The sequence below is a fragment of the Chelonia mydas genome, chromosome 3 (genome assembly GCF_015237465.2).
Source record: "Chelonia mydas isolate rCheMyd1 chromosome 3, rCheMyd1.pri.v2, whole genome shotgun sequence".
Lineage (NCBI taxonomy): Eukaryota > Metazoa > Chordata > Testudines > Cheloniidae > Chelonia > Chelonia mydas.
The window spans coordinates 42,604,070-42,676,158 of record NC_057851.1 but is presented as its reverse complement, the minus strand read 5'-3'; the positions used below and the strand labels follow the sequence as shown (position 1 = coordinate 42,676,158).

The 72,089-nt window shown below is 41.9% G+C and overlaps 1 long non-coding RNA gene across 2 annotated transcripts; it reads right to left on the bottom strand.

Annotated features, from left to right (window-relative positions):
• Positions 1-18,210: 18,210 nt before the first annotated feature.
• LOC122464952 lies at positions 18,211-45,586 on the bottom strand. 2 transcript variants are annotated; one of them, XR_006289414.1, is made up of 4 exons: positions 45,531-45,586; positions 30,027-30,104; positions 23,160-23,350; positions 18,211-20,124 (listed from the first exon to the last, which is right to left on the bottom strand). It is a non-coding gene; the product is annotated as an uncharacterized LOC122464952 (long non-coding RNA). The 2 variants fall into 2 exon arrangements; XR_006289415.1 differs by lacking the exon at positions 18,211-20,124 and adding an exon at positions 21,831-22,090.
• Positions 45,587-72,089: the final 26,503 nt, after the last annotated feature.

Genomic DNA, 72,089 nt, shown 5'->3' with positions numbered 1-72,089 from the left:
GCTCTGGCAGAAGTGAGGCAGCAGGCAAAGGCTTCAGCAACTCCCCACAGACAGGAAATACTCCAGTGGGGAAAGATTCTAGCAATGGGAAGCTGGCAGAGCCTTTCCCCGCTGCCTCCCCAACCAGCCTTTCTCCACTGCCAGAGTCATTTCCTGAAGCATGGAAAGGTTCCAGCATCAGGGAGGCAGCAGGACAGGACACTGCTAAAAATAGCAGTATAGGTGGGGAGGCACATTTTGAGTGAATAGATCCATGTACAGTGCATCGTTGAGTACATACCCACACCCTTCAGGCATTCCTTTACTCTACCCACCTAAGCCATGTCTCATGGTCTACACTGCTGTTTATAGCGATGGTAGGGGGCTACATCTGTATGTTCTCTGCCAAAAATGTGCAGTGTAGATGTACCTTTACAGAATAATTTTTGTTATAAGGATACAGCCTTATGAGTGACTTTTTTGTTACAGTAAAATGAACACACGTCTGTAGTACATCATTAAAATACACTAATACAAGCTGGTGCTCCTTTGATGCAGGAGACAATGTCTATGACATTATTCAATAGCTATACATATTGTACTACAGAAAACAGCTAGTGGTATTTGTGATGCACTCTCTATATAGCGTGTGAATATAATGTAACTAAAATATGCTTCATGCAAGAGGTCTCGTGTAAGGTATCATTACAAATCTACTGAGTGTGGTCATCCTATTTGTATAAAAGTATCACTCTTGTGTCTGAAACTAGAAATATGAAGTATAACTCTGAGGGCCTATTGTAGTTATGCAAAGTGTGGGCCATTAATGGTGGTTTGGAATCTTGATCGCTCCCATCAACCAGGACAACTGACTGTGGATGGCTCTGTTTGCAGACAGGCCTTCCTGTGAGTCAAGCTGGGAGGAATGAAGGCGTGGGGGTCTCACAAGACATGTGATCATGTCACCTGAACTGGAATCTATCTTTTACCTGGTGCTTTTCCACAGAGAAGGAGGGGTGGGAACCCAGAGGGACAAGGGATTCCCACCTTATGCAAAAGATATATAAGTGGGTGGAACAGAACAAGGGGGGGGCAGCCATCATGAGGAATCCCCTAGCTACCACCTCAGCTGGCACAATGACTGTACCGGGGAAAGGACTGTGCCCACACTAGGAAGGTGTCCAGCTCCAGTCTGTGAAAGAAACTTATTGGAACCATCTCTAAGGGTGAGATTTTATCTGTATTCAGTTTTTATTACTGTACTAGACTTAGACTGGTGTGTTTTATTTTATTTTGCTTGGTAATTCACTTTGTTCTGTCTGTCACTACTTGGAACCACTTAAATCCTACTTTCTGTATTTAATAAAATCACTTTTTACTTATTAATTAACCCAGAGTATGTATTAATACTTGGGGGAGGGGGGAGGGAGGAGAGGGCAAACAGCTGTGCATATCTCTCTATCAGTGTTATAGAGGATGAACAATTTATGAGTTTACCCTGTATAAGCTTTATACAGTGTAAAACAGATTTATTTAGGGTTTGGACCCCATTGGGAGTTGGGCATCTGAGTGCCAAAGACAGGAACACTTCTGTAAACTGCTTTCAGTTAAGCCTACAGCTGTTAGGGGACGTGGTTCAGACCTGGGTCTGGGTTTGCAGCAGGCTAGTGGGTCTGGCTCAAACCAGGAAGGGTGCTGGATCCTAAGCTGGCAGGGCAGGAAAGCAGGGGTAGAAGTAGTCTTGGCACATCAGGTAGCAGCTCCCAGGGGGTTTCTGTGATCCAACCCGTCACAGTATTATCAGGTAAAAAATTGCTACAGTGAACATTTCACTAATATAGTATGATAAATTCCCGCAGAGTTACTGTATTTTATTTTGTTTTCAGAATCACAGTCTCTTTGTTACTAGCTGCCAAATAGTGGTTTTGGGCATGTATTCTCAGTGAATACTCTCAAAAGTACCCTTTGGTGGATAGTAAGAAACTGAAATAGCAATTCACCCATTGAGTAATTATTGCTTTGGATAGATCCTGTAGTATAGTATAGTGTAGACACCAAACTATCTGCTTTGTTTATAGAACCCTGGTTACAGTGACTCACCAATTGTTCCAATGCTTGTTGTGGTGTTTGGCATCTTTATTTTAATTGACTGCTACTGTTGGAAAAGAGTGAAGACCATCTTAATACAAATCTTATGAAATTTTAAAACCTTCACATTTATAAGGGATACTGGACTCTCTTAGGAGCCTAGCTAATGTTTCCTCTTTCAAGGGAAGTAGACTGCATATCAGAAAGTGGAATATAAAGTTGTTTTCCCAGTCTCATAGAGTAATACACAAGGTTAAAAAGAACACTTTCCGAATTCTCAGCTGTCGGTTGCTCAGGGAGAAGGTGTTGCCCAGTGGCATGAAAAAGAAGCCATAGGAATTATCTATAGCACAAAGAAAAATAGGGTGTCTGGCAAATTACAGATACTGTATATGATAGCATTAATCAGACTCATCAGGGAACTGATGGGAATCAGGCTTTCTCAGTCAGCCACCAACAAATGGTGAATTAAATTTTAGTTGTTCCATCTCTACTATCTTTTTACGCTAAAAAATAGTGTTGCCTTTCTTCTTTTCCCACTTTGTTCTTTGCACTACTTACTTGAGTTAGAGTCAGACTCCTTGTTTTGAGTGTGTACAGTGTGCCTCTCCTATCTACTGCTATATGTGCTCATCTATTTCTGACAAACTTCAGAGAAATAAGGAGTATTACTAACTTAACAAAGAAGCCACTAAATACTAGAGACTCAGGTGAAATCATAGTCTTACTGAAGTAACTGGAGTTTTGGCACTGATATCAGTAGAACCATAATTTCACCTTCTGTCTAGTCATGTGGGGCCAGACCTACTAAGTTCTGCGTGCCTCCCTGAGATGCTGCGTGTTCTCAATTCCTGTTACCAGATTTGCCCTTTACTTTGGGTTATGCTCGTTTATTAAGGTTACTCTTCTGGGGGTGTGGATTCTGTAATTCTATCAATGTACTGCTTGTATCACTTGTGTTCTTATACGGAGCTCTACTTCTCCTTTCTGCAAGTTCCCTCCCAATGGAGCTATCCTGGAGGACCTAGGCTCCCCAGAGCTGGGTTCTTCCAGCCCCAGAATCAGAAAAACACACACATTATCAGAGCGTGTCTGAGAGGACCAGGTTAATCAGCACTCTCAAGCTGACCCTTATATGTCCCTGGACTCAGTAGGCTGGGTCGAGCAGCATTTCCAAGCTGCCACCCTGATATGTCCCAGGTTAAGAACTTCCCTATCCCCACTTTCACGTTACAATTGTTCTGGTAGTAACTCACTTGATGAGCAAACCCCAGAAGATTTTTGGGTGCTGCAGCGCTCTTTAGCTTAGGTACAAGGAGCATTGCTGCTGCAGAGTGAATGGAGAAGCCAAAAAACACCCACGGGGGAGGGAGGGGGGGGTCGAGAGAGAAAGAAGCAACCAGCTTAACCATGAAAGTTATTTATTGCCATGTAATAACCATAGGGGAGCCAAACAAAACAGTTATAATATTAAATCTAACTTAAATTTGATTATAAAAGTCAGGTTTAGAAAACTATAACTGATCACACAAGTCAGGGTCAGAAGGCTATACTTAGAGAGAGAGGGCTGGGTTCTCACCACTCCGTGAAGCTTGAATCGATCAGGAGTCCTAGGTAGTGGTGGTAGCTGAGGGTCTGGAGTGCTGGAGACAGGCAGAACCCCCAGCATGATCAGTCAGGAGAAGATGAAGTCCGAATAGAACTGATGCAAATTTTGGATCCAGGCATCAGAACACTTATTTGAGCAGGGGTAGAGGTTTTTGTAGGGAAACAAAGATGATTCAAGGGAGAACACTAGGAGTATATCAAAGGTGTTTTGTTCAAGCTAGACAATAGGAACTGATTATTCTTTGCTATGGGTGGTGTTCCTTGGAGGGAGCTCACAATGCAATTATGACAGGTTTCAGAGTAACAGCCGTGTTAGTCTGTATTCGCAAAAAGAAAAGGAGGACTTGTGGCACCTTAGAGACTAACCAGTTTATTTGAGCATGAGCTTTCGTGAGCTACAGCTCACTTCATCGGATGCATACTGTGGAAATTGCAGAAGACATTATAGACACAGACACCATGAAACAATACCTCCTCCCACCCCACTCTCCTGCTGGTAATAGCTTATCTAAAGTGATCATCAAGTTGGGCCATTTCCAGCACAAATCCAGGTTTTCTCACCCTCCGCCCCCTCACAGACAAACTCACTCTCTTGCTGGTAATAGCCCATCCAAAGTGACCACTGTCTTCACAATGTAATTAGGGAGCTTCACTATTTTGGATACCAATAAAGGATTAATTACTAGAATTGGTCTGATAACTACTGAACTGGGTGTGTGCAGGCTTGGGTTCATTAACATCTGGAGCAGAGACTCCCCCATCACGCAGTGGTTTACCTACTTTTCTGGTCCCACAGTTCCATGCAGTTCTTGCCTTGGAATCTCTGTTCTCCATTCTATATGCTAGTGGAGATGCCTCCCTGTCCCATCTTCGATGCAAATGAGGCTAGGGGAGTTTCCTTAATCGTGTCACCCTTGTCCAAAGGGTTTAGGTGTGTCTCTCACTGACTTTTCACTGCTTTTTGGAAGTCTTTTTCTTCTGATTGGTTTTGGTTCAAGCAGAGCCTGGGTTGGGGGAAAGGTCTTTCATGAGTCAGACAGGCTGGGTACTGTGCCCTGGTTCCCCAAGAACACAGAGCTGATAGGTAACATTCTTATCGAGTTCAATATGTTTCAGAGAACTCAGCAAGGTAATATTATTGGGAATCACCAGATTGTGCAATTTCAGGTAGTCTTACAAATTTAGTTTAACAGAATGTATAGACAGTAACATCTTGGAAGAAATACTATGTTGTTCATTGAGGTGGTGGTCATTTTAGAAGCTGAGCATCTGACCAATAAAATTTTATTTTGTATCTGAGTCTCTCTTTGACTGGAATAATTTTCTTAGCTGCAGAGCTGCTCCCTAGAGAGTATTCTCAGTCACGCAAAAAACAAAAAACAAGAACACATATTTTTTTACATAGTGTGAAACCTATGGCCATTTTTTTGTTGAAAAAGATCCTTTTTTAAATATTTGGTTGTTTTTTTTTAAAAAATTGTCAGTATTTTTCAGTTAAAGGAAAAATGTTCATTATTTGCTCAATTTTTTAATTTTGATAGCAAATTTAGTAATAGATTTGAGAAAACTTAAAAAAAATTAAAATATGGGTCCATTTCAAACTCTTCAAACGAAAATAATGTCATGTTTTTGCAAAACTAGATTTGCAGTTTTCAACCAGCTGTAGTCAAAATCTTACAGAAACTTCCCTGGAGGTACTTAGAGCTTCACAGGATCAGACACCTGACAATGCAATTGCCACTGCACCTGCACTTGAAAAACAACATTGTGCAAACACAAAGGCAGATTTTTGTGTTTTGGTAGTTCCAGAAATGCGTAGGTGTCCCTTAGTGCATATCCTTCTCTAGTTTACTATTGACTTTGCGTTTCATCAAAAGCAGATGTCTGTGTGCACAGAGCAGTTTGGATGCTTTTTATTTCCTTGCTACACGGTTCCCTTCACAAAATTAAAGCTTTAAAAGGTTACCCTGATGTAATGTAAAACCTGTAAGAATTTTCTGCCACCTGGTAAAATCTTCTCAGGGACTCATTCTGGCCTCAGACTTCTTCAAGAGACCCTAATTCTGGCTAGTTTTTCTCCTTCTTAAGCTGTCTCTTTATATGACCGAATGCACTCTGTATTCACATCCTAAACACTGTTGTAATAATCTTTGTACAAAATATGTCTTGTAAGGTATCATTTTAAAAACTAATAACTCACTGGTCAATAATACCATGGTGAAATGTATGTAGCAACATTGTGTGTAAAGTTATAAAATCTCCCCTGTATAATGTTAAATGTTCAAACTCATGTAGCCCTGATTAGCATGCCTTTAACAAAGAGATATGTGGTTACCTCAATTTGCCTATAAGCTGTAAACAGAGTCTTCAGACAGTGAGAGACAAAAGAAAGAAAACAAAGGAAAAACTGCATCTGAGTAAGTAACTTTGAAAAGAGGTTCCTCTGCTCCTGCGGAGGTTTGAATTGAAATCTCTCCTCACATTTACTGAACCACAGGTGAGATATCAGTCTCACACTCTGGAGACCTGTGCAATCAGCATGGAACTGACTCAAGGTGGCTTGGTAGGGATTTGTTTTCAACAAAAATGGAGTACAATTGCTTTTTATTAATGATGCTTCTAGAGCCAGCTTCCAGTTTTTAAATTATCTTACCTCAAAGGGTCTTGTTTTATTATGTCTCGTACCATCTAAGAGTTCTGCCTCAGCTGAAAATTTTCAGTGGTAGAATCCCCTTCATAAAATATATAATGTAGAAAATGTAATTAGACAATGAGGAGACTCTTCTTTAACAATGGGTGATTGCATTTGACAAAATATCTCAGATGGTGAAATTCTATTGGAATATTTCAGAAACAAGGCTCCTCATGGCAAATTTTAAAATGGACTGGATAATTTTGAGCCAGATTCTGCTATACTTACTCACAGTGCGTTTCACTTTACTGTGCAAAACCACTGGGGCAAAATGCAGAGTGTGATACTACTCAGTGTAAGACTCTGGCCCTTTATGAGCACTAGTTGCACTTAAGCAAGCTAAAACAATGATACAAGAGAGGATAACATTTTATTCTTCATGGCATAGGTTGCTTACACAAATCATGAGAGAATTCTTATCCCATGTATAAAAGCTGGAGTAAGCATATCAGACTAGATCAGTGCTCTGATCTGAACTTGAAAACAATGAGGAGTCCTGTGGCACCTTAAAGACTAACAGATTTATTTGGGCATAAGCTTTTCTGGGTAAAAAAACCCACTTCTTCAGATGCATGGAGTGAAAATTACAGATGCAGGCATAAATATACTGACACATGAAGAGAAGGGAGAAGTGGAGAACCAGTGTTAACAAGACCAATTCAGTTGGGGTGGATGTGGTCCACTCCCAATAATTGACAAAGAGGTGTAAATACCAAGAGACGGAAAATTGCTTTTGCAGTGAGCCAGCCATTCCCAGTCCCTATTCAAGCCCAAATTAATTAAGTTAAATTTGCAAATGAATTGTAGCTCTGCAGTTTCTCTTTGAAGTCTGTTTTTGAAGTTTTTTGGTTGAAGGATGGCTACTTTTAAATCTGTTATAGAATGTCCAGGGAGATTGAAATGTTCTCGTACTGGCTTTTGTATGTTACCGTTCTTGATATCTGATTTGTGTCCATTTATTCTTTTACATAGAGACTGTCTGGTTTGGCCAATGTACATGGCAGAGGAGCATTGCTGGCACATGATGGCATATATCACATTCGTAGATGTGCAGGTGAATGAGCCCATGATGGTGTGGCTTATGTGGTTGGGTCCTCTGATGGTGTCGCAAGAGTAGATATGGGGACAGAGTAGGCAACTGGGTTTGTTACAGGGATTGGTTTCTGTGGTGTGGTGTGTAGTTGCTGGTGAGTATTTGCTTCAGGTTGGGGAGCTGTCTCTAAGCGAGTACTGGCCTGCCTCCCAAGGTCTGTGAGACTGGGGGATCGTTTTCCAGGATAGGTTGTAGATCGTTGATAATGTGCTGGAGAAGTTTTAGCTGGGGGCTGTATATGATGGCCTGTGGTGTTGTTATTTTCGTTGTTGGGCCTGTCCTGTAGTAGGTGACTTCTGGGTACCCATTTCATGCTGTCAATCTGTTTCTTCACTTCCCCAGCTGGGTATTGTAGTTTTAAGAATGCTTGATAAATATCTTGTAGGTGTTTGCCTTTGTCTGAGGGATTGGAGCAAATGCAGTTGTATCTTAGGGCTTGGCTGTAGACAATGGATTGTGTGATGTGTCCTAGATGGAAGCTAGAGGCATGTAGGTAAGTATAGTGGTCAGTAGGTTTCCAATATAGGGTGGTGTTTATGTGACCATCACTTATTTGCACTGTAGTATCCAGGAAGTGAATCTCTTGTGTGGACTGGTCCAGGCTGAGGTTGATGGTGGGATGGAAATTGTTGAAATCCAAGTGGAATTCTTCAAGGGCCTCCTTCCCTTGGGTCCATATGACGAAGATGTCATCAATGTAGAGCAAGTACAGGAGGGGTACAAGGGACAAGACCTGAGAAAGCGTTGTTCTAAGTCAACCATAAAAATATTGACATACTGTGGGGCCATGTGGGTACCCATAGCAGTGCCACTGACTTGAGGGTATAAGTTGTCCCCAGTTCTGAAATGGTTGTGGGTGAGGACAAAGTCACAAAGCTCAGCCCTGGCCTCATCAGGGATACTGTTCCTGACAGCTTGTTGTCCATCCTTGTATGGAATATTGGTGTAAAGAGCTTCTCATAGACTTTAAGGTCAGAAGGGACCATTATGATCATCTAGTCTGACCTCCTGCACAACGCAGGCCACAGAATCTCACCCACCCACTCCTGTAACAAACCCCTGACCTATGTCTGAGCTATTGAAGTCCTCAACTCATAGTTTAAAGACTTCAAGGTGCAGAGAATCCTCCAGCAAGTGACCCGTGCCCCACGCTGCAGAGGAAGGTGAAAAACCCCCAGGGCCTCTACCAATCTGCCCTGGAGGAAAATTCCTTCCTGACCCCAACTATGGCGATCAGCTAAACCCTGAGCATGTGGGCTTGACTCACCAGCCAGACACCCAGGAAAGAATTCTCTGTAGTAACTCAGATCCCACCCTATCTAGTATCCCATCACAGGCCATTGGGCATATTTACCGCTAATAGTCAAAGATCAGTTAATTGCCAAAATTAGGCTATCCCATCATACCATCCTCTCCATAAACTTATCAAGCTTAGTCTTGAAGCCAGATATGTCTTTTGCCTCCACTGCTCCCCTTGGAAGGCTATTCCAGAACTTCACTCCTCTGATGGTTAGAAACCTTCGTCTAATTTCAAGTCTAAACTTCCTGATGGCCAGTTTATATCCATTTGTTCTTGTGTCCACATTGGTACTGAGCTTAAATAATTCCTCTCCGTCTCTGGTATTTATCCTTCGGATATATTTATAGAGAGCAATCATATCTCCCCATAGCCTTCTTTTGGTTGGGCTAAACAAGCCAAGCTCTTTGAGTCTCCTTTCATAATACAGGTATTCCATTCCTTGGATCATCCTAGTAGCCCTTCTCTGTACCGGTTCCAGTTTGAATTCATCCTTCTTAAACATGGCAGACCAGAACTGCACACAATATTCCAGATGAGGTCTCACCAGTGCCTTGTATTATGGTACTAGCACCTCCTTATCTCTACTGGAAATACCTCCCAAGACCGCATTAGCTTTTTTCACAGCCATATCACATTAGCGGCTCATAGTCCTCCTGTGATCAACCAATAGTCCGAGGTCCTTCTCCTCTGTTACTTCCAAGTGATGCGTCCTCAGTTTAGAGCAAAAATTCTTGTTATTAATCCCTAAATGCATGACCTTGCACTTTTCACTATTAAATTTCATCCTATTACTATTACTCCAGTTTACAAGGTCATCCAGATCTTCCTGTATGATATCCCTGTCCCTCTCTGTATTGGCAATACCTCCCAGCTTCGTGTCATCCACAAAGTTTATTAGCACATTCCCACTTTTTGTGCCAAGGTCAGTAATAAAAAGATTAAATAAGATTGGTCCCAAAACCGATCCCTGAGGAACTCCACTAGTAACCTCCTTCCAGCCTGACAGTTCACCTTTCAGTATGACCCATTGTAGTCTCCCCTTTAACCAGTTCCTTCTCCACCTTTCAATTATCATATTGATCCCCATCTTTTCCAATTTAGCTAATAATTCCCCAAGTGGAACCGTATCAAATGCCTTACTGAAATCTGGGTAAATTAGATCCACGGCATTTCCTTTGTCTAAAAAATCTGTTACCTTCTCAAAGAAGGAGATCAGGTTGGTTTCGCATGATCTACCTTTTGTAAAACAATGTTGTATTTTGTCCCAATTACCATTGACCTCAATGTCCTTAACTACTTTCTCCTTCAAAATTTTTTCCAAGACCTTGCATACTACGGATGTCAAACTAACAGGCCTGTAATCACCCTGATCACATTTTTTCCTTTCTTAAAAATAGGAACTATGTTAGCAATTCTCCAGTCATACGGTACAACCCCTGAGTTTACAGATTCATTAAAAATTCTTGCTAATGGGTTTGCAATTTCATGGGCCAGTTCCTTTAATATTCTCAGATAAAGATTATCTGGGCCCCCCAATTTAGTCCCATTAAGCTGTTCAAGTTTGGTTTCTACCTAGGATGTGGTAATATCTACTCCATAGCCTCATTCCCATTTGTCATCCTACCGTTATCCCTAAACTCTTCATTAGCCTCATTAAAGACTGAGGCAAAGTATTTGTTAGATATTGGGCCATGCCTAAATTATCCTTAACCTCCACTCCTTCCTCAGTGTTTAGCGGTCCCACTTCTTCTTTCTTTGTTTTCTTCTTATTTACATGGCTATCGAACCTTTTACTGTTGGTTTTAATTCCCTTTGCAAGGTCCAACTCTACATGGCTTTTGGCCTTTCCCACTTTATCTCTACATGTTCTGACCTCAATAAGGTAGCTTTCCTTGCTGATCCCTCCCATCTTCCACTCCTTTTAGGCTTTCTGCTTTTTCTTAATCACCTCTCTGAGTTGCTTGCTCATCCAGCTTGGTCTACAACTCCTGTCTATGAGTTTTTTCCCCTTTCTTGAGATGCAGGCTTCTGATAGTTTCTGCAACCTTGACTTGAAGTAATTCCAGGCCTCCTCTACTTTTAGATCCACAAGTTCTTCAGTCCAATCCACTTCCCTAACTAATTTCCTTAATTTTTTAAAGTTAGCCCTTTTGAAATCAAAAACCCTAGTCACAGATCTATTTCTGTTTATTCTTCCATTTAGTTTGAACTGAATTAGCTCATGATCGCTCAAACCAAGGTTGTCCCCTACAGCCATTTCTTTTATGAGGTCCTCACCAAAACCAAATCTAAAATGGCATCCCCTCTTGTTGGTTCAGCAACTATTTGGTGAAGGAATCCATCAGCTATCGCCTCCCAACCATCTCCCCCAAATTCCTAGTTTAAAGCTCTCTTAATCAGTTGTGCCAGCCTCCATCCTAGAAGTCTATTTCCCTCCCTACTCAAGTGAATTCCATCCCGAGAGAACAGTCCTCTGTCCATGAATGCTTCCGAGTGGCCATATATCCCAAAGCCCTCCTTATAGCACCACTGCCTGAGCCATCTGTTGATCATCATAATCTTGTCACACCTTTGTTGCCCTTCTCTAGGAACAGGCAGAATCCCACTGAAGTTCATCTGAGCCTTGATTTTCTTAAGTGTTTTCCCCAGTCTGGCATAGTCTCCCTTGATACGTTCCAGCGAGAATCTAACCGTATCATTTGTTCCCACATGATGGACAATCAGTGGATTCTTTCCCGCTCCCATTAGGATCCTTTTCAACCTCAGGTCCACATCCCGTATCTTAGCACCTTCTAGACAGCACACCCTTCTGTTCTCTGGATCAGCTCTGGTTACAGGCCTGTCTATTCTTCTCAGTGAGGAGTCCCCAATCACATAGACTTGCCTTTTTCTGGTGATGGTGTGATTCTCTGGTCTATCCCCTGTTCCCTCTGGCTGCAAGTCCTCTCGATTCCTATTGCCCTTGCAATCCTTCTACATTCATGGATAGTGTTTTCAGGAAGATTACCAATGGATTGTAGTTTCCTCAGGAAGTCAGTGGTGTCTTGAAGATAGCTAGGAGTGCTGGTAGCATAGGGTCTGTGAGAGAGTCCAAATAGCCAGATAATTCTGCTGTAAGAGTGCCAATGCCTGAGATGATGGGCATCCAGGATTTCCAGGCTTATGGATCTTGGGTAGCAGATAGCATACCCCTCGTCAGGGCTCTAGAAGTGTGTCTGTGTAGATTTATTCCTGTGCTATAGCAGGGAGTTTCTTGAGCAGATGGTGTAGTTTCTTTTGGTACTCCTCAGTGGGATCAGAGGATAGTGGCCTGTAGACTGTGATGTTGGAGAGTTGCCTGGCAGCCTCCTGTTCATAATCCGACCTGTTCATGATGACTACAGCACCTCCTTTGTCAGCCCTTTTGATTATAATGTCAGAGTTGTTTCTGAGACTGTGGATGGTGTGGCGTTCTGTATGGCTGAGGTTATGGGGCAAGTGATGCTTTTTGTTCACAATTTCAGCCTGTGCATGTCTGTGGAAGCACTTTATGTAGAAATCTAGTCTGTCATTTTGACCATCAGGAGGAGTCCATGTAGAATTCTTCTTCTTGTAGTGTTGGTAGGAGGGTCCGGTGGGTCAGTGCACTGTTCAGTGGTGTGTTGAAAATATTCCTTGAGTTGGAGATGGCGAAAGTAGGCTTCCAGATCACTGCAGAACTGTGTCATGTGTGTGGGGGTGATGGGGCAGAAAGAAAGTCCCCAAGATAGGACAGACTCTTCTTCCGGGCTAAATGTGTGGTTGGATAGATTAATAATTGTTGGGTGAGTTAAGGGTACCACTTTTTTAGCCCCCTGTGGCATGTAGGAGTTTAGATAGTTTACCATCCTTTCTCCTCTATAGAGAAGTAAAGTGTGCATTGTAAATGGCTTGTCTCGTTTTTGTAAAGTCCAGCCACGTGGAAGTTTGTATGGAAGGTTGGTTTTGTATGAGAATCTCCAGTTTTGAGAGCTCATTCTTAATCTTCTCCTGTTTGCTGTACAGGATGCTGATCAGGTGGTTCCTCAGTTTCTTTGAGAGTGTGTGGCACAATCTCTCACCATAGTCAGTGAAGTGACGATGAAGTGAGCTGTAGCTCATGAAAGCTTATGCTCAGATAAATTGGTTAGTTTCTTAGGTGCCACTAGTACTCCTTTTCTTTTTGCGAATACAGACTAACACAGCTGCTACTCTGAAACATAGTCAGTGTAGTATGTCAATTGCAATGGATTTTTTACCTTCAGTCCATTTGGTATGATGTCCATCTGTTTGCACTTGGAGAGGAAGATGTCTGTCTGTATCTGTGTAAGTTTTTTCATGAAGTTGTTGGATTTCCACTTGCACACTCCTGTTTATAAGCATTTAGGATTTCTGACCTATTGCTATATGCATGAAGCTGCTTTATTGCTATTCTGACCTATTGCTGTATCCATGAAGTTGATGGATTTCTGAACTTGCACTCCTGTTTATAAGCATTTAGGATTTCTGACCTATTGCTATATGCCAATGGTGTAAAGATTTCAGTTGCAAAAGGAATGGATTCCATATTTGAAGACTTTTCAGTTGGCAAGTATAACTGATGGCTATCTGGTCACAGAATATCCCTGTTACATATGTCAGGTCAGGTAACTGGTGCTGGAAATACAGACCGGCACTTCTGTGCAGCACACCTTTATTACAAGGACGTCTTACATCGAGAGGAAAAGTTTCTATCATGTGAAGGCATTGCCAATACATAAAGTAAATTCATATTGCAAGGATCAAAGGTGAAAGTTTTCCTTGGGATCCAGGTTGAGAATTTCCTTGTCAGGAAGTCCCCATTTAATGATCGCTCATTTAATGATTCTTGATTTTCCCTGTTAGAAGCTGCACAAAGCAATAATTTCCATAGCATAAAGATTAGTGGGGATTGAGAATGGGCAAGATGATTACTATTAATTTACCAGTTATAAATCTAGATTACAGAGAAAAGACACAGAGGTCTGAATTTGCTCTCATGTACACTGGCATAATTCAGGAATAATACCACTGTAATTTATAGGATTACACCAAAAAAGTGAGAAGACGGTCATACACATGCTCCCATCCCCCGCAAAAAAGAGCTTACGGTGGGGGGAGGAGGGTATCACATTTTGTCCAGGTCTCATAATACATCACAGTGTCTTCAATAATTTTGGGGGGATAATTTCCCTCTGAGGATCTTTTTTGATTCCCTCTGAAAGGGAATTTTTATTATGAATTATTAATAATTTCATTTTGTATTACAGTAACACCTTGAGGACCCAATCCCTATCACTAAAGATGAGCTTGCTGTAAAATTGCTGTTGCTGAAATAGTTTAGGGAAACTTTAAAACTATGATACTGCAGACTCCTTGCTTGCACACCAGAGCAATAAAGCAGCAAAATCAGACTGCAATGTTAGTTACTGTAGTCTGTTAAAGGAAGATAATTTTCCATATGAATACCTGGTTGAATTACTGGCAAATTGCTACTTTGCTGCAAAAATGATATTGAAGGATGGCAGGCAGTCGCCCTTTTTGTTTGCTATCAAGTATTATCTGAATTTGGCTGTCAGGTGATTGATTGCCTGCTAAGTCACTTCCCAATGTAAATAACTGAGTTTCAAAATGTGATAAATTTGTAATACAATTTTAAGGAAAAAACTCTTGCTGCTACAAGATATAGCACTTAGCACGACCATTTATAGACTACTTGCAAATAACTTGTTTGATCAAATGATGATGTACTCTATTTGTGTTATACACACACACTGTGATTTTGTTCTTCCTTTTTGTAGCTACAGTTGATACTAGCTATGCCTTACTTTTAATTGGTATTTTATTTATTTTTCCTTGTGAAGTTTGATAATTTGAACAACTTTTATAGTAGCATCTTTTTGATCAATGAGGCAGGCATTGTGAAACTGTGCATGTTTATTTAGTTGAGAAGATCTTGCCCTGTAGCTTATGGAAAATTTCAGGGGAAAAAACCCACTTGCATTGCAGTACATTTTATGTACTATATCTTACTTTTTGAGCTGATCTGCAATTGTTTCCTGCTCTCCATTCCTGCATTTGAATCCAGTTTTGGTTATATTTATTTCTAAAGTGTAAAAATGAGCAGCAGAATGCTTCCCAGGGCAGAAATAAAATACCTATCTTCCATTCTGCAAATGAGAATGTGACCATTAGAAGTAGTGCTCTTTCATCTACTCCTTGGGAGAATACTGTGTACATGTGGGATAGACTGGTTTCTTTTGGACAGCAGGAAAGCTATTTTAAACTTTTATTTTTTTATTTTAAAGCTATTTATTTTCCATATGGATGTGTGCATTTCTGTGTTCAGTTTTGAGTTTGGGGGGCAAATACCGCTCTTATTCCATCATTGCAACATCAGGGGAAGTGTTTCATCAGTGTAATTGAGAGGACAATTTGGTCTTGTATTTGTTAAGGCACTGTATTCATTATAGCATCTTAGGATGGTAATATGTCTCTTAGATTATTTCTGTTCCTGATTTTTATTAGTTTTTTTTACAAATACAGCATATATTTATAAAGACCTATATACAATGCCAGTTATGTGAAGTTCAACAACTGACAGAAATGAACAAATAGAATATGTTTTATATGCAGTAATTTACAGTGAGGAATAGTAAATATAATGCAATTTCTTCTGGCAACTGAAGGGCTCAGAAAATTAGTAACGGGTAATAGAGTTTTTCATCTTTAGGTCATTGGTTCAAATCTAGTTCTGCACTACACTACTAACTGGCAACCTTAGGAAGCTTGCATTGCTGTGGCCAAAGGTGAACCTGTTCTGTATCTAAACAGAGGACTTCCGTCTCCATAAATATCAAGTTGGCAGGCTGGTCCAGAGAGTCTGTGAAACCTGCAGCTTGAGGATCATCTCCAGGGTTGCCAAGTGTGATGTGTTGTGCATCTTCCATATATATGAGAATTTGCTGTGTGGAGAAGGAGGTCTGCTTGCACAGAAAGAAGCAAAAAGGCTCCTGTCCTGATGAGATGCAAAGACTGTTGGGACCCTCCGTTTGTGGATCCCTTCCCTCTAGAATCCAAGGGTGTGGATTTAGATTAGATCAGATCAAAGTGGCAGCGTCAAACTTGTACCTTGAGAATGAACTGTGTTCTACTTTAGGGATGGGATTGAAATGGAAACTGCATCACCATCCAACTACCTGTCACTTCGCAATTAGAGACGGAGCCTTAGATTGAAACAGGGGCCTTACCCTAAGATTTATTATTATGTTGCCTGCTGAGTACACACAGGTATTGATCTGAGACCCCAGTTCTTTTGCTGGAGTCTAGGTGCTATCCCCAGAACAGTATAAGAGATGAGGATATTTTGAGTGAAAATGGGCCAGTTTTTGAATACAGTGGTTTTGCATCAACAGTACCTATGAGTTCATGTTTTTCATCTTTTTTTTTGCTTGCTTTCAATGGAAAAATAGCAACATTATTGCAATGTCACTTAAAGCAAAATTTGGAGTGCGTAATATTACACAAAAACATACTGCAGACACGTGAAGCTTTAAATTTGAATTTTACACAACTTTGGTTTGAAGCCAGTTCTGACTTTATCGTTGCTCTACTTCAAAATAAAGGGACCTAAATAAACTCAGAGTATGATAATAGAAATTTTCAACTTAGATCTGATCCCTGAGAATCCCAAGTTTGCTTGAACTGGCCCGGCCATTTGGTACCTTTAACAAGTACTGCATTTGTACAAAAAAAAATATATTTCTTTTTGAAAACCCTCTCATTACATCTCTACATTTTATAATCCAAGTCAGGTGATTATCTCTTGAACATCCTGGACTGACCTTTATATTACAGGTCACTTGTAAGGCAGATGAGGCTAAGGTTAATAGATTTCAAAGCAAGAAGGGACCATTTTGTTGATGTAGTCTGACCTCCTGTATAACATAGGCCATAGAACTTCCCCAAAATTCCGCATATCATTTAGAAAAAAACATCCAATCTTGATTTAAACATTGTCAATGATGGAGAGTCTTCCTTGATAAATTGTTCCAATGGTTAATTACCTTACTGTTTAAAAAATTACATCTTATTTCCAGTCTAAATTAGTCTAGCTTGAATTTCTAGCCATTGGATTGTGGTGAACCTTTCTCTACTAGACTGAAGAGCCCATTATCATGTAATTGTTCCCCATGTAGGTACTTATAAATTGTAATCAAGTCTCCTCTTAATTGTCTTTGTTAAAGTAAATAGATTGAGTTCCATGATTCTGTCCTTATAAGGCATGTATTCTACTTTTTTAGTCATTCTCATGGCGCCTCTCTAATTCATCAACATCCTTCTTGAATTATGGACTTCAGAACTGGACACAGTACTCCAGCAGCAGCCGCCACAGGCCTAATACAGAGTAAATAACCTCTCTGCTCCTACTCAAGATTCACCAGTTCATGCATTAGTCCTTTTGACGGTGTTGCCCAGAGAGTTTATGTTCATCTGATAATCTAGGACCCCAAAATCTTCTTTTTTAGTCACTGCTTCCCAGGATAGAGTCCTCTATGCTGTAAGTATGGTGTGGAGCAGCTGTGAGAGCTCCTTCCATTCCCCGCTCCTACATGCTTTTCTGCACAAACCTGATAGACTGTCACAATCCCGCAAAAAAACACACAGAGCTAACTCTGATCCCTGGAAGAGAGAGGAAATGAGCAGACAGGGCCAGGTAGGGGGACCAGCACAGAAGATTCAGAGAGAAAACAAAGAAAGAAGCAGGAGCTCCGAGCACGGGGAGAGAGGGAGCTGCTTGGAGGAGAGCCAGCTGCTATCAAAAGGGGATTCTTGTAAACCCTCAGACTGGAGCTAACAGGACACTGGAGACCATGTAACTGACACACCATTCTGAGCTCACACTGCAGGCCAGCACCAGACCAGAATGCACAGACAGGTTGGACTGAATGAAAGCTGGGAAGGGATTGCATTGACACAGGACAGAGAGTCTGCGTATGTCAAGCTAGGTGTGGGATGTGCGTGTGTGTGCTGTATGGGAAAGGGAACCTGTGTAAGCTCTGCCAGAGATCCAGATTTAGATCTACTTCTTGCCTGCCCTGGAAGCCCCCACATGACATATTCCTTACATTCTTTGATCTTAGGTGTATACATTTACATTTGTCTCTATTAAATAACATTGTTTACGTGTGCCCAGATTACTAAGTGATCCAGATCACTCTGTATCAGTGATCAGTCCTCTTCATTATTTACCACATCCCCAATTCTTATGTGTTCTTCAAATTTTATCAGTTGTTTTCTTCCAGAACACCTTGTCCAGTTCTGGGAGAACACTTCATTCAGTTCTCTGGGATCCAAAAAACTCATTTAAACTCCAGCTTTTATCACTGAGGTTCCTTTATTTGGCATACAGTAAAGCTATGTGAGTTGATCAGACTTGGGCATTGGAGGTGGATATAGGGTATACCACACATCCAAAGTTACACAGAAAACCTCTTCCTTTATATACACGTACACATTACATCACATCACACATTTTTGGATTGGATTGGTTACTTCACAGGAACCAAGCCCTGTGCAGCATGTTCTGTCCATACATTTTCTACTCTCAACCTACTCTTCTCCTCATATCTACATTCCATTCTTGCCCATTGTGATCTTGTTAATAGTAAAAGGTCCCCTGGGTGTTCTCCCTTTTATCTTATCTGAGTCAGACTTTGTCTTCATAGCCTACTGACCTATTTACATATCTTATTTAGAACAAACTTTCTGTTTTCAGCCTAATGATCTGTTTACTTCTGTACTTGTATCCTCCAGGAAATGAGGCCTCCCTCCAAGTGTTAATTAGTTATATCATATTCCTATCTTTCTGTGCTACCTTTTTTCAAATTTATTACCCAGCAACACATGTAGTTGTAATTATTTGAACCACCATCAATATTAGGATTAAAGAATGAAATGGGTGCAAGCTAACCTCCCCTGGTACAGCCCACCAGGGTGTAATCCCGCATTATAAGCTTGCTTTCCTTTAAAGCATCCTTCTGTAATTTTAACTTTGCTTTTACTTTAATTACATTGTGAAAAACTGGTGGAAAATAGAAAAATCTTTCCATTTATCACCACAGGAAATTAAGGTGTGAAACAGAACATAGGCCAATTAATATAACACAACCTGGGTCCATACCAAAAGTGGTCCTCTTCAGCCACCACACAATACTTGTCATCACCAGCACAGGCAGGTTTTTGTTTTGTTTTGTTTTGTTTTAACAGTATCCCAAGGTCTCAACCACACTCTGCACTTTGGAGACTGTTTCCCCAGAGTGAACCCACATGCCAGCAATTTTGTTTGTAAGACATTGAACCTGCACATGTAAGTATCCCTCAGGTGCAAACAGTGGTACAAGTCCAGGGCTTGCCAGACTTTGCATTGTTTTGCAACAGTATTTGAGGATGGGGGGAAAAAAAACACCTTCCTCCACATCATATGAATTGTAATGCTTTCCACGTTTAACCTTATGGTATTGGACTCTTGTTAATTTTCTTGCCCTATACCAATTAATATTACCTCCCTTATACCACATTTTTAACCTTTCTGTGGTGATAAAAGAGGGCAACCCTCTTTGTTCTATGCCTCTTTTACTTTATGTAGAATATATTTCCCATATTGTGTACATCATTGTTTTTGCCTTTTACCTTTTATGATAAAGTTAAAAAAATGTACAACATCATACTGTAAAATAGTTAAAAACTCTTTATCATTAAATTCTTTGCTTCGTTGATTTTCAAATCAGATGCTAATTCTGGCTGAAACACGTGCTCATGTAATGGATACAGTACTTCTGCTGCTAGCTTCTGTTGAAATGCTTGGTCATGTTTCCACAGTGTCTCTGTCAGCGTGGTTTCAGAGCGACATACCAATCCCAAACAGCTCAGTTCCCATGTTTTGTTGCTGCCCCACTTTCACAGGTTTACACATTTAAAAAGTTTAGTTTTTGGTATATAAAGTCCCTTCAATAGTTTTTAACCATTTTAGATCAAACCCCAGTGACTGCAGATTAGTGAAATTCAATTAACTTATTAAACAATATTTCTTTCATACCATGAACCGTAAGGCATTAGTTGGATTTCTTTCTAATCTAGGGCATTTCAATCTCTTTTATATAATTGCTTAGTTTTAATACAATTATTTTGTCTAGTTACAAAACACTACCATATAAGTTTTTCTTCCCAATAACATTTACTTTGCATTACAATTCAATCCAACTTTTGTTGATGGATAAACTCCATTTCTTATATTCACTGATCTTTCTTGGTGCTGGGTTGGTTTCTGCTTCCAAAGCACACAGCCAGCTGAAAAAGGAAACAGAACCTATTGTGCTTTTTCTTTGGTGCCACTATGATATTTTAATTAACTAGCAAGTCCTTACATTCATTTTACCCTCTTTATGATATACACTACATGTGGCAAGGGAATTAACCTTCCTTTCATAGTGCAATCCTTACTCTTTATTTACCATAGAATCATGTTAGCCATATTAATTTTCACATGAACTGTAACTCTTTGTTTTGTGCTTAAAGAGTTTCCAAGTACCTCTGTCAAAATGATTGTCTAATTACTCAGAACTACCTTGAGGCTCGGTATTCCTAACATTGCTGCTCTTGAGACCACCTGTTCCCCTGGCTGATATTCCATAGGTTCACTGTCTCTTTAATTTTTCATTCTCTCCTCCAGCTATTTCAGCTGCTGTTTTATCACTACAAAAGGATCCAGAGTACTTTTCTGGTTCTAGCCGTTCCTGCCACAGTCACAATCCTGCCCTCTAGTCCTTATTTAAAAAGATGTTGAACTTTGTAAAAACAGAGAGGTAACAAAGGCAGATAAAATCAGCTACTTGTGTTTGGCCTAAGAGGGAAAAAAAAAGTTACCAAAGACTCTCAGGAAACATTGTCAGCTGCTCAAAAATGTCTGTCAATTTTTGCAACCTTGAACGAAAGATTCAAATGGATTTTTAATGGAATTCATGGGTGACAAGTGAACTCCCCCTTCGGGGAGGCTGGCCCTTGGGCTGGCCACTTCCACCTGAGGCCCTGCCCCTACCCTATCGTATCCCTTCTACCCCACCCTTGCCTGCTGGAGCTCCGAGCACCAGCCCACCTGCCCTGTCTGGTCTGAGCTGCCCCTAGCCACTGGGCAGCCCCAGACGCCCTGCGCCACTGGCTCAAGCTGAGACCCCACCAGATTTGGGGGAGAGGAAGAGCGAGGGCACACATCGGTGCTGACTCCATGGGTGCTCTGGGGCTGGAGCACCCATGGAGAAAAATTAGTGAGTGCTCTGCACCCACTGGCAGCCAAGCTGCCCCCTCCTCCTTCCCCCCCCGCCCCCCGCACTGAGCACGCTGCATGCCTGCTCCACCCCTTCCATCCCAGGGCTTCCCGCTCCCGCCACCTAACAGTTGTTTGGCGGCACTTAGGACTTTCCAGGAGGAGTGGGGATGTGGCACACTCAGGGGAGGAGGTGGGGTGAGGGCGGTGCAGGGGCAGGAAGAGGGGGGGCCAGGGGCTGGTAGGAGGTTTGAGCACCCACCAGGCAGAGGGGAAGTCGGCGCCTATGGAGGGCAGAGCGTGGGTGGGGCCATGGCCTGGGTTTGTGGAGGCTTAGCCTCTTCTGGCCTATTATACCTGCCGCCCATGATGGAATCTTTTAAACAACCAAATAATTTTAAACATACAAAATGGGGTTTTACAATTCTGGAATGTTTAAGTCCTAAAAACCTTGCATAAATACACAAATGTATTTGCATTTCTTTTCAGTATTTTGCTCAAAACCCCTTGTGTTGCTCTGATTATTTTTTACACAGCTGTACCCAGAGCACATTCCCTACATGTACTTTGAGGCAGCCAACTTCAAATAGAAACCCCTTATTTCCTTTTAGTGATTTGTGGAGTTAGGAAAAGAAAGAGAGGGTTCAAGTGTAGCCATTTTAATTTGTCAGAAACAGAGAAACTGTTGAGCTAAGTCTTACCCTAATATCGAGAGACCTGTAGAAGCAGGGCTCATGTTGGAAGTGAGTGGGAAAACAGCAGAACAGAGTCAGTGTGACCTAGCCTTGAGATAATGTTTTGAGAAGTGAAAGTGAAAAAATACTGGAATAGACAGGAAATACCATAAACAAAATGCAGATGTTTTCAGTTAATGCATGCCACAAAAGAGTATAAATGCTTGTGCGATATTGCTTGTATTTTGAAGAACTACTGAGGCAGAGGTACTCTGTCCATTTTGACAGGTTTCAGAGTAGCAGCCGTGTTAGTCTGTATCTGCAAAAAGAAAAGGAGGACTTGTGGCACCTTAGAGACGAACAAAATTATTTGAGCATAAACTTCTGTTGTATTTCTTCCCTTGCCATCGCTTGAATAAAGCTGTCTCTGACTTGTTGTATCCAACCTAAGAGTGAAGGCTGCGTTTCTTCCACAGATTTTTGACGAAACTGTCCATAGTCAAATGATTCAAATGAGATTGTCTCCCTGCCTACAACAGTCATTTACAATTGATTATTTACAGACCATTCTTCTGGGAAAAGGGTCCATTTTCCTTCAGAGTGGCTGTAAAGATTCCTGAGGACAAAAAGCATAGTGGTGGTATTTGTCACCACCTGAGTGCCCCTTGCATAATTTGTTTGACTGCCAGGGTTCCACCTGGAGAGACTGCACCGAGTTGCACTGCTATCACCAGGTATTATGATGAAACCAAGCATTCTCTTTTTTTCTTACTTAAGGTTATAGCCAGTACATTAAATATACTAGCCCATTTAATCCTTTCAACACTTCTTAAAGGGAGCATTTTTGCAGATGTTAACTCCTCACTGTCTTTGCTTAAATCTCTTACTTATCTCCCAAAGTGACACATTTCTCAGCTGAATTCTCTCAGGCAGATGAGCACATCTTTGTGCTTTTTTGCATTCATTCTTTAGCTACAATTACTGTTCTCTCCATGATCACCCATGGATCTTATTCTTGAAAATTTCAATGGCTTTCAACAGACCTGGGCTGTGTTCTGCCAACATTCTTTTGCATAGGTATCCAAAGTACCTCCCTCTATTCCCCTTATGTTATTGTTAGGAGAGACTTCGTACTATAATATAATAACTTTTTAATTTCTTTTTCTTGCATTTCTTGTCTAATACTATTTGCTTGAGTTCTTTTCTTACCCTGTTCCAGTCTGCCCCATCATTTCCCTGGGGAGTCCAAAGGGATCTCCTTCAGATCTAACCCACTCCTTCACTGCCCTGGAAACCTCCTTAGATTTAAATTATTCCAATGCTATTGCTAAACTGCTGGGTTGAGATCTTTGACAGTAAAGCTACATGTATAATAAGCTATACGTTACCTGCTCCAGATGAATGGATCCAGATATGAGTCACAGTACCACTAATGGGATTCTCTCTGAGACCTTCTCCACTCTGCTTCTCCAGAACAGTGTCCAATTTTGAAAGAACACTTCATACAGTTCTCTGGGATCCAAAATAACTCCGACTACAGATTTCACCACTAATGTTGTGTGGTACCATGTCAAATGCCCTATAGAAGTCAAATTATATTACATCAACACTATTACCTTTATCAGCCAAACTTGTAATCTCATCAAAAAAGATATCAAGTTAGTTTGACAGGATCTGTTTTCCATAAACCGACACTGATTGGTGTTAATTACATTACTCTCCTTTAATTCTTTATTAATTGAGTCCCTAAAATGTCATAGGATAAAAATAACTTGCCTAATGACAAGGGATTGATCCAGATACTTGAGGTCTTAAAAAAAGGACATAATTTCCTTGTTCCTTTTTTTTGCCCATAATTGAGAGCCTGATTCTGTAAGATTGGAGCCCACTTGCATGTGGTGTTGAGCCTCTTCCCCATCTCTTATTGACTTAATTAGGAGATATGATGGACTTCAGTACCTTACAAAAGTTACTCAGCACTTCAAAAAATCTAACTTTGGTGAGCATTTCTTGCAGCCACTGAGCATCTCAGGAGATCAGGTTCTTGACTTCTTATATATTTGTACAAGAATTCTTTTATCTGTTAAGATTAAATAATATAAATTAATCCAAGTGTAACTAAAACCTCTTGCAGATAATGTACAGATACTGCAGTTTGAACAGAATGAAGTTTAAAAAGTCATTAATTCAGAAAAATGTTCCTGTTAGGAAGGTTTACAGAAGCTGGTAAATACTACTGTGCTTTTAAAGATATGCTAAAAATGCTGACAAATGCCAAGTGGGTGACTTGCATAAAGATAAACAGAAGAATTGTGAAGTGCTTCATACTCTCTACAAAAAGAGCGGCATTAACAATAATACTGTAGTGTTCACTTGGCAGCAGATGGCATAGTTAAGGTTATCTGGGTTTTTTTAATTAAAACTCCTGGTTTTCAGATGCTCATAATAAAAAAAAAGAAAGTCTACCTTTCTGACTCATATTTTCCATTTGTGGTTTCAGCATACTATTGATTTCACTTAGATACTTTCAGCAAAATCCATTCACCTGTTATAGAATGGTAAAAAAAAACAACCTTTTCATTTTTAGAAGAAAGTGTAAGATTTTCCTAGGACATGTACAACTACAATACAGTGAAACTTCACTATTCAATACTTTCTGTATAAAAAGAGGGGGGGGGGGGGAAGTTGAATAGATTCAAAAAATCAGTGATACATTCTTTAGCACACACTTGTATCTAAAATACTGATATAGTCCTCATATGTGTGTGTGTGTGTGTGTGTGTACTTCTTCTCTCAGTATTTAATGTATTTATCCTCACAGCACTCTTGTAAGGTTGGGAAATATTTCCCCCATTTTTTCAGGTTTCATATCTTTCAAAGAACCTAAGCCTCCCTTCCTTACCCCATAGGATGACCAGATAGCAAGTGTGAAAAATCAGGAAACTTTTTGGGGGGAGCGAGGGGTATAGTTGCAAATACAAGACAAAGCCCTTTATATTGGGACATCTGGTCACACTATTACCCCATGACAGCACTGATTAAGGTTGTATTGGAGTCTCTAGAGGATGGTGTAATCAGGGGAATACATCTGGGGTGATATGGCCCACACACAATTCCTTACTTGAGGCCGTGCCTTAAATGCATAATGTAGACATAAAATAGGTCTTCACTACTGTTTTAACTCAAGTTACTATATTACCAATTTAGTCAAGTTAGCTAACACATTTTTACATGCTCATCTGGACACCCCACAGACCTATCTTTCTTGTTATTGTTGTGATTTTACCCTACCAACCTAAAACAATGGAACTTCAGAACATGGAACTTTAAGTGCTTTGCTCAATCAGTGTCCAAAGACTCCAGGGGATGGAACATTTAATACATCCTTTAGTAATCAGTTCCAATGGTTTATCACTCACTCTTAAGTACTTGCCTGATATTTCCTGTTTGAACTTTGCTGATTTTGGAGCCTTCCCATTGGGACTTGCGCCTCTTTAATGTAGGAGACTTGACCATATGTAATTAAATCCTACTTAAGCTTGCAGAATAAGCCTTCTGTTGGAGTTAGGTGTTGTATGGGCCTTATGCCAGCCCTCTGCTTATCCTTTAAACTCAGTCATTATTAAAGCTGGGTAATTTTTTTCATCTGAAACTTTTTTGATACAAAATGCAGATTTGGTGGCTCTGAAGCATTCATGTATTTGTCTGTTTTGCTAAATTATCCATGCTGGGGAAACAAGTCAGAAAAAGTCAATGTTCAGGTTTTGTGGTTCAAAATGATTTTTTATTTAGAAATTTTCTTCAATTTTTTTTTTTTTAAAGTACAAAAAGGTCAAAATTAAAATTAAACATTTTGTTTCAGGTCAAAAGAAATGTTTCACTGGATTCAAAACTATTTTTTTCCAAATATTTTGGAATTGCCAATGAACTGAAAAATCCATTATTTGCACAGATCTTGTCAGATCCTCCTGTGTAATGAATACACTCTCAAGATAAACCACATTTCACTGCACACTGGTGTGCGTTTTTTAATCTGCAAAAAGAGCAATACCTTTCTATAAGTAATAGCAGTCAGTGTAAAGAAATGCAGGACCTTTCTCACCAATCTGTCAGATTAGACAGTTGATATACCACAAAAGCAATTTGTTGCCATTTAGTTCGGTCACAGAAACAGAAAACGTATTTGAAGATACTGAATGGATTTTTGAAGAAAATTCAAGTGCTTCCATCACAGCAATGATTTTGTTAAGACAAGAGGTCAACTGATTAATTTGGCAGTTTAAAAAAAATTGGAAGAATCAAGTTTCCACATCAGTGGGGTTAGTAGAAAAGAGAAATAGTGATTTATTCTGTTAAGGGATTCCAGATAAACATAAGTATCTCTTCTTTGGGGAGGTCTTGAAAACAATACCTCACTGGGTATGGAAATGATAAGATTTACGAGCCACATTCCTGGTAAAATTTCTACATCTGGAAAAGGGGTGGGCAAACTTTTTGGCCTGAGGGCTACATCAGGGAATAGAAATAGTACAGTGGGCCATGAATGCTCACAAAATTGGGGTTGGGATTAGGGTGACCCAGACAGCAAGTGTGAAAAACTGGGACAGGGGGTGTGGGGTAATAGGTGCCTACATAAGACAAAGCCCCAAATATTGGGACTGTCCCTATAAAATCGGGACATCTAGTCACCCTCGTTTGGGTGCGGGAGAGGGTGAGGGCTCTGGTTGGGGTTGCAGGCTCTGAGGCGGTGCTGGGGATGAGGGGTGTGGGGTGCAGGAGGGTGCTCTGTGCTGGGATTGAGGGGTTTGGAGAGCAGGAGGGGGATCAGGGATCGGCCTGGGGTTGGGGCATTAGGAGAGGCTCAGGGGTGCATGCTCCAAGCGGCACTTACCTCAAGTGGCTCCTGGAAGCAGTGGCATGTCCCTTCTCTGGCTCCTAGGTGTGGACCAGTCCCCAACCCTCGGAGCGGGGCCATGGCTGTGGCTTCTGGGAGCCGCGTGGTGCGGCCCCTGACCTGGTGCCCCAGCTGGAGCGCCGGAGCAGGGCCAAGCACGTGGTGTGGCCCCCCTACCCGGCGCCCTAGCTTAAAATGGCTCACTGGCTGGATCCGGCCCACAGGCTGTAGTTTGCGCATCTCTAATCTAGAACTATCTTCTTAAATATATTTATGCTGGGTACTCCATCAGACATTTCCTTGCAGAAGGGCAGATCTTCCTCATCTTCTGCTTGCTACTTTTATTTTCTTATTTTTCATGCTATTCTTTGCTTCCAAAGTGGTTGAAAAAAATCTAGTCACACAAATTAAATGAAAAATTATGTAGTTTCACTGTTGAATTACCAATAAAGTCATAGAGTTTAAGGCCAGAAGGGACCACCAGGTCATCTAGTCTGACCTCCTGTATATCACAGGCCACCAGCACCTGCACACTGCATCTAAAAATCAGATTTAGACCAGAGTATTATAGTTTACAGGAGACTAGACTATGTGCCACAGGCAGAGAATAGGAGGGTTTTAGGTGCAGTGGTGCCAGAAAAAATGATTAAGTGAGATATATCCAGATTATCCTGGCAAGTGACCCGCACTGACACACTGCAGAGGAAGGCAACAACCCAACACTCATATCATTGCCCATCTGATTTGAGGGAAAAGTCCTTTACAGTGATGCTCAGACTGAGGCTCGCGAGGTGCAAGTGGCTCTTTAATGCGTCTCCTGCGGCTCTTTGCAGCACATGATATTAAACCACTGTGGTTTAATTATTAACCAATCAGAATGCTTTTACTATGTTATTAACCAATTATTAACCAGTTGATAAAATACTTGGTAAATCATTTTTGCTGTGAGAATAATCTATAAACTAAATATTTCCCTCGTCATACTGTTTTAATATGAATATACAGTACTATAGTAAATGAAACAATGAATTCACACTACTGTGGCTTTTTTGGGTAATATTGATCACTGATTTGGCTAGTGGACCACTGAAGTCTGAGTATCACTGAGTTAGACCCTGAGCATTTGAACATGAACCAGCCACCCAAACACTTGAGAGGGAGAATTGATCAGGTGTCATTCCATTATTGTATCTTCTCTTTTAAATCACTACAGCTGTGTTCAGTTTAACTACATGTTAATGTATGTCCTTGGGCAGTGGTTCTCAAACTTGTGTACTGGTGATCCCTTCACATAGCAAGCCTCTGAGTGTGACCCCCCTTATAAATTAAAAACACTTTAATATGTTTAACACCATTATAAATGCTGGAGGCAAAGTGGGACTTGGGGTGGCGGCTGACAGCTCGCGACCCCCCATATAATAACCTCACAACCCTCTGATAACAAAGTAAAAGCATTCTGATTGGTTAATAATTAAACCACAGTGGTTTAATATCATGTGCTGCAAAGAGCCACAGGAGACGCATTAAAGAGCCACTTGCACCTCCCGAGCCTCAGTCTGAGCGTCACTGTAAAGGACTTTTCCCTCAAATCAGATGGGCAATGATATGAGTGTTGGGTTGTTGCCTTCCTCTGCAGGGTCCCGACTCCCAGTTTGAGAACCCCTGTCCTTGGGCCTTAATATTCTACCTCGTTATACAGGAACTCTATGATATTTAGTGAAATTCACCCTATAGGACAGGTGAAATATTAAGCTTCCAGGACAGCTTTAATGGGGATATTTTTAAAGTTGCTTGTGCTTGGGAGGTGGGGAGGAGGTAGCCATGGCTTCTAATAAAGCCAGTGTGAGTCGAACAGTTAAATGCTTGTGATGCAAAAGTGACCCTACTTCTTATTGAAAGCAAATTTAATGCTGGTGCATTTCTTCTACTGTGAGATTTCCAACAATGATGCAAGAGATGGCACAATAGAGCAATGAAAGGTTTATTTCATGCCTAAATTATCAGTAACTCATCTCATGAAGTAAAGAGAGTAGAATGAAAGTCAAAAGTGGTAAAAAATCCTTAAGAAATCATAGATGGTGTTGCAGATTAGAGACTGACTTTAAGAGTATAGTTCTAATGTTTCCTAGTTTAAGTTAAAAAGCAAGAGCTGTAACATGCAGTGCAGTGGTCTGTAGAAAGAGAGATTACTTGAAAATGGCAGATGAAAGTAGGAACTGCTCTGAAACAAAACTACAAAGTTGTTAGTCCTATCTTGGAATGAATCTATTGCAGGAAAATCTCTCTGTATCTTAGGGTGTATCTATACTTCAAGCCCTCTGGAGGCAGCATTGCAGCTGTGCCACTGTAGAGCTGTAGTGTAGACACTTGCAACAGCAACACCAGAGGTTTTTCCATCACTGTACTAAATCTCCTTCCCTTCCCCAAGAGGTGGTAGCTAGGTTGATGGAGTAGTTCTTCAATTGACCTAGTGGTGTCTATACCAGAGCTTAGTGTAGCTTAACTACATCTCACGAGGGCTGAGGACTGCCAAGCTTGAATGCAAAATTGTAGCCGCTGGCTAAGAGCATTGAGAAAGGCCTGTAGAAGTAATTCCAGGATCAACCCAGGCCCTTTGGATGTTTCTTCTTTTGGACTTCGCTATTGTGGAATTTTTAAGAATAGCTTTTTATTAATAAGGTTTTTATTTAGAATAAGAGGGGCTTCTCTCGCTTTAAGTAGTTTTGTATTTTCAGATGCACTTGTATATATTTGCTTTTATGAAGTGACTAAGGTTTTGGTTTCTGTTTTGTCTTGCTGATATTAAGTCATTAAACACCTACACAATCCTAACACTATGTAGATAATAAAGTAATAAATGTGGTATATTTTATAGTCCTAGGGGTTTTTTTGGCTTTTTTTTTTTTTTTTTTGCCCTTGAATATGGTTGAATGGGTAAATCTCTTCTTTAGGGGGAGGAAATTTCAATTCTTCACTTAGGTCTCAATGCTGCAAACATGCACATGCTTAGTTTAACTTGATGAGTGGGAGCAGTCCCAATGAAGTCAATTGCACTACTCATGTGCTTAATGTGAAGTATATGCATAAATGTCTCCTGGATTGGGCTGTCAAGGACAGATATAAAGATGCCAATGAAGATTCCCCTTAAGAAGAATAAAGAATAGTCTGTAAATCAAAACTGATCTGCATGTATCATGTCAGTTTACACTTCTACTCATGCCATGAATGGTAATCACTTAACAAGGTGAACTCCCTGTCGAGTATCTCCCAATATTTATTATTCTAATTTATGCTAACAGGGAGACTATAAATTCTCTGAGTTCTACTGACCCCAGCTGAGACATGAATCTGCTGCATGTACCTGATCTTGCATTCTCTGTGTCACTCCCCGGACTTCAGAGGGACTTTTGGTTGTGAAACAGGATCGGGCCCCATAATTCTGTAGAAAAACAATTTAATATTTTTCAGTTTGACTTATCAATTCTTGTTCTGATGACAGTCTTAGTACACACTGTGTAGCATTAACAATTTTTGTCACTTAGGTATAAAATAGTGATACATTTTCTGTAACATGCTGCTCCCTTGCAATATTCTCATTTGGTGGGGTAGCTTCCTGTTGATTATTTATTGTTGCTAGAACCTTCTAACAGCCCAACATAGTGGGCCATTGTCTCTTGAAGGATTGGTGTGTAAAGTCTAGGAGATGTATGCAGTACTTGGAATGAAAACAGTACCTGCAAGTAAAATTACACTTTGAATTGTGGAGTGTCTAGGCTGTGTAAATACAGCCTTGCACTACATAGTGGTAAAAATATGTATTTAATGTATATGCTGTTTTCTTTAGATTACATTTGTTTGAAAACTGTGGGCCAGTTTCTCAGCCTCGCTATCGGGGGGGGGGGAAACAACTCTGCAACCAGTGGATTTATTCCTCTGGTAATGCCACGTGTTGTGGGATCACAATAATGACTCTAGGCCATCCACTTCTCAGCCCACAATGCCAGTACCATGTCTAGGAAAAGACAAGATCTGATTACAAATATGTGATTTCATTTTTTCAGTCAGTTAAGAATGATAATGGGGTTAGATTCAAATCCCCTGCTTGAGTTTAGGATAAGGTGGCCTTTGGGGATAAAATGCAAACTTTGATACATTAGTAGGATTTTGCCTAGCTGTTCTGCTATACTCTGCAATGGCCCCCTCTGTATAGAATCTCCCCTTTGGGGAGCAAATGATACAGATAGGGTGAACTAGTCATTCATAAAAGCAGGCTTACTGGAATTTGAAAGAGCATATGGGGAATGTTATGTGCTGGGGGATCTGATAAAGAAGGTGAATACTAGGATATTCTTTCAAATTGAGAAGATAGGTTCAATAATAGCTGAAATGCTAACCAATACCAAACTGATCTATATGGAATAGCAGGTACTATGGTGACTAACACTCTATGCAGTAAATTCAGACCGATTGATCAAGTTACCATTTGACTTCACTGGTATTTCTGCACATAGGATTGCAGGTTCAAGAGAGAAATCTGTTCAAATTGGAATGTCTTTGGATAAATGGTTCTAAAATGACTAGATGGAAAAGTTTTCACAACTGCTAGTTCTCAGATTGTATCTCTCCTTCAGCTGAGGGTACTAAGGATATGTCTTGGTACTCAGGGTATGTCTACACTGCAAATTGCAGCAATGCAGCCACACTGCTGGAGTGTAGACACTTGACACAAGAATTCCTCCGCCAACCTAGCTGCATCTACAGTGCGGTCATGTTGGCCTACCTGAAATGTTTCCCATCCCTGAGTGATGTAGCTAAGTTAACCTATCTTTTTGGTGTAGATCAGGCCTACCACACTCACCCCAGACTGGGTATGTCTACACTGCAATTAGACACTTGTGGCTGGCCCATGCCAGCCAAGTTGGGCTTGTAGGGCTCAGCTAAGCGGTTGTTTAATTGCGGTGTAGATGTTCAGGTTCAGGCTGCAACCTGAGCTCTGGGACCCTCCCACCTCAAAGATGTGATGTCCTGGGTCTTGAATCCAGGGCTGGCAGTACTCAGACAGCTGCCACTCCTGGCCTCCCCCCAATGGCTGCTGAAATCAGATGGGCTGATACGCTTCTAGGGCTATAGCTCCAGCCAAGGCACCACCCATTGGAGCTCCGACTGGAAGATCGCCTGGCTCCACTGATTGGTCCAACTATGCTATTTAAGCCAGGAGGAGGAACAGGAAGTTTGTCCGATCAAAAAGGTGATTTCCTATAGTGGCTGCATTGGACCCTGCTCGTACCTGCCTCCTGCACCTAACCCTGTTCCTGCTCTGCTCCTGGTTCCCGCCTTACCCCTGCCTTTGCTCCTGTTCCCACTGGGCTCTTGTTCATACCTGATCTTTGCCTCTCCTTAAGTCCTTACACCTCACCTCCAATTCTCAGTGATCAGTCCTGGCTGAAACCCTGGCCTGTGACTTCTGCTTCTGACTCCAACTTGACCCTTGACTCTGGCATTTGGCATCTGACCTCAGCTCTGGCACTCAGTTTTGATTCCTGGTTCTGATTGTGGCTTGACCTCTGGCAACTTGCAGTTGACTCTGGTGCTGACCTTTGGCTTCGCTCCCCAACCTGGATGCATGCTCTGCCCAGTAGACCTGACCCCAGCTCTGACTACTAGGCCAGACTAGATACATCCTGGCCCATAACAGCAGGATCCTAGAGTCCAGGCTCCCACCCAAGCTCGAACATCTACACTGCAATTAAACAGCCCATTAGCCTGAGCCTCGTGAGCCTGAATCAGCTGGCATAGGCCAGCTGCAGGTTTTTAATTGCGGCATAGACGTACCTATTCTGTACTTGCATTGGAACAGGAAAGTACAAGAGTCTAGACAGTAGCATTGTCAGTAAATAGTGCTTTATCACATTCAGCTCTCTGCTGCTTTAACACAGCTGGATGCTACTGCAGGCTACTGTGACAAGTATTGCACTGAATGCAAGGATTGCTACACTTTAGGGAAAATGATACAAGTTAATAGAGCTGTGAAATCTTGGACAATCCATCCATTGTCTTTCAACTCACGCTTGATGGGAGCTGAGATAATGCAACTAACATCACAGTGGAATCTACAAATGAGACATCAAAGAGAGCGTAGTCATGTAAAACATCACATTTTACTATGTGCAGATACCACTAAGCTCTCAGAGAACCATGGTCCTAGAATGTCATTTAAATACTAGGAACAACAACTGCATCTACAGGGACAGCAATGCTTATTGATTTTTCTGCAAAAAGTACAATGAACATCACATAAAATAAAGAAAAGGCAGCAATCAGCTCTTTCTTTGGATCTTTAAGAAATGTTAGAGTAAGCTTTCAATCCCAGCCCCTCACTAAATCTCCTGTAACAGAACACGTCTATGCAAATGGACACAAGGATACAATTTCACTTTGTGCACTATCCTTGACACTACAAACATAGTATTAAGAAATCAATAAACATAAGTGTAATTACATCTCACCACTACTTGGGATATATATATTACATATAAAGAATAAGCATTCACAGCACCAGAATTTCCAAAGAGCTCAGTTCCCATTCAGTCACATAAGTAAGGTCCAGCTTTTCAAAAATACTCAGCAATTGGCACCTCCCTTTGTGAGTGTACTTCGATGCAGAAATAGGAGCTAAGCTTCTTGGAAAGCCTGGCCCTGATCTTAGATGCCAAACTCTTTGGAAAATTTGAACAAAAATATATAAAAATAAAATGCAAAAAATAATAATAAAGCTGTTAAGCTTAAACACTTAGTTGAGCTAATGAGGAATTTTGCCAAACCTTTGTCAGAAAAATTCCGATTTGTCAGAACTGAAAGCTTTTGTTGGAACAGTCCAGTTTTGAACAAACTTTAGTAGATTTTTCTGGTCCAGGATGGAATTTCTGGGCAGAGAAAGCGTGTCCAACCTAAAAATAGCCCAGTTTTTGGGCACTCACATAGGATATGGGAGACCTAGGACCAAATCCCTGCTCTGAAATAGGGAGAGCAGGGACTTGAACCTAACCCTCCCACATAAGTATCATAACCACAAGGCTATTGGCTCTCCCCTGAGGGTCCTCTCTGGCTTTTAATTGGAAAAACTTGGAAAGGTTTCAGTTTCATCCTGATGCAGATATTCAAAGATATTCATGGGATAGGAAAACCATTTCCTGCTCATCTTTACTTAATAGTCAAGAAATGAAAGTTTAAGGTTAAAAAGGTATAGCTTTAAACCCTCAAAATATAATACATATGTATTTTGTGGTGATGAATACATTAGGAAAATCTTTATTTACACTTGTGTGTTTCACTTGTGTTTCCTTCACTTGTCCTGACTTTCAATACAATTGTGCTTTGGGGTCATATTTCCTGATTGTATTAAAAAGAGCTAATTTGAATGAAAAAGTTAAGATTTGCTTAGCTGAGCAATCAAAAACTAACATCAATTATATTTGCTTTTTTTAAAATGAGTTAATTGTTGACAAATCAAGGCCAAAAGATTGCATCTACATTTTAATGATCTACAGTAAAGAGTGATACTGTCTTTTTTATATTTGACAGAGAATTATTTCTTTTGTTTTTAGTTCATTCAAAATGTTAGCATGTAACAAGTCTATATATCGGTGATAAAATTATTCTTTTAAATATTGAAATGATGAGAAGGATAGGTCTGCTACTTAGCAGGGGAGGAGGGCTAATAATTGATGATATCAAGAAGGCTGAGGTATTTAATGCAAAATGGTTTGCTTCAGTCTTCAATAAAAAAAAGTGTTTGGTCACCAATAACTTAACACAATCAATATTAACAATCAAGGAGGAAGGCATGCAAGCCAAATTAAGGAAAAAACGGTTTAAAAATACTTTTATAAGTTTGATGTGTATTCAAATACACAAATGATCTGGAAAAGGGATATACAGTGAGGTGATAAAATTTGTGCATGATAAAATAGCTACTCAAAATAGTTAAGTCCAAAGCAGACTGCAAAGAGTTACAAAGGGATCTCACAAAACTGGGTGACTGGGCAACAAAATGGCAGATGAAATTCAGTGTTGATAAATGCAAAGTAATGCATGTTGGAAAACAATCCCAACTATACATATAAAATGATGGGGTCTAAATTAGCTGTTACCACTCAAGAAAGATCTTGGAGTCACTGTGGATAGTTCTCTGAAAATGTCCACTCAATGTGCAGCGGCCGTCAAAAAAGTGAACAGAATGTTGGGAATCATTAGGAAAGGGATAGAGACTAAGACATAAAATACCATATTGCCTCTATATAAATCCATGGTACACCCACATCTTGAATACTGTGTGCAGATCTGGTCGCTCCATCTCAAAAAAGATATATTTGAACTGGAAAAGGTACAGAAAAGGGTAATAAAATCATTAGGGGTATGGAACCTCTTGTGAGGAGAGAATAATAAGAATGGGACTTTTCATCTTGGAAAAGAGATGACTAAGGGAGGATATTATAGAGGTCTATAAAATCATGACTGGTGTTGAGAAAGTAAATAAGGAAGTGTTATTCACTCCTTCTCATAACACAAGAAACTAGGGGGTCACCAAGTGCAATTAATAGGCATCAGGTTTAAAACAAAAAGAGGAAGGATATCTTTACATAACACGCAGCTGACCTGTGGAACTCTTTGCCAGAGGATGTTCTGAAGGCCAGAACTATAATGGGGTTCAAAAAGAACTAGATATGTTCATTGAGGATAGGTCCATCAAAGGCTATTAGCCAGGATGGGCAGGGATGCAAAATCATGCTCTAAAGTGTCCCTAGCCTCTGTTTGCCAGAAGTTAGGAGTGGGTGACAGGGGATGAATTACTTGATGATTACCTGTTCTGTTTATTCCCTCTGAAGCACTTGGCACTGGCCACTATCAGAAGACAGGCTAGTGGACTAGATGGACCATTGGTATGACCCAGTATGGCTGTTCTTTTGTTCTCAAGTCAGGAAAATCTGATGAAAGTCACCCTAGGGTTCTTGTAGAGCTAGCTGAGGCAATCTCAGAACCATTAGCATTTATGCGTTAGCAGTAGTGTTGTAAGCAAGACCCAACTAGTAATTTTTCCACTCTACTCCTCTCTGATTAGTCCTCAACTGGAGTATTGTGTCCAGTTCTGGATGCTACGTTTCAGGAAAGATGTGCACAAATTGGAGAAAGTCCAGAGAAGAGCAACAAAAATGATTAAAGGTCTAGAAAACATGACCTATGAGGGCAGATTGAAAAAAACTGGGTTTGTTTAGTCTGGAAAACAGAAGACTGAGAGGGGACATAAGTTTTCAAGTATGTAAAAGGTTGTTACAAGGAGGAGAAAGTTTTTTTTCTTAACCTCTGAGGATAGGACAAGAAGCAATTGGCTTAAATTGCAGCAGGTTTATGTTGAACATTAGGAAAAACTTTCTGTCAGGGTGGTTAAGCACTGGAATAAATTACCTAGGGAGGTTATGGAATCTCCATCATTGGAGATTTTTAAGAGCAGGTTAGACAAACACCTGTCAGGAATGGTCTAGATAATCCTTAGTCCTGCCATGAGTGCAGGGGACTGGAGTAAATGACCTCTCAAGATTCCTTCCAGTTCCATGAGTTCTCAAAGATCATAGAATCAGAGGATGGATGAGGCCCCAGAGGGTTGGGTACATTATTAAACAATCAGTTTGTAAGCACCTAGAGGATACTAGGACTATAAGGAATAGCTAAAATGGATTTGTCAAGAACAAATCATGCCAAATCAAGCTAATTTCCTTCTTTGACTGCGCTATTTGGCCAGTGGTTGGAGGAAGCTCTACATGTGATATATCTTGACTTTTAGTGAGGCTTTTGACACAGTGCCACATGACATTCTATAAGCAAACTAAGGAAATGTGATCTTGATAAATGTTAAGGTGGGTGCACAACTGGTTGAAAGACCATACTCAAAGAGTAGTTATTAATAGTTCTCTGTCAGACTGAGGGGGGATGTATCTAGTGGGGTCCTCTCAGGGTCTGCCTTGGGTCCACTACTAGGCTATCTTTTCATTAATGACTTGAATAATGGGGTGAAGAATATGCTTATAAAAATTTGTGGATGACACCAAGCTGGGTGGCATTGCAAGCTCTTTGGAGGACAGGATTAAAATTCAAAATAGTTTTGACATATTGAATTGATCTAAAATCTGAAATTGAGATGAAATTCAATGAAAACAAATGCAAAATAATACATCTAGGAAGGTAAAATTAGATGTACAAATACAAATTGGTAGTAATACTGCTGAAATGGATCTGGAGGTCATAATGGATCAAAACTGAATACGAGTCAACAGGGTGTTGCCACTGAGAAGACGACTAATGTATCATTCTGGGGTGTATTGCCAGGAGTGTTGTATGTAAGACATGGGAGGTAATTGCCTTGCTCTACTCAGCACTGGTCAGGCCTCAGCTGAATTACTGGGTGCCACACTTTAGAAAAGATGTGGAAAAATTGAAGAGTTGAGAGAAGAGCAACAAACATGATAAAAGGTTTAGAAAATCTGGCCTCTGAGAAAAGGTTTAAAAAAACAGGGACATGTTTAGTCTTGAGAAAAGAAAATGTGGAGAGGGGTCTGAAAGTTTCTGTCAATCAAAGGTTATCTGTCAATTTATCTTTCACAATGAGAAGAACAAAGTGAGATTATGTATTAAAAAAGAGCTCTGTAAAGTATTTGGGACACTTTATTCTGCTCCTCTGTTATTTAAGGGTAAGTTGACAGACTTTGTCTCCCCATGGCTGAGATAGGATGGGTAATTTGATTGAAGGAGTCTTGTTTTTCTTTGATTTTTTGTTTGTTTAAAAATCATTTGTCAAACGAAATGGTGTACATGCACCCTGCCACTCAGGGTGGCTTGAATTAAAAAAATAAAAAATACACATATGAAAAATAATGTTGCTCTTCTCTGTTACTTTTTGCCCTTAAAAAAAGTCTCAATATACATTACATTGTAGGGCATGTGATTTTGAGATTAAAACTCAAATCAGAGAATCTGATTTTGTTCTCAGTTCCATTGATTTAGGTCAGGAATAATTCCACTGAAATCAGTTGAATTACACTGGCGTGAAACCAGAATGTAGGAGACTAAAATCAGGAACAAAGGCACTACAAAGGTCAGATAAGAATAAAAAACTTTAGGGGTGAAATCCTGGCTCCATTGAAATGAGTGGGAATTTTGCTATTGACTTCAAAGGGACCAGGATTTCTCCCTAGGAATTCTATATACTAAAACTGCAAAGCCAAAAAAATGGTATGACCCACCCACAATACAAATACAACTTGCTGAAACAGTTCTCAAAGTCACTAGAGGCCCAATCCTGAGAAGAACTGAACACTGAGTGCACTCAGCTCCTTGTAGGAGGTGCTTGGCATCTCACCATATCAGATCTGAAAGAACCCTTGTTTGAGAGACTTGTCTCTTATGGACAAAAGAAGAGATCCCTAGAAAAAGAGCATATTGTACATTTCACCCCTACCTGTGAATGTCTTTATCTAAGTTTCCTGTCACAAATTTCATATAACTTTAAAATGAACTTTAAGATTTTTGTTTAATCATCAGATAGATTACTTTTTTTAAAAATAACTCCTTGAATATTTGGTGATATGTTTATGCTATGGACTCTCACAGGCATTGCATATATGAATGGGGTTTTTATGCAGCTTTTAAATCCGTTCTATTTTTCAGGAAAATGTAGGTTTCTGTGCAAACAATTTTCTGTGGCTTTAATATCATTTACACCTTAGTGACTTAAGCACCCAAATATTTTTGTGGTTCTGGGCCTAACTCCCCACCTCAAGTACCAAAATCCAAAATTTGCATATGTCCAAGATCCTCAAAACCCATGCTCAGCTGATGCCCATGCCTATAGGCCCCTAAAATCCATCAGTGACTAAATTCTCCCCTCAGCACAGGAGGCTGGAGTAGATCTCTCAAGGTCCCACCCAGCCCTATATTTCTATGATTTGGCAACATGATCAGCAGGTAGGCTGTGCCCCGTCCATGGTCCAACCCCAGCTACTCCTTCCTGCTTCCAGAGTCCAACGGAGGGCAACAAAAATGATTAGGGGACTAGAACACATGACTTATGAGGAGAGGCTGAGGGAACTGGGATTGTTTAGTCTGCGGAAAGGAAGAATGCGGGGGGATTTGATAGCTGCTTTCAACTACCTGAAAGGGGGTTCCAAAGAGGATGGATCTAGACTGTTCTCAGTGACAGCAGATGACAGAATGAGGAGTAATGGTCTCAGGTTGCAGTGGGGGAGGTTTAGGTTAGATATTAGGAAAAACTTTTTAACTAGGAGGGTGGTGAAACACTGGAATGCGTTACCTAGGGAGGTGGTGGAATCTCCTTCCTTTGAGGTTTTTAAGATCAGGCTTGACAAAGCCCTGGCTGGGATGATTTAGTTGGGGATTGGTCCTGCTTTGAGCAGGGGGTTGGACTAGATGACCTCCTGAGGTCCCTTCCAACCCTGATATTCTATGATTCTATGTGGTGGCCCCAGCTCGGGCTGCGGCCACACCACCTGCCCTCTTGGTGCTCCGGGGCTGGGGGCACTAGCCTGGGCCACAAGCAAACCATCACCTACAGCCCCCAACTAAAACTTCTCCAGCACATCATCAAGGATCTACAGTCTATCCTGGAAAATGATCCCTCACTCTCACAAACCTTGAGAAACAGGCCAGTCCTCACTTACAGACAGCCCCCCAACCTGAAGCAAATACTCACCAGCAACTACACAGCACAGAACAGAAACACTAACCCAGTAACCAACCACTGAAACAAACCCTGTTGCCAACTCTGTCTGGGGACACTGTCATAGGACCGGTTTCAGAGTAGCAACCATGTTAGTCTGTATTTGCAAAAAGAAAAGGAGTACTTGTGGCACCTTGGAGACTAACAAATCATAGGACCCAACCACATCAGCCACACCATCAAGGGCTCGTTCACCTGCACATCCACCAATGTGATATATGCCATCATGTGCTAGCACGGCCTCTCTGCCATGTACATTGGCCAAACCGGACAGTCTCTAAGCAAAAGAATAAATGGACACAAATCAAACATCAAGAATTGTAACATTCAAAAACCAGTAGGAGAGCACTTCAATCTTCCTGGACACTCAATAACAGACTTAAAAGTAGACATTCTTCAACAAAAAAATCTTCAAAAAACAGACTTCAACGAGAAACTGCAGAACTGGAATTAATTTGCAAACTAATCAAATTAGGCCTGAATAAAGACTGGGAGTGGCTGGGTCACTATAAAATATTTTCCCTCTTGATACCCACACCTTCTTGTCAGCTGCTGGGAATGGGCCACCCTAATCGAATTGGCCTCGTTAGCACTGACCCCCCCACTTGGTAAGGCAACTCCCATCTTTTCATGTGGTGTATATTTACACCTGCTTACTGCATTTTCCACTCCATGCATCTGATGAAGTGGGTTATATCCCACGAAAGCACATGCCCAAATAAATTTGTTAGTCTCTAAGGTGCCACAAGGACTCCTCATTTTTATTAATTTCCCTGGGGCTCCACACTGGCAGAACGGTCCACCTGCAGGGAGGCTGTTGCAGGAGTTTGAGCCGTTCAAGGAATGGACCATGTCTACCTCTGTTTGCCCAGAGACTAGAACAATGGGGCCTTGATCTACATTGAGGCCTTTGGGATCTACCACACAAACAGGGAATATCTGGTAACAAAATGGTAACAAACTTTCACCATCTATAATGAATTATCACCTCTGTTCAAGTATGTGCACCAAAAGGGATATTCTTATGGCTACAACTTAGGCACAGAAACAGTGGAGTGCTTCTTTCATCCTAAGGATGCAAAAAAAATCCAGAATCAGCTTTTGTAGCCAGGCTTGAGGAATTGTTGTGCTTCTCCATCCCCCTCTTTGGGGGAGCTAGCTCTATTGTGAATGCTCTTCTTATATCATCTTTGCAATGTGCACAGATCTGCATTGGGGTGCAAGGAGGGGTTAGGCTATTTAGGCCTAATACAAAGTTCATTTAAGTCCATGCAAAAACTCCAATGGACTTTAGTGTGTTTTGAGTCAGATCCTTTCCCCCTTTTCCTCACCCCTGTACCCTGACACAGTTCATGCTACAAACTGCCCCTGCATTTTAGAAATTTAAAATGTTTGAATTTAGAACCTCTTTAAACTTCCTGGTGAGCATGAGCTGTCCATCAAACCTGAAATCTCACTCACCTTATAAAACTGAGCTCTGATTAGCTAACCTCATTCTATAGATTTTTTTTTTTTTTGGTAAATAAACTTGTTATTGATGAGGAAGCACCTGGCTAAATGACAAGAATCCCAGCCCCTATGTGTGTTGTAAGCAGAATTTAGGCTGGGCAAGACCTGACAGCCACGCTGCCCTGCACTATATCTATAAGTCAATGTAGGGGAAATTGTTTTTTAAAAAAAATCAAAATGGAACTGGTGTTACTATTTACATATAAAAAGCATTTAAAATGCCACCAACAGTTTAACTCCAGGAACTCTGCATCTGTATGTACAATAGGACTTTATATAACATTATATGCTGCTAAATAGTAGGGCTCAATCCATTTTAGCATATACTTTAATGCTTACCAGGCACCCCCATTTTCATTACTGACAATTCCATTTCCACTGTCTCTAACTGTGAGAGCAGGGAGTTTGAAATTGCAGCGGCTGTCTGTAGAGCATATTAAACTGAAATGGTGACTGGGGCAGAAGGGATTGGATGGCAAGATGAGTAGGAGGGGGTAATGGTCTATTTCTTTAATACAAGATGTTTCTCTTTCAAGTTGAATCTGAGTTTTAAAACTTCAAACTATAACGACTGCCTGAAGATGGATTTGTTAAAAATAAGCAGTACAGAGCTCTGGCAATCTCCCGATCACGGCCAGTGTAAATAATTCTGTCAGTGATGAGACTAGAGATGCTTGCTAGAAATTAGAGGAAGTCTATGCTAAATGCATTGATTCCCACTATTTCATGGTTGGTAATGTTCATCCATTCTCCTCTTCACACAAGAGCTTCATACTCCTTAAAAAAAAAAAAAAAAAGACAACTATTGTCAAATATATGTAGGGCTGCTGGTACAGTGCAGAAATTGTTACAGGTGTTTTAAAAGTTACTGCTTTCTGAGTTCTCAGTATTTTATATGCACTAAAATTAGTCTGTTTCCTTTCTGTGTGTCCTTAATAGCTTTATTAGTATTGTTGGTTGATCGGTTTCTGTGGGAAATCTGCTTCTCTACCACTCCCTAGGGGAGTTCATATATTTGTCTGGAGTGAATTCTACCAAGTTTATCCCATCCTTATTTTGTGCCTTAGGTGTTCTCACCTTATGAAGGCACAATTCACTTTTCAAGCTAAAATATTGTGAGAGCAGGAAACACTAGAAATTCCTGGGTCTCGGTTTACCTCCTCCCTACCTCTGTCATCTCCTCCCTTGAACCTACAAGAGAGAATCTTTGTTGCCACCAGAGAAATTCTGTCACAGAGCTGTGTGGGGAAAAATATAATCACAGGCAAAATGATCTCATGATATAACAGAAACATTTTAGGGTTCTCTCACAAAAACCTTATTTGGATTACTGAGGTTTCACACGCAGGAGGATCCTTAGGGCTATGCACAATAATAGTTTGTGGGACTGCACCCAGAACTTCCCCAGCAACCTTTACCCCTTTTATTAACATATTTGTATTGCAGTTGTTTGCTCCTATACACCACAGCTGAGATTGGGACCCTATTTTGCTAGGCCTTGTTCATACATGTCATATGAGACAGTCCTGCCCCAAAGAGCTGTGGCTTTTTCACACCCCTGAGCAACTCAGTTGGGTCAACCTAACTCTTTAGTGTAGACCAGGCCTTAGATATGTTTATAGTGAAAACAAGTAAAAGATTTTTTAACCAAGTATGAAGATTCTAGAAGTAGCAAATGAAAGTACTGGAAACAAATGGTTACATATAAAATAAAATCATAACATCCTTTTCTGATGATCAGGATCCAGACATATCAGGGAGAGAACAAGGGGTTGAATCAACAATGTTATTGTACTATAAAACTATATCAAGTAATGTCTTTTATGAAAGCTTGTAATGTTTTGAACTTGGTGGTCATTATTAGGCACATATACAGACTATGGTTATAAATCTATGTATCTGGGTATATAAAAACTGTGCTCAGAACCTGTAATACAACAGGACAGTGATCAATCAGACAGGGAGAAGCACCTCCCAAGCCAGTTATTTACACAAAATCAGTTTCAAGTATCGAGCCAGGAAGAGCCAATGGTGGACCATTAAAGTTAAGGAAAGATATTGAAACTGAAAGAAGAACTCAACTGAAAGTCTGGGAAAATAAGAAAGGAGGAAGTTCCCCCCACTCTGAATTACCATGAGTCATTTTATGGCAGGAGAAAGAGGGGACAGAAAGGGGGGGGGGGGAAGCCTTTTAAAAGGAGGCTTGTGTCTGAGATTAGCACCAGAAAGTGAGGGACAGCCTTTAAGCTGAAAGGTGTCCATCAAACACTGAGTCCCCTCTAGGAGAGGTGGCACACTGGGAAAATGTTCAGCAGCAATATAAGAACGACCATACTGGGTCAGAGCGCAATGGCCCATCTAGCCCAGTATCCTGTCTTCTGATAGTAGCCAATGCCAGGGAATGAATGGGAGGGAACAGAACAGGTAATCATCAAGTGATCCATCCCGTCACCCATTCCCAGCTTCTAGCAAACAGAGGCTAGGGACACCATCCCTGCCATCCTGGCTGATAGCCATTGATGGACCCATCCTGCATGAACTTACCTAGTTCTTTAGAGCCCTGTTATAGTCTTGCCCTTCACAATATCCTCTGGCAAAAAGTTCCACAGGTTGGCCGTATGTTGTATGAAGAAATACTTCCTTTTGTTTGTTTAAAACCTGCTACATAGTAATTTCATTTGGTGACCCCTAGTTTTTCTGTTACGAGAAGGAGTAACTAACACTTCCTTATTTACTTTCTCTATACCCATCATTATTTTATAGACCTCTATAATATCCCCCCTTAGTCGTCTCTTTTCCAAGATGAAAAGTCCCATTCTTATTAATCTCTCCTCATACAGAAGCCATTCCATATCCCTAGTATTTGTTGTTGCCCTTTTCTGTACCTTTTCCAATTTTTTTTTTGAGATGCGGTGACCACGTCTACACACAGTATTCAAGATGTGGGCGTACCATGGATTTATATAGATGTGATATGTTCTGTCTTATTATCTATCCCTTTCCTAATGATTCCCAACATTCTGTTAGCTTTATTGACTGCTGTTGCACATTGAGTGGATGTTTTCAGAGAACTAGCCACATTGACTCCAAGATCTCTCTCAAGTGGTAACAGCTAATTTAGACCCGCATCATTTTATATGTATAGATAGGATTATGTTTTCCCAAGGTGCATTACTTTGCATTTATCAGCATTGAATTTCATCTGCCATTTTATTACCCAGTTACGTGAGATCCCTAACTCTTCACAGTCTGCTTTGGACTGTTTACCGATTTTTCCAGATCATTTATGAATATATTGAATAGTACTGGTCCTAGTACAGACCACTATTTACCTATCTCTATTCTGAAAACAGACCATTTATTCATACTCTGTTTCCTTTCTTTTAACCAGTTACCGATCCATGAGAGAACCTTCCCTGTTATCCCATGACAGCTTACTTTGCTTACGAGCCTTTGATGAGGGACCTTGTCAAAAGCTTTCTGAAAATCTTGGTAAACTATATCTACTGGATCACCCTTGTCCACATGCTTGTTGATGCCTTCAAAGAAGGCTAGTAAATTGGTGAGGCATGATTTCCCTTTACAAAAAAAACATGTTGATTCTTCCTCAACAAATCACATTCATCTATGTGTCCGATAAAACTGTTCATTACTATAGTTTCAACCAATTTGCGCTGAAGTTAGGCTTACTGGCTTGTAATTGCCAGGATTTCCTCTGGAACCTTTTTAAAAATTGACATCACATTAGCTGTACTCCAGTCACCTGGTACAGAGGCTGATTTAAATGATAGGTTACATACCATAGTTAGTAGTGCTGCAATTTCACATTTGAGTTCCTTCAGAACTCTTGGGTGAATACCATCTGGTCCTAGTGACTTATTACAGTTTAATTTATCAATTTGTTCTAAAACCTCCTCTAATGACAACTCAGTCTAGGACAGTTCCTCAGATTTGTCACCTAAAAAGAATGGTGAAGGTTTGGGAATCTCCCTCACATAAGAGGGAACTTATATTAGAAAAAGTGATGTATCTAATATAGAAGAGTAAAGCCAGAAGTTGCATCTTTGTTTTCTGCATGACTTGTATGTATTTGTGTAACAGAGTGACAACTCACTAGTGTGGCACCTTCTGCTGGTCATCTTGGGAATTAGCTCAACTCCAGCTCTGAAGCACCCTCTGGCGGCTGGTGTCTTGCCTGCCTCAGGCCCCATGTCCCTCCCGTACCCCAGTGCCCCTTACCTTGGCACATGTCCCTCCCTTACCCCACTGCAGTGTCCCCACACTCTGGGTCTCCCCTCCAGGGAACCCCCACTGCTCTAAGCCCATCTTGCCTCAGTGGCTACTGCCAGTCATCATCTATCCCCTTTTCCCTGGGACAAACTACAGTCTGTAATGGCCACTCATCATTGGCAAGGGGGTAGGACCTGCTGCCTTTGCCTATCCCCGGGCTGCCCCTCTGCAGCCCCAGTACCTTTTTGGGCCTTTAACAAGGCTGCAGCCCAGGGGTTTACCTGGCTAGAGCTCCCCAGCTCCCTTTGCCCTTCCCCAGCACTGCTCCACTTCAGGTACCTTGCTCCCAGGCAGCTAGCCTTTCCCACTCCAGGACTAGAATGAGACTTCTTCAGCTCCTGCCCCCCCAGGCCTCTTATCAGGGCTAGCTTGGGCCTGATTAAGCCAGCCACACCTGGGGCCAGCTACCTCTCCAGCCTCCCTCAGCTGCTCTTAATCCCTTTTACCTTGGAGTGGGGGAGCTGCCCCACTACAATTTGCTTTTCCTTACTATTTCATCTTTGAATCTCTGATTTTTCTATTAAATGAACTCTTTGTTTACTGTTACCCGAAGTAAGTCTCTGGTGTGCGAACTGTGTGGAGCATGTGCCAAAGTGAACTTGTAATTGGGGACTGTTTTTACACCTTGGGGGGGTGGGGGGTGACAAATCAGAGGGGAAAAGTCCAAGGTTCTGGTAGTTAAGAACTCAGGGTAGATGGATTTGGGGAGACTCAGGATGGGAAGGGCTATTGGGGTCACCTTGCAGGGACTAGGGTGGTGGAAGGCAGAGAGAGACTTTTGTGCTTGAAGGCTGGCTACTGGTGTCAGGGCTTTGAGCCACAGCAGCATAGCATCAAAACACCCAACGTTACAAGGCAGATGGTGACAGAACCCCTTACTGGTCTGGGTGATCTCTAAGAGTCAAAGCCTTCTAGAGCCAGGACTTAATTAACAAGATATGATCTTGTTTAATGAAGCTGAGTTCACCCAAAGTCTTTGCAGTGTTTTCCAGCCAGGTTGTCTGTGACCCTCCTTTCATAACACAGAACACACTGTCTCTTCGATGAAGGGTCAAGCATGTTCCTCAATACCCCCAGCTATACCGCCCAAATCCATTGATTTTATTTGTAAGCAGTACCCCATCCTGTGGCTTTTGGGTTTTTTCTGAAGTTTTCCTCTCATGTGGTTTCACATTCTTTTCATTTTCATCAGACTCAGGGCTGGTGTACACTTGAAATGCTGCAGTAGTTACTGAGAGGTGGTAGCTAGGTTGACGGAAGAATTATTCTGTCAACCTAGCCCTGTCTGTACAGGGATTTATGTTGGATTAACTGCATCACTCAGGGATGTGAATTTTTCCGTGCAAACAGTAGGAGGAGCTAGCTGCCCCAAGTAAGTACCTAACACCTCTGACAGACACGGATTTGGGGAGGCTAGCCCCTTGCATGGCATGGCGGTGGGTACACTCTATTTTTAGCATGCTAGCTCAATCAAAACAAATGCAAGTTTGTCTCCTCTAGCTAGGAATCTCATCTCCAGCTAGAAGTGTAGACGTACCTTTTGATCTGTGGGCAATCACAAACCTCAGTGATGATAGGCGATGCAATAAATGTTACCACCAAAGTATAAATTAGCATGGAAAGGCCTGCGTAAAAAGCTGAGCCATGTGTCCCCAGGGGTTTCCCTAGAGACTGATTGCAAACACAGGGGCTGGAGCAATGATTTTGTGTGTGTAAGAAATCAGTAAGTGAGCAGACAGTGAGAGAAGCAGGGTGAGAGTGTGGCCCTAAGAGATTCTTTTGGGCAGAGTACTGGCTGCATGGGAAGGCTTAGAGATTGTGAGCAAGAAACTGCCAGCTGCTGTTTGTTCCTACTGCGTTCCCAAACAGGACTTTGTGTACACTCTTTGTTAATAAACTGGATTATACAAAAGAATATACCTGACTTGTATAACCAACTTCTCCTAATAGAAACACCCAGGAATGCCCCAAATATTGGCTCACCGCTTGAATCAAGAGGAAATGGTATTAGTTGTCCCTTTTGAGGAAAAGAGAAGTTAGTTGAGCAGCATCTGTTGTTGCTGTTATTGTTGAAGTCTGAACATGTTTTGGGTTTTTTTGAGAGAGAAAAAAAGACAGATGCACAAAATGGAAGACAAAAGAACAGCAAAGATAGAAAATACAGCTTCTGTTTCTGGGACTGACTCTTGCTTGCAACCTAACTGTTGGAGAAACATAACCCCAGTATAAGGGGACTGTTGCCCCCTTACTAACATTCAGTGGGGGTGTTTTAGTTGCTAAGGCCCAGTACTAAAAAGGGGGAAGGGTCGGTGGGGAATCAGGACCCTGAGACTGACAGCCCCCTGGAACAATGGGGAGAGGCCAATGCTCCAGGTCAGCCTGAATGACAGGGCGAGCAGGCTAATCAGGGAGTCAGGAGGCCAGGGAGGAGAGTCACAGAAGCTCCTGCAGAGCAGACCTGTCCTGGGAGCAGAGCTGTAGCAACCAGAGCCAGAGGGGCCAAAGCAGCAGCCCAGGGAGCTGGAGGCAGAGTAGCAGCAGCCGTGCAGAGACAGAGTGGTGGAGCTGGGGCTGGAGCAGTCCGGAGCTGGGTGCGGTGAGCAGCTGTGGAGAGCGAGGGGGACCCTGGGCAGCGGGCCCAGCACAGGGAGACGCCTCAGCCAAGAGGCTCTGCAGGCCAGTCTTGGATCATAACCCTGTCAGGGCGGGGCGACACTGGGAAGAAGGGTCGTACCACTTCGAGCCTGAGAGCGTGTGGCCACCACCAGAGCAAGTGTCCAACCCACAGCATCCCTGCAGCACAGCCAGGGCCTGAGAACAAGGCCTGGGACTTACAAGGAACAGACTGTGAACTGCCCTGACATTCCAGAGACACTGTTTGTGATGTTCCCTGCCAGAGAGCGGGTTGGTGTGTTTCCTTTAACCTTTCCGATTTTTCCTTATTCTTTTCAAAATTAATTGTTTATTAAATAACTTGCATTTGCTTTAACTTGTATGTAATGGTCAGTGGGTCAGAGAAGTGCCCAGTGCAGAGAGAGTACCCCAGAGTGGGGACACCCTAGCCCCTGTCCTAGGTGACCACAGCAGGGCTGGGGGTCGAGTCCCCCAGGAATCCTGGGCCCAGCCTTGTTGGGGTTATGAGGACTCTGCCAGACAGGAGAGTGGAAGGGGAGTCCTCAAGGGCAGGGAGGCCACTGGGTAAAGGAAGTGGGAGCGAGGACTCAGATCCTTTTGCTAGCCCACTTCACCGGGGTAGTGCAGAAGCCAGGAAAGTTCCCCACAATAGCGGGACTATTCCCCCACTTACACTAGCACGTGGTCTTATCCATTCCAAGACCTGGCCAACTTGTACCAACATCGGACTGTGTAAGGCATTATTTTTTAGCTGTCTCCCTGATCATGGGCTCACAGCAATGTAGCTAAAGATGTAGTCTTGTTTGGCTAAGCTAGACTATCATTAAAACAGAAAGTGAAAAGAGAGAAAGGAAAGAGGAGAAATAAGATGGAAAAAGAAACTGACACATGGGGGAGGGGTGACAGCAGGAACTCACACTCACTTGCTAGGTGTTGATGATTTAGCCAAAGCTGGTGAGGATGGTAATGTTATCAGTTCCCTCTCACAGGCCTAGTCTGGTCAGGATGCCTTTCAGGATCAGGATGATGTAGGCCCAATGGAGTCATGGTGGATCCCAAGGTCCCAGGATATGGTGGCACCTCCTTCCAGTCCATTTGTCCACCTTGCTCCTATTCAGTGACACTCAGATAATGTCCAAGAAGGGATGGCAGTCCCTTCCCATTAATTTTATCCAATCAAAATACATTCTGGTGATTTCAGTTGTAAACATTTCCTCCCATTTCTAGAATCTTTCATCTTGTCATCCTATCAACCCACAACTTTAGCAGGAGCCTTGAAGACCCCTTGTCACAGGTCTTTCAACTTAAACGATTCTGTTTGAGCCAGTCTATTTGTCTTCAATTTTTGCGAAAAATTTTATGGAACAGGCTGAGTTGCACTTTTGTTACCTTGGACAACCTAATGAACAGTACTCTGCACAACAGCAATGAGACAAACATGCCGTTGGGGGCAGGGATGAGAGACTGAAATTGAGCTAAACAAATGTAAGTGTATGTGGGGGAAGATGTCTCCAAGTGGGCTCTTTCCCTGTGTATGTGGGGAAAGGAGACAGGAGAAGAGATGGACAAACTGAGGGTGTGTCTGCACTACAATACTAAGTCAACCTATGTTAGATGGAATTACAGCCACTGCAGTAATGTTCACACTACCCTCCTTCTGTTGGTGGTGCCGGTCCTCACCAGGAGGGGGCAGCTGGGAGCGGGGGTTGGCTTCTGGGGGCCCTGAGCAGGGAGCCTCTGCGCAGCAGTCCAGCTAGGAACAGGGAGTCGGGGGTGTGACGGTGCCCTCTGTAAGGCTTTATGGAAATATGCTTATGAATGTATATATGACATAACTGGAATATGTTTTATGCTACATATGCCATGTAACATATCTCTGTAAAGGTTATGATCTCGTGAATCTATTCATCTATTTGTATGCATGTGTCATTATCGTATTCAAAGTTATGAATATTGGCTGTATACTTGTTTGATTTTAAATAACCTTAGTAAGGCATTTGGTCAGCTTCTTTCGAAAGGAATTTGCAAGTTAAGTGCCCAGTCAAGAAGCACTTAACGCACAATGGAGCTTGGAAGGCTCCAATCAACATAAGAAGTCTACCTGAAGACATTCATGGTAGCATGTGAACCATGGCTGCTGCCTGTAAAAACTGAGTCATGCACGGACATGTGACTTGCCCAGGTGACTCCAAAACTTCATCTTGGAGCTGGACTTTGCATAGGAGAGAGGGGGAGCCTTCACCCACAAGAGAAAGTCTATTTAAACCCATGGGAGACCCCTTCATTTTGTCTTCAGCTGGTTAAAGAGATAGCCTCTCCACCCCCAAGTATACCTGAAAGAAACTGGAACAAAGGACAGTAACAACAGGGGGTGTGAGTGGTTGCTGGACACAGACTAGAAGGAGACTAGTCTGTAAAAGGAAGCTTACTGGAATTCCTCTAAGGGTGAGGTTTTTATCTGTATTCAGTTTTCTTACTGTATTAGACATAGACTTGCATGATCTATTTTATTTTACTTGGTAATTCACTTTGTTCGGTCTGTTACTACTTGGAACCACTTAAATCCTACTTTCTGTATTTAATAAAATAACTTTTTACTTATTATTTAACCCAGAGTAAGTAATTTATACTTACTCTGTACTCTGTAATGCTTGTGGGGGGGACGGGGACAGACAGCTGTGCATATCTCTCTACTAGTGTTATAGAGGGCGAACGATTTATGAGTTTACCCTGTATAAGCTTTATACAGGGTAAAACGGATTTATTTGGGGTTTAGACCCCATTGGGAGTTGGGCATCTGAGTGTTAAAGACAGGAACGCTTCTTAAGCTGCTTTCAGTTTAAGCCTACAGCTGTTAGGGGATGTGGTTCAGACCTGGGTCTGGGTTTGCAGCAGGCTAGCGGGTCTGGCTCAAACCAGGCAGGGCACTGAAGTCCCCAGGTGGGAAGGCAAGGAAAGCAGGGGCAGAAGTAGTCTTGACACATCAGTTGGCAGCCCCCAGGGGGTTTCTGTGATCCAACCCCTCACAGGGGGAAGCTGGGGTCTAGCTGCTTGGCTTTCTTGTCAATTTCATGGCTCCATGCATAGAGCCGAGAAATTGACAAAATGGCCAACAGCTGATGTAAGGAATGCAGTGTCTGCACAGACAGTGTCTCCCCCTAACTAGACCGACATAAGCCCTACGCCTCTCATGGAGGTGGAATTATTATGTCTTTGTAGTAGGGCACTTACATCGGTGGGACAAGGTTGTAGTATGTACACTGACGTAATTAGGTCAGCGTAAGGTGCCTTACATCGACCTAATTGTGTAGAGTAGACCAGGCCTGAGAAAGGGAGTAGAAAGTAAGAATTAAAAGGGAGGCATGTGATTGTAAAAGACAAGACCACAAAGGAGGAGGCAACCAAAATATGAGGAAGTGGGGGGTGGAGAGTGAGAGGGAGGTGGTCAAAAAGAGAAGAGATAGCAGACAGAACAGAAGGGAGAAAAAGGAGGACAAAAACAATGAAAAATTAGGCAGGGAGACAGCTTAAGTCAGAAAAATCTCACTCCCTTCACTCACCCACATCAATAAAAAAAAAAAAAGTCACTCAAAGAGCTACATCTAACCTGACAGCTATGTTCTCCTCTCAGACCATTTACCTGGCTTTCATAATGATGATTCCTGTCCCAGGACACGGTGACCAGGTCCTGTACTCAGTCCCTATGACAGCACAAAAAATTGCACTGAGTTAGCTTCCCTACTCGAGGCACCCCATAATCTTTAGAGACGAGCCACAAGATTTAAGTAACATTGTTCCAACGGAAAAAAAATATAAATACAATCAATGTTTTGAGGATAGGCATCTCTCTGAATGTATTTTCTTTAGCATGACTGTCAGTTTGCAGTAGAACTTGCTGTGTATCATTTTACAGAATATATTAACAAACTGGTTGTGATTTGTGTTACATTAATACATGCTATCATGTTCTAACTGATGCTGGTAGCAACTGATAAGGATGAAACACAATTTCAACCATATTCTCATGAGCAGTACGTATTCATTTGCGTAGTTCTACCGAATGAAATGAAACTACTCATGTGAGCATGGATTGTAGGAATGGGCCCTGGATTAAAAATGAAAATACATTGCTCTACATGGAATTTATGCTGAATAATGCAATAGGTTTAACCAGTGATAATTTTTATTTCAAAGGATGAGGTTTGCAGAAGTACTTAAGTGACTTAGGGGCACAAGTCCTATCTACCTTCAGTGGGACTCATTCTCTAAAATCAATGAGGTGCTTTTGAAAATACAACCCCAAATCAATCTATTTAACTTCTGTAGTGAATCACTTTATTACAGGCAAAAGCCAGAGGAAGGTAGAAGTAAGATTCCAATTTTTCTTATGGTAATCACAGACCCCTGTGTTTTCTGAAGTTTCCATAAATGCATTTTTAGCACTTTAATTACTGTTTTTCCATTCCTAATAGAAAGTCTGTGAAACATTTTCCATTGTCATTATTGGAGCTTGATTGCTTCATTGGTTCCCATTTGCCCCAAGGTGAGAGTTAATTTTAAAGCAGCAGTACATGGAATCTCTTAAATGAAAATGTTCAAACTCAAAATGGAGGGAGCTCTTTCTTTTTTACTTTTAACTAGAAAATCTTTGAAGAATGGCAGAATTGGAAGTGAGATAGAAACGGGTATCATTTTAGTTTTTCCTGAAACTACAGGAGAAATTATCCTAATTTCCCAGCCGATAATAGAATTTTCTTAATGCTCATGTACTGCTTAGTTTTATTATCTGCTTGATAAAAACTTGCAGCATTAACTTTGCTACACTAAGTGAATAACCAGTGAGTGTCCGGTGTTCTGCATTTATGGTTCAAATATACCATTTGAGGGGAAAATGTTAAAGCAGGGTTCTAATACATGTATATAGCATCAGCAAATAACATAAAGATTAATCTGATGACATCATTTAAATACCCTTTAATGAGAGAGTGATTATGGCAAAACCCGCTTGACAAAGCCCTGGCTGGGATTATTTAGTTGGGGTTGGTCCTGCTTTGAGCAGGGGGTTGGACTAGATGACCTCCTGAGGTCTCTTCCAACCCTGATATTCTATGTATGAAAATTTGTATCAGCAGCTGCAAGGATGCCCCTTGAAATTTTTCAAATGGTATGTACAACTGAATCACTCTCACTTGTTCTCTCATACTTTTAGAAGGTCTTGAGGCTGAGCAAGTCCTGCAAGCAGAGCAGAGGGGGCTGGAAGCGGGGCAAGGCTGGGTGGGGGAGCCCTGGTGCAGGAGCCAGCCCCTCAGCAGTGATGAGGAGGAGTAGCACTGTTCTCAACTGACCACTCAGGATTGGTCCCCCGGACCCTCCATTTTGATGGGGTAGAGGGTGGCAACGCCAAAATTGAGTGAGTGACATTGAGATCCGGAACATGGGGAACACAGGGCTAGTTGGGCTTGGCCCCTGCACCCCTCTATTATAATGGAGAGGTTGTGGGCCAAATCTGAGTGGGCAGTGGGGTTGCCAGCACTGCTGCTCCTCTCTGCTGCTATGGGGCAGGCTCCTGCACCAGGGCTAACTGCCCAGGAGCCTGTGCAGCCTCACTCCACCATGGTATGCATTGTGCATAACGTGTATGGCTGCAGGCACACAAAACTGAATAAAGAAAAGGAGTACTTGTGGCACCTTAGAGACTAACCAATTTATTTGAGCATAAGCTTTCGTGAGCTACAGCTCACTTCATCGGATGCATACAGTGGAAAATACAGAGGATATTTTTATACACACAGACCATGAAAAAATGGGTGTTTATCACTACAAAAGGTTTTCTCTCCCCCCACCCCACTCTCCTGCTGGTAATAGCTTATCTAAAGTGATCACTCTCCTTACAATGTGTATGATAATCAAGGTGGGCCATTTCCAGGACAAATTCACTTTAGATAAGCTATTACCAGCAGGAGAGTGGGATGGGGGGAGAGAAAACCTTTTGTAGTGATAAACACCCATTTTTTCATGGTCTGTGTGTATAAAAATATCCTCTGTATTTTCCACTGTATGCATCCGATGAAGTGAGCTGTAGCTCACGAAAGCTTATGCTCAAATAAATTGGTTAGTCTCTAAGGTGCCACAAGTACTCCTTTTCTTTTTGCGAATACAGACTAACACAGCTGTTACTCTGAAAACTGAATAAAAAAAATAAGGACTCTACAGGATTTTAGGGCATCCATCACTGTAATACTAGACACTTAGGCATGATCCACAAAAATAAATAGGTGCCTAAATCCTGCTTTTAGGCTCCAATGTGCTCCACAAAACTCCTGCTTGGCTGCCATCCAATCCTGTAGGAACCTAAACTCACTCAGCACATAAATTCTTGCAGTAAAAGTTCCCAAAGCACCAAAATTTCTGCATCTGAGCATGCACACTGCTGCCCCACTGTAAGCACCCAGACGCCTAGCTCCAGCCTGTGTGGAGGAAAGTAGATGCTCCTCCGTCTAATTCACGTATGGGGGCTCATCTTGTAGGCCTGCTTAGAGGCCACCTAGATTTACACATAACAGAGGAGGAGGAGCACAATCTCCTTCATAACCTTTAGCTTAGTGGTTGGGGTTATTCTCTTGGGATGTGGGAGATCCTGGTTCAAGTCTCCCCGAACCCCTGAAGATGAGAAGGGATTTGAATAGTGATCTGCCACCTCTCATGTGGCCTAACCACTGGATTATGGGATATACTGATGTGGGTCTCCCTCAGTCTCTCCTATTGAAGTTGTTTCATTTGAATTAAATATTAATTGGGGCAGAGAGTGAGAGAGTCCAGTGGGCAGGGTGCTCACCTGAGAGGTGGTAGTGCTCTGCTCAGATCCTCTCTCTTCCTCAGGCAGAGTGAGGACTTGAACTGGTGGTCTCCATCAGGTGAGTGCCCTAACCACTGTGCCCCGGACCCACACCACTCCCTGAAGCAGCCAGCATGCCCCTGCGGCCCCCAGGGGGTGGAGGGAGAAACGTGGGTCCGCACACTGCTCCTGCCTGCAACCACTGCCCCCTCAGCTCCCATTGGCTGCAGGTCACCCTTCCATTTCAGCCCCCACGTGAGTTAGATAGACAAACACCTATCTTCCCCCTGGTTCATAGATAGCAAGCAGAGAGAGGTGCCTCACTGCAGCCTGGACTTAGGCACCTATCTCCATGAGGGGGTGGGGGGTACGGGGTGGGGTCTTAGGACATATCCCCCTCTTTGGCATCTCCCATTGGCTAGTTTAGCACATCCCAGCCTGACATACTTGCTTTTGTAGATCCCATTCTAAGGCACCTACCTAAGCCCCATGTATTGTAGAGGAAACCTAGGAGCCTAACTCAGATTTTGTGGATTCCAGTGTTTTTCCTGTGATTTTCTAGGCACTAAATCCCTTTGTGGATCTGGGCCTTAATATACAGGATTATCTGTAAGTAATGTTATGAGAGGCAAAGTGGTCCACTGGATAGAACATTTCACTAGGACTGAAGAGTCATGCAGTCTTTTCTTGGCCCTACCACTGACCACTTGTGTGACTTTGGGCAAATCACTTCACTTCTCTGTGCCACTAACACCCTTTATCTGTCTTGTCTATTTCAACTGAAAGTCCTGTCCCAAGAGCTATCTCATACTACATCTTTGTACAGTGTCTAGCACGATAGGGCCCTGATCTCAACTGGGACTCAGGCACTACTGTAATCCAAATAATTGTGATAATATCAGATTATTCTCCTCATCAAACCTGCTCAAATGTCCCTCATTTCAAGAAACGTCACTTATTTTAGTCCCCAAATTACCTGTGTTTCCCATGTATTTTATGTTGATAGTTTTGGCCACTAGTTGGTTATAGCACTCATCCAGATCAATGGGAGTTGGGCAGCTTTCCCTTATAGAATACACTGGAAACAGATTAAAAGGTTTTCATGAGCAAATCAGTCTAACCGGCTGACCAGCTGGGAGGTATGGGTGGGAAACTATGATCTGCGCTTGGTTGAAATAATGGCTGTACCAGAAGAGATAAAGGGAGGGTGTGTGTGTGTGTGTGTGTGTTCATTCCCAATTTCTATTTCCAGGCAGAAGATCACACACACAAAAATAGCAGAAAACATGGTGCACTGGACTTTGCATTTATTAATCCATAACATATCTATTTCAACAAGTTAATTATCACAAGTTAATTTCTACAGATCATTTCTCTTTTCCAGCCTCTTCACTCCAGATTTTCCACAATTCAAATGTGACCTATAGAATCTCACCATATTAATTAGAATAGATTAAGGCTAATCCCTATTTCTATCACTGCCAGCTAATATAAATGACCATTTTGTATGAAGCTAGCTGACTAAAGAAAATGTTAAAGCATGAGGGGGAATGTAGGTTTTGTTGTGTTTTTTTTAAAAAAAGATGAGCGGCCTGCTCTAGAATTGTTCAATTTCATATTTTACAGCAGAGGTGGGCAAACTACAGCCCACGGGCCACATCCGGCCTGTGGGACCCTCCTGCCCGGCCCCTGAGCTCCTGGCCTGGGAGGCTAGTCCTGGGCCCCTCCCCTACTGTTCCCTCTCCCCCGAAGCCTCACCTCGCCACGCTGTCGGTGCAATGCTCGGGGCAGCAAGCTCCTGAGGCAGTGCAGCTGCAGAGCCCGGCCTGACCCAGTGCTCTGGGCTGCGCGGTGGCGTGGCAGGCTCCAGCCGGGCTTCAGCCACTGGCGCTCCAGGTAGCGCGGTAAGGAGCCAGGGTGCGGGGGGGTTGGATAGAGGGCAGGGGAGTTCCGGGGGGCGTGGATGATCAGAGGTGGGGAACAGGGATCCCTGGGGGGCAGTCAGGAAGGAGAGGAGGGGTTATATGGGGTGGCGGGGGGCAGTCAGGGGTGAGGGTTCTGGGGGCAGTCAGGGGACAGGGGGGGTTGGATGGGGCAGGAGTCCGGGGTGGGGGCATCAGGAGGCGAGAAGTGGGGGCCAGGCCATGCCTGGCTGTTTGGGGAGGCACAGCCTCCCTTAACCAGCCCTCCATACAATTTTCCGAAGCCCGATGCGGCCCTCAGGCCAAAAAGTTTGCCAGCCCGTTTTACAGAAATGATTCTAGAAGAACAGCATAATAAAACAACCTGAGATTATCTCTCTTCCTGTACCATACCACCACCACAAGGGCTTGAGCCCAATACTGATATATAAGAAGAGGAGCCACTGTCAGGGAGTTCTCTGTAAGGATCCCACAGCTTTGGAATTTATTCTGCCGTTCAGTCCATAATAGCCCAATTCTGATAATCTTGAAGGCACGCTGTAAAGATAATATTTCCCCACAGCATTTGAAAATGGTGTTTGGGGGGGATGTAAGGGTGGTGATCTGTGGGAGGGGAAGGGGGATATGAACTTTTTGGTTGCTTGGTTTGCTGTTAGGGGTAAGATTGAATTGTATTCCTAGACTTTAGTTAGGCCTGGATTTTGGTTTTGTTGTATTCTGAAGTTATATTAAGGCATCTAAGACAAATGGGTGGCACCCTCTTTCAGCTTTTGAATAAGTCTAAATAACAATAACAGTAATAATGACCAATATGTATACAGAACCTTTCATCTAAAGAACTTTGCACGTTTCATGAGCTGATATGTAATGTAGTGTCTGTATATATGAGTGCTAAGAGTGGAGAGGTAAACTAACCACAGATAAAAGCAGTGAGAAAAAGGCTTTTATTCAACTATTAAAAAACCTTTGTTTTATAATTATTAATATACCTGATATTTAAATAAAGTATGAACAAATCTTATTTATAACCTGTATTTGTTACCCTTAAAAGACCCATTTGTGTTTGGTCAACCTTCTATTATCTGTATTTTTGCTCATTTCCAAAAATCGTCCCCGGACATGATAAAATCTGCTTGATCATGATATAGGTCTGTCATTTTTCCACTTAAAGGTTTTCCCCTGCTTTATTTCTGCATGCCATGAATATTGGGTGATCTGTGCTTTCCCAAAAGTGAGTTCTTATATGTTAGGCTGCTCGTGGTAATAGTGTTACTAATGGGTCTGTTAAGGTTTTTTCCCACTTTGAACCTTAGGGTACAGATGGGGGGACCTGCATGAAAGACCCCGTAAGCTTTTTCTTACCAGCTTAGGTTAAAAACTTCCCCAAGGTACAAACTTTGCCTTGTCCTTGAACCCTATGCTGCCACCACCAAGCATGTTAAACAAAGAACAGGGAAAGAGTCCACTTTCAGACATCTTCCCCCAAAATATCCCGCCAAGCCCGACACCCCCTTTCCTGGGGAAGGCTTGTTAAGAATCCTCACCAATTTGTACAGGTGAACACAGATCCAAACCCTTGGATCTTAAGAACAATGAAAAATCAATCAGGTTCTTAAAAGAAGAATTTTAATTAAAGAAAAGGTAAAAGAATCACCTCTGTAAAATCAGGATGGTAAATACCTTACAGGGTAATCAGATTCAAAACATAGAGAATCCCTCTAGGCAAAACCTTAAGTTACGAAAAGACACAAAAACAGGAATATACATTCCATTCAGCACAGCGTATTTTACCAGCCATTAAACAAAGGGGAAATCTAATGCATTTCTAGCTAGATTACTTACTAACTTTACAGAAGTTCTGAGTCTGCATTCCTGATCTGTTCCCAGCAAAAGCATCACACAGACAGACAGACCCTTTGTTCTCGCCCCTTCCAGCTTTGAAAGTATCTTGTCTCCTCATTGGTCATTTTGGTCAGTTGCCAGCAAGGTTATCTTAGCTTCTTAACCCTTTACAGGTGAAAGGGTGCTGCCTCTGGCCAGGAGGGATTGCATATCACTGTATACAGAAAGGTGGTTACCCTTCCCTTTATTTTTATGACATGCCCCCAAATTACAGATAGGGTGAAAACACTGGCTGTGATTTTTTCCTGGAGCTTTGGGAGAATTAATAAGACACATGCACCTTTAAATATACTACCAACTGTATAAAGACTAACAATATTTTTTACATTTTAAGGACAATTTTAACCAGTTGATTTTGGGAAACTTTCACGGGAGAGTGCATCAGCCACTTTGTTAGAAGCTCCTGAGATGTGCTGTATGTTGAAATTAAAATTTTGGAGAGCTAAACTACACCAAATAAGTTTTTTGTTTTTTTTTTGGCGGTATGAAGCCACTGTAGCGCAGCATGGTCGGTTTACAGGTGGAAACGCTGTCCCCAAACGTATGGGCATAGCTTTTCCAGAGCGTAGACAATGGCGTAACATTCCTTTTCACTGATTGACCAGTGGCTTTTTCCTTTAGACAGCTTTTTGCTGAGAAACACGACAGGATGGAACTTTTGATTTGGTCCTTTTTGCATTAAGACTGCTCCCACACCACGCTTGGATGCATTTGTGGTTACTAGGAATAGTTTGTCAAAGTTTGGGGCCCTTAGCACAGGGTTAGACATGAGTGTCGCTTTAAGCTGGTTAAAGGCCTTTAGACACTTTTTAGTTTACTGAACGGCATTTGGCTGGTTTTCTTTGGTTAGGTCTGTCAGTGGGCAGCGATTTGGCTGTATTGCAGTACAAATTGCCTGTAATATCTGGCCAAGCCTAAGAACGATTGGACCTGTTTTTTTTACTTTGGGACAGGCCACTTTTGGATAGCATTTAATTTGGCCTGTAGGGGGTTGATAGTTTTTTGACCCACCTGGTGTTTAAGGTAAGTTACTTTGTTGAGGCCTATTTGACACTTTTTAGCCTTAACAGTTAGTTTTGCCTTCCTTATGCACTCAAAGACTTTTTTTAGATGTTTTAGGTGTTTTGCCCAGGAATCCGAAAATATGGCCACATTGTTAAGGTAGGCGACTGCATATTTTTTCAATTTCGCTAGGAGACCATTTACAAGTCTTCGGAAGGTGGCGGGTGCATTTTGCAGCCCAAAAGGGAGCACATTAAATGTATACAGCCCGACATGTGTGGTGAAGGCTGACCTTTCCTTGGTGGATTTATTTAGCGGTACGTGCCAGTACCCCTTGGTTAAGTTCAAGGTAGAGATGAACTGGGCCCGTCCCAGTTTTTTTAATAGTTTATTTGTGTGAGGCATTGGATCGTTGTTTGAGCGAGTTACAGCATTTAGCTTACGGTAGTCCACACAAAAACGTATCTCCCCATCTGGTTTGGGAACTAGAACCACTGGAGATGTCCATGCACTGCCAGAAGGGCGGATTACCCCCATTTGTAGCATACCCTGGATTTTTCATTTTATAGCAGTTTTAGCTTGAGGAGACACCCAGTAAGATTGGGCTTTAATTGGGTGAGCATTACCTGTGTCAATGGAGTGGTATGCCCGTTTAGTTAGTTCTGGGGTGGCTGAGAATGTCGGCGCGTAGCTAGTGCACAGCTCCTTGATCTGCTGTTGCTGCATATGCCCAAGGGTTATGGAGAGGTTCACCTCTTCCACACCACCATTACTTTTTCCTTTGTAGTAGACACCTTCAGCCCACTCAGCGTTATTTCCTTCCTGGGCTGTAAACTGACAAACCTTTAATTCTTTGGAATAAAAGGGCTTTAGAGAATGAATATGGTACACATTAGGCTTTTGGTTGGAGGTGGGGAAACCTATGAGATAATTAACAGCTCCCAGGAGCTTTTGGACCATGAATGGCTCTTCCCACGACACTTCCATTCTTTGGCCTGGAGCGCCTTTAAGACCATGACCTGGTCTCCTACTTTGAAGGAACGCTTTTTGGCATGTTTATTATACCAGGCTTTTTGCTCTTTTTGAGCATCCTTTAGGTTTTTTTTAGCAAGGGCTAAAGAGGTTTGGAGGGTGTTTTGTAGGTTGGTTACAAAGTCCAGAAGGTTAGTTCCTGGAGAAGGTGTAAACCCCTCCCATTGCTGCTTTACCAACTGTAATGGCCCTTTAGCCTCGTGGCCATATACAAGTTTAAATGGTGAAAACCCCAAACTGGGATGTGGTACAGCTCTGTAGGCAAAGAGCAACTGATGCAACACTAGGTCCCAATTATTGGAGTGCTTATTTACAAATTTATGTATTATGGCCCCCAAAGTTTCATTAAACTTTTTCACCAGGCCATTTGTTTGATGATGGTAAGGGGTGGCAACCAAGTGATTTACTCCATGAGCTTTCCAAAGGCTTTTTATAGTTTTTGCTAGGAAATTAGTTTTTGCATCTGTGAGGATATTGGAGGGTCAGCCTACCCTGGCAAAAATGTTTGTTAGTGCCTGGCACACACTGTTATCCCTAGTGTTGCTTAGAGCTACTGCTTTCGGCCATTGGGTGGCAAAATTTATGAAAGTTAGTATGTACTGCTTTTTTTGGGGTGTCTTTTTTGGAAATGGACCCAGAATATTTACAGCTACTTGCTGAAATGGAACCTTAATGATGGGGTGTGGTTGTAGAGGGGCTTTGACCTGGTTTTGTTTTTTTTTTACTTTTTGGCACACCTTACAAGACCGGACATAGGTAGAAACATTTTTGCCCATTCCCTTCCAGTGGAATGGTTTTTTAAAATGGTTTTTGGTTTTGTTTACCCCAGCATGGCCACTTGGATGATCGTGGGCTAAGCTTAATAGCTTTACCCGGTATTTAGTTGGAACTACCAACTGTCTCTGAGGATGCCAGTTTTTTTGGTGTTTACCAGAAAGAGTTTTTTTGTATAAAAGTTTGGGTTTTTTTACAACAACCCAGGATTGATTAGAAGAGCTGAGAGGCAGTGGGTTGCTTCGTGCTGCCGTTCAAGCTTTTTGGAGGCTTTTATTTGCTTTTTGTTTGGTTTGGAACTGTTTTCTTGATTCTGGAGACATTAGTTCCTTATTGGATTGTGGACCTGGGCTTGGTTCCTTTGGAAGCAATGCAGGTGATGGGGCTGTTTTAGTTGACTGTGAACCGCTTTTCGCTGGTGCACTATGTTGGGGTTCAGGCTCCGGCTGAGCCTCTTGTGTAGGGTTATTTGTTGCTGCCGGTGCAGGTTCGGTGGAGCCCTCTGGTGTTGGGGTTGCAAGTACTGGATTCAGTTCTGGCAATGGTTTTGGTGCTGCTTGTTTTGCTGGTTTCGGTTTTGAGACTGGCTTTGTTTGGGTTTTTGTGACTGGATCCACTACTGCTGTTGCAGACATTGGCATGGGGTCTGGTTCTATTACCTTTGACCGGGTTTTGGTAGAAGTTTCTGAAACGGAGCTAGGTGTGACAGCTTGCTTAACCTGGCTGTGAGTGACCATTCCCACCCTCTTGGCTAGCTTTACATGATTGGCCAAGTTTTCTTCCAACAGCATGGGAATGGGATAATTATTATAGACTGCAAAAGTCCACGTTTCTGACCAGCCCTTGTACTGGACCACCAACTTGACTGTAGGCAAGTCAAAAGAGTTTGACTTGAAGGGTTGAATCGTCACTTGGGCCTTTGGGTTGATTAAGCTGGGGTTCACTAAGGATTGATAGCCGACACTTGTTCTCCGGTGTCCCTCCACGCGGTGACCTTCTTTCCGCCCACACTCACAGTTTCCCTCCGCTTTGAGGATATCTGGGAGATATCTGGCCTGAGGACCTCTGGTGTGATTCCGGTGCAATGAAAAACATTCTCCAGCTGACGGGTCACTGGGGCGAGGTGGGTTGCCGGAGAACGGTGTGGCGGGACGATAAGGTGTTTGGAGTGTTCCTTGGGGTGTATTTGGGGCCTTGGGCTGCCCCCGGTAGTAGGGTGTGGTCTGAGGTGGTTTCTTTTGGTATCCGCTTCATCTGCGACCAGGGTTGTTCCTCTTTCCTCCCTCCATGCATTTTGTTCCAGTTTGCCCCTTCTGATATTTGCCCCAACTGCTACTAGTTTTTTTCTTTTCTTCCACCTCCACCCATTTGGCTTCAATCTCCCCCGCCTCGATTACAGTTTTGGGATTTCCATTTAGGATGTATTTTTTTATTTTCTCAGGAACACCCTTTAAGAACTGCTCCATTTGCATTAGAAAGGGCAACTTTTTTGGAGATTTAACACTTGCTTCTGATATTTAGGCATCCCAATTTTTTACAATGTGGTAGGCATGTTGGGTAAATGACACGTCTTGTTTTCACCTTAGGGCTTTGAACCGCCGACGGGAATGCTCGGGTGTTAGCCCCATTTTGATTTTGCCTGGGTTTTAAACAGTTTATATTTGTTCATGTGTTTCTTAGGCATTTCAGCTGCCACCTCTGCAAAGGGTCCACTGAGCTGCGGCCTCAGCTCTACCATTTACTGGTCTGTAGAGAAGCTGTACCCAAGGCAGGCCCTTTGGAAGTTTTTAAAGAAGGCCTCGGTATTATTGCCTGCCTTGTAGGTGGGGAACTTTTTGGGATGGGAAGCGGTACCTGGAGAAGGATTGCTAGGGTTTGTTGGTATATTTTTCTGAGCCTTTGCCTTTTTTATTTTTAGTGCATGCTTCCACTCTTTCCTTTGCCTTCATTTTTTTTCTTTCCCTCCATTTTTTTTGCCTTCATAGCTTTTCTCTGGGCAGCCTCTTGGGGTTTTTCTGCCTCTTTCGCTGCCTTCAGTCTGGTTAACTTTAGTTTGTGTTGTGCCTTGGTTTTTGTCATTTTAGCCTTTTTGTTCTTAACTAACTTTACACCCGAGAGTTACAAAGAAAACCACAAAACAAAACAAAAAACCTTCGCTTGTAAAATTTTGCTGGGCTGTAAAGTGATACCTATGTTTTTGATAGCTATTTTCAGCCTACAGAAAAATTATTAAAAAAAAAAAAACCCAAAACTAACACCTTTGTCTCCAGGCAAATAGAAAGAAAACCCTTTAACTGCTCTTAGTTTAAAAAAAAAAACCTTTTCAGGTCTGTGAAAAACTAGTGACTTTCCCTGCAGGAGGTTAACTACCCTGCCTTTAGGTAGAGATAACTCCAGCTCAAAAAAGAAAAATCCCTTTGTTATGCCTGCTGCTCTGACCCCCAGGCAGAGACACAGAATTTAGAGCTGCAATCCTCTTTTACAAAACCTTTTAAAATCCTGCTGTGCTTCTGCTTTAAAATGATCTCAAAAAAAATTTCAAAATGATTTCAAAAAAATCTCAAAATGATCCCACCGCTCTGCACCATGTCAAGTTTCCTTCCCCTCTCTGAACTCTAGGGTACAGATGTGGGGACCTGCATGAAAGACCCCGTAAGCTTTTTCTTACCAGCTTAGGTTAAAAACTTCCCCAAGGTACAAACTTTGCCTTGTCCTTGAACCCTATGCTGCCACCACCAAGCATTTTAAACAAAGAACAGGGAAAGAGCCCACTTGGAGACGTCTTCCCCCAAAATATCCCCCCAAGCCCTACACCCCCTTTCCTGGGGAAGGCTTGATAAAAATCCTCACCAATTTGTACAGGTAAACACAAAGCCAAACCCTTGAATCTTAAAAACAATAAAAAAGCAATCAGTTTCTTAAAAAAAACTTAATTAAAAAAAGGTAAAAAAATCACCTCTGTAAAATCAGGATGGTAAATACCTTACAGGATAATCAGATTCAAAACATAAAAAATCCCTCTAAGCAAAACTTTAAGTTACAAAAAAACACAAAAACAGAAATATGCATTCCATTCAGCACAGCGTATTTTATCAGCCATTAAACAAAAGGAATCTAATGCATTTCTAGCTAGATTACTTACCAACTTTACAAAAGTTCTAAATCTGCATTCCTAATCTGTTCCCGGCAAAAGCATCACACAGACAGACAGACCCTTTGTTTCCCCCGCTTCCAGCTTTGAAAGTATCTTGTCTCCTCATTGGTCATTTTGGTCAGGTACCAGCAAGATTATCTTAGCTTCTTAACCCTTTACAGGTAAAAGGGTTCTGCCTCCGGCCAAAACAAATTTTATAGCACTGTATACAGAAAGGTGGTTACCCTTCCCTTTATTTTTATAACAGGGTCCTGCCCCAAATCAGTCTCTTTTGGACTGTAACCTAACAGTCACGGTGGGTTCTGTGGAAAACCTAACTTAAGTGGTCTGAAAATTCTATTTGTGATATCAGTAACTTAATGGATGAGATCAGATTCAATTTCTTATACAGAGATAGGCAATAGTACTGTTGAAAATTATCTCACTGTTAGAGTGGATCACAAATTGAATATGAGACAAAAATATATTGCAGTTGCGAACAAGGATATCATTCTGAGGTGTCATATGTAAAACTCAGGAGGTAATTTTCCTGTTCTACTTGGTACTGGTAGGCTCAGCTGCAGTATTGTGTTCAGTTCTGGGTACCACACTTAAAGACAGATGTGGACTAAATGGAGAGTCCAGAGGAGAGCAATATAAATGATAGAAGGTTTAGAAAAGCTGAGGAAAGGTTAAAAAAACTGGACATGTTTAGTCTTGAGAAGACTGACGGGGGGGAGGGGGAGTCTGATAATAGTCTTTAAATATGTTAGTGGTTGTTATAAAGTGGACAGGATCAATTGTTCTCCATATCCACTGAAGGCAGGACAAAAAGTAATCTGCTTCATCTGCAGCAAGGGAGAGTTAGGTTGGAACGTTTTCCCGAATATCTATCGATAAGGGTAGTTAAGCACTGGAATAGGATTCCATGGGAGGTTGTGGAATCCCTGTCATTGGAGGTTTAAGACTAGGTTAGGCCAACACCTGTCAGAGATTGTCTAGGTATACTGAGTCCTGCCTCAGTGCCCGGTGCTGGACTAGATGTCCTCTTGCAGTCCTTTCCAGCCCTACGTTTTTATGATTCTGTGCCACATATTTGTCTCTTCCAATATCTGTCTAGCTTACATCCAGTTAAATGCATGCAGGACCAAAAGATAACACAATACCACAGTAAGAATGTGGCATATTGGTCAGAGGATGCTACTGTGACTGTCTTGCAACTCATGGCTCTGTTTCTGTCCCCACTTCCTTTGATTTGTGATGAAGGGATTGTTGCAGTTCTAGTTCTAAATGTCATGTGAGATTAAAGAAATACTGTACATTGATTTTAAACTACTGAAGTAAAAATATGCACCTACCCCCAAATGACAGCGAACAGACCAGACAGAGCTCCCCAACAGCTGGTGCTGCCTAGAGCATAACTATTCAACAATCAAAAATGCACATCTCCTCTAAAGGGCTGCTAGGTTTTAACATGCACATAGTTAAGGAATATCTTTAGTGGTTGTTGATGGCTTGGGAGGGAGTGTTGCTTTACCTTTAGAGTCACAGACAGGGATTTCCCTACACCCCCCCATGGGGATGTTTACCCCCCTGAATTTCCCCAACACCCCCGCCTCCAGTTTTGTGAACTAGTTACATGCAGTGTTGCCAATTTTGTGATTGTTTGGAAATTTGAATTGAAATTGAAACATGAATACACACTTTAAAAGCATATAAAGTATATGATAAAATACGTGTATCTGAAAAAGTATAATAGATTTGAAAAGTATGAACATAGACTAGCTTCCTTATACAGCTGTTGTGTTTTATGACCATGTCAGTGCATTCATTTCGGTGATGTTGGCCAACCTAATAATTTCAAATTCTGATTTGTAAGCAAAGTCTAAATGAGCTCTCCCTGACAGCTAGTGATGAGCTGGGGGCTAGGGGGAAAGGCTTCAGGACCAGATTGGATTTACGTTCACACCTAATCTACCAGTGTATCCAGCAAACAGAGCTGTGGTGCCCAAGTGATAGATTTTGATTGGGGTTGGGTTACAAATCACTTGAATGCGGGGGGTAAAGAAATGTTGTTATTCTTATTGTATGAGTAAAGGGCAGTAGAACTGTACTTATCCTCTGCTGATTGAGGGCATCAAGAAAGAGGGTGGGGACAGGTGTTTTGCTTGATGGTCTGCCTGAGTCACAAGTACTATTAGACCTGCCCCTCTCCACTGTTTAAAGACAGAGCTGATTAGGCTCCATAGATAGGCTTTTGTTCTGTTAAGTGATCACTACAGCTGAAATCACTGAGAATCAGGTCTAAGTGCTTAGACCTGCTGTGGGACAGCGTTTCTGTGGAAGAGACGGCCCAGTCTGCACTAGTACCGAGATTCCCCCACTGAGAGCTCAGCTGAAATCACTGAGAGCTGGGTGGAACCTTAAGAGACCAACTTGCAGCGGTCACGCTGGCAGGTGGCAGCAGAAGGTGAAGGCGCAGGGCCATTGGCAACAGATAGATGGAGTGAATGGCAGCACAATGAACAACCGTGGCCAGAGCCAACAGTGAGCAGCTGGAGGAACAGCAAGGTGCCTTCTTGCCCCACATCTGGGAGGTGAACTCAAGTGAAAGCACCTCTGAACTCTGAGTCTCCACTGACCAAGGACAAGACCGGTGAGTGTTAATGAGGCTATTAAGAATGCTGGAGACACAACACAGTTCATGCGAACAAACATGGCTGTGGCATCATACTTTCTATTTAGGCAAGAGATACCACACATTACAAACTGGAGGCCAATGTTAAGTGCACTGTCACTTGTTCATTCTGAAGTTGAACACTGGTTCCGAACAAGACCAGCAAATGCTCACTATCTTTCTGCAAGAAACTCAACTGACTGGCTATACGCATGTGGTGCAGCAGTTGAAAAAGTGAAGAACTCTCTCACCACATTCAAAAAATGTGCATACATGGCTGATGAATGCACCAATGCAAATGGTCATCAAGTATTAAGTCATTGTGTACGTTATCTTGATGTCAGTGGTAGGCCAGTAGATGCATTTCTAGATGTTCAAGTTATAGAAGACAGTTTGGCTGCATCTGTGACAACCCACATCTTAGAAGAGTTAAATGCTTGTCAGTTGGACCCCAAACAGATGGCTGCTTGTGCATTTGATGGAGCTGCAAACTTCTCTGGAAGACATGGTGGAGCACAAGCTTTGCTCAGAGAAAAGTGTAACCCTAGTCTCTCCTATACACACTGCAGAGGCCATGTACTCCAACTAGCGCTAGTACGAGCTGCAGACTCTTCAAAAGACATTAAAAAAGCTATATATGTAATGTCTTCATTATATTCTTTTTTCAGCAAGAGTCCAAAAGACTGAATATCTTGGAAAATATAGAAGATACACTGGGACTGAAGTTCAAATTAGTCCAACCTGGGAAAACCCTCTGGCTTTCTCATGAGTGATCCTTGGCTGTTGTCTTAAAATTATTCCAGCCATTATTACTGGCTTTGGAAAGTATCTACCAAAATGGGATGGATCTAAGTAGTGAGGCTGGTGGATTACTTTTGCTACTACATTCAGAGAAAACTATTGCCATTCTCTTTCTTGTAAGTCTACTGTTGAAATTACTTGGGTCATTAAACAGTGCCATCCAGGCATCTGCTATAAGAGTAGTTGATCTTTGTCCAGCAAAGCTTGTCCAGAAGCTACATTTGGATCAATCAGAGAGCTATCGATTGAAAAAGTACTGGAAGAAGCAAAGACTTCAGTCCAGAAGTTGACTAATGAAGGCATTTATATTGAATCCTTAAGTGAAGAGGACAAGAAGTGTTTGTTAAGACAACTGAAAAAGTACACAGACTTGATTCTTAAAAATCTACAACAGCGACTTCTAGATTCTACTCAACCTCTAGTTAGCTTTTACAGATCCCTGTCTTATAAAACACCAACAGTTGAGTAAAGTGAGGCACTACCAGCAATGGGGCTACCATGTGCTCAGGACAGAATAGAGAATTTGAACACAGAGTAGAATATCATATGACGTGATGAATGAATGAAGATTTGACTTCAACTTCTTTTTTATCATCACTAGTGGCTCGACCCGATCTTTATGCTATGTTTCCTGGGCTGAAAGAAGTAGGAATTCATCTCTTGCTACTCCCAGTCACAACAGCTACAGTTGAGCGTTCTTTTTCATCATTGAATAGAATTTTGTGTTTTGAAAGAAGTCGCCTTCTGCCTGATCATGTGAATGAACTAATGAGCATATCAATTGAAGGATGGAAGTACCGGACACACGAGAAGCCACCAAAGATGAATGTATTGCATTCAAGAAGTTCATTAACAGAGTTGTGCAAAATTATAACAAGAAACCAAGAAGGATGTAGATGTAGTGCTTCACAGAAGGCTTAAGTAGCCAACTTTAATATGTGTGATGATTTTAAAAACTAATAAAATGGTCATGAAACATTTTTCAGTTTTTACTGTGGTGCCATACAGCCCACCTTCACCCTCATGGTCTCACCCCTCATCGGCCCTGACCCCCTCCCCCCGCCCTGTACATTTGAACACCCCCCCCCCCCCCCGCATTTCAATTCCTGGGGAAAACACTGGTCACAGAGCAGGCAGATATGTCACTCATAAGCTGTCAGGGGGGAGGAATCAACATCCAGGCTGTCAAGGTTCCTTCCCCACTCTGAACTCTAGGGTACAGATGTGGGGACCTGCATGAAAACCTCCTAAGCTTACTTTTACCAGCTTAGGTTAAAATTTCCCCAAGGTACAAATTAATTTTACCCTTTGCCATTGGATTTCCACTGCCACCACCAAACTTTATCTGGGTTCCTGAAAAAAATGGAGTTTGGACACGTCTTTCCCCCCAAAATCCTCCCAATCCTTGCACTTCACTTCCTGGGAAAGGTTTTGTAAAAATCCTCACCAATTTGCATAGGTGACCACAGACCCAAACCCTTGGATCTGAGAACAATGAAAAAGCATTCAGTTTTCTTACAAGAAGACTTTTAATAGAAGTAAAGGAATCACCCCTGTAAAATCAGGATGGTAGATACCTTACAGGGTAATTAGATTCAAAACATAGAGAATCCCTCTAGGCAAAACCTTAAGTTACAAAAAAGACACACAGACAGAAATAGTCATTCTATTCAGCACAATTCTTTTCTCAGCCATTTAGAGAAATCATAATCTAACGCATACCTAGCTAGATTACTTACTAAAAGTTCTAAGACTCCATTCCTGGTCTATCCCCGGCAAAAGCAGCATATCAACAGACACATAGACCCTTTGTTTCTCTCCCTCCTCCCAGCTTTTGAAAGTATCTTGCCTCCTCATTGGTTATTTTGGTCAGGTGCCAGCGAGGTTACCTTTAGCTTCTTAACCCTTTACAGGTAAGAGGATTTTTCCTCTGGCCAGGAGGGATTTTAAAGGGGTTTACCCTTCCCTTTATATTTATGACACAGGCATTCAACTCTTTAGGTCCCTGTGGATCCTATGCATTTGGGACTCAAATACTTTCACAAAGCCTACAATAAAAATCATTACTCTTTTCCCTCATCGAGTCTGCTTTCATTATTACTGTCTAGACATTACATTACTGGTGCAGTTTATTCAATTTTAGATGGATGCCCATCTAAATCTCCCTTGACCTCGGAGGCAACAGGTGTATAATTTAATACTAATTGCTACTTCCAACATCTCTTGCTTTTAAAAATCTGAGCATACTACTTACTTACTTTGCTGTCATTTTCTCTGTGGGTAATAAATACAATTTTATTGCTGTTGGTGCTTGTATTTATAAAGAAAAGTGACAGCTCCAGTCTTTCTTTCCTTATGTGGCACTAGGAAGATGTGGGGTTATGGTGAGTCACCTATTCCACAACCTCCCCTTCTCCATCACACACACAATTCAAGCCCATATGGCAGAAGGGGACCATGCTAGTTCAGTGATCCTTACCTCATACTTTCACAGTCTGCTTGCTCTGCCTAGGGGACATGGTCAGAGACTTTATGATGAGAGTTATTATTTAAAACCAGTTTTATCAAACTAAGTGTCCTTTTAATCCCAAGAAATCAGCCACATATCCAGGTCAATATATAACTCAGATCTTATCCAATAATCACATTGTTGCCAATCCTTGGTATCTAATATCTAAAAGTTTATTTATAAAAGAAAAGAAAGAGGGGAGAATTAAAATGGTCAAAGAAATCCTATACATACACTCATTGCAAAATTCTTGGATCAGGTTTGTATCAGTGATGGTGTTGGATCATATTAAAGAAGTTCTGTATTAAAACCACAAATGAGTTTGATTCCCCATAGTTTAAATTCCAGGGTATTACTAATTAAGAGGTCTCTTGGTTTTTGGTACTGTTTCTCTCCCTCTGTGTGTGAAACTTGCAAGCTGCTAGTTGTGTTAGTACATTCTAAGACAGAGTCTGTTCTCAAAGCAATTCACAGAGACTCAAAGCAATACTCTAACAATAGAAACAGCACCCAGAGACTCCCCGCCCTTTTGTTGTATTAACAATTGTGATTAAAATAGAGATAGAGGATGTATGTGGATGGATGCTTGGTGTGGATAATAACTGAATGATCAGGGAGGTGCCAGCCTAAGAATCCAGTGTCCATCGGCTGAAGAAGGCGTCAAGTGGAAATAACCAGAGGACCCCCGGAGGGCAGACTGGAATCCACCCAACAGCCTCAAGAATGGGAGAACCAAAGAACAAGATAACATCTAGGAGCCGTCAGGAATGTGCTATCTGCTGATTGATTCAGCAACAGCATGATGCAGCAATTCCCATAGACTGGCATAGGAAGAAATTCCTATAAAAATAGACTCTAAAAAGTGAGAACTTTGGGGTCTGATTCTGCAAACCAACTTCCAGGAGCATCAGATGAGCATCTGACAAGGCCCTGCTCCCTCCTCATGTCCAGGCCACCTGGCCAGTGGCTTGGCATGAGCAACTCTAAGGCTGGTAACTATGATAACAACTTTGCAGAACCTGTGTGTGTGTGTGTGTATGAGTGAATGTGTGAATAAATATGAGATTGAATGGAATGTTATAGCTATAACTAACTGCTTACTATGATAACAACCTTGCAGAACCTGTGTGTGTGTGTGTGTGTGTGTGTATGAATGAATGTGTGAATAAAGATGAGATTGAATGGAATGTTACAGCTGTAACTAACTGCTTACTATGATTCTTTCTGTATTCACAATAAATGTGGTATTTTGCCTTTTTCCCTTTAATAAGATCCTGCTGGTTTTTATTTTATTGGTACAACAATGGAATAAACTGCTGAGTGGTAAAGTTCATGGTAACCTCCAAAAACTGGAATATCCTCAGTCCATTTATTAGAATGCTCTTTTTAGTGTAAGTCCATAGTCCAGAGATCAGAGCAGGAAAGAGGCAAAATGGAGATGCTTCCTGGGTCTTTTACATCTTCACCCATGTGGAGGGGATGCTCTCAGCCTTAGTTTGTGGAAAATTATAGGCACAAGATGGAGTCCAAGGTCACATGAGCTAGTCATATGCCCTTGCATGATTTGATTCATAGAAGCCATAGGCACCAACTCTGTTGGTGCTCCAGGGCTGGAGA